The sequence below is a fragment of the Argentina anserina genome, chromosome 6, assembly GCF_933775445.1.
Source record: "Argentina anserina chromosome 6, drPotAnse1.1, whole genome shotgun sequence".
NCBI lineage: Eukaryota > Viridiplantae > Streptophyta > Magnoliopsida > Rosales > Rosaceae > Argentina > Argentina anserina.
Window position 1 is genome coordinate 34,866,385 of NC_065877.1, and position 69,730 is coordinate 34,936,114.

The 69,730-nt window shown below is 38.3% G+C and overlaps 8 protein-coding genes and 1 long non-coding RNA gene across 10 annotated transcripts; 5 read left to right on the forward strand and 4 right to left on the reverse strand.

Annotated features, from left to right (window-relative positions):
* The first annotated feature begins 5,419 nt into the window (after positions 1-5,419).
* On the forward strand, positions 5,420-6,876 carry LOC126798573 (60S ribosomal protein L34). The gene is made up of 4 exons (XM_050525582.1): positions 5,420-5,552; positions 5,683-5,762; positions 6,378-6,487; positions 6,604-6,876. Exons 1-4 carry the CDS (start codon positions 5,474-5,476, stop codon positions 6,695-6,697), a joined length of 363 nt encoding a protein of 120 aa, XP_050381539.1. The 5' UTR covers positions 5,420-5,473; the 3' UTR covers positions 6,698-6,876.
* Positions 6,877-6,927: 51 nt separating this feature from the next.
* On the forward strand, positions 6,928-11,708 carry LOC126798549 (protease Do-like 8, chloroplastic). Its single transcript, XM_050525553.1, has 14 exons — positions 6,928-6,995; positions 7,319-7,570; positions 7,699-7,826; positions 8,077-8,159; positions 8,270-8,368; positions 8,544-8,610; positions 9,147-9,222; positions 9,312-9,378; positions 9,624-9,841; positions 10,058-10,125; positions 10,237-10,316; positions 10,618-10,704; positions 10,785-10,892; positions 11,032-11,708. Exons 2-14 carry the CDS (start codon positions 7,377-7,379, stop codon positions 11,158-11,160), a joined length of 1,404 nt encoding a protein of 467 aa, XP_050381510.1. The 5' UTR covers positions 6,928-6,995; positions 7,319-7,376; the 3' UTR covers positions 11,161-11,708.
* A 1,087-nt stretch (positions 11,709-12,795) lies between these two features.
* On the reverse strand, positions 12,796-15,284 carry LOC126798581 (uncharacterized). Its single transcript, XR_007672541.1, has 3 exons — positions 14,935-15,284; positions 13,965-14,029; positions 12,796-13,034 (listed from the first exon to the last, which is right to left on the reverse strand). It is a non-coding gene; the product is annotated as an uncharacterized LOC126798581 (long non-coding RNA).
* Positions 15,285-18,513: 3,229 nt separating this feature from the next.
* On the forward strand, positions 18,514-28,142 carry LOC126797403 (protein FEZ). Its single transcript, XM_050524039.1, has 3 exons — positions 18,514-19,066; positions 19,461-19,762; positions 27,540-28,142. The coding sequence occupies exons 1-3, from the start codon at positions 18,883-18,885 to the stop codon at positions 28,140-28,142; spliced, it is 1,089 nt and encodes a 362-aa protein (XP_050379996.1). The 5' UTR covers positions 18,514-18,882.
* An 11,567-nt stretch (positions 28,143-39,709) lies between these two features.
* Positions 39,710-43,186, forward strand: LOC126798538 (DExH-box ATP-dependent RNA helicase DExH18, mitochondrial). Its single transcript, XM_050525542.1, has 2 exons — positions 39,710-42,273; positions 42,835-43,186. Exons 1-2 carry the CDS (start codon positions 39,890-39,892, stop codon positions 42,887-42,889), a joined length of 2,439 nt encoding a protein of 812 aa, XP_050381499.1. The 5' UTR covers positions 39,710-39,889; the 3' UTR covers positions 42,890-43,186.
* A 243-nt stretch (positions 43,187-43,429) lies between these two features.
* LOC126798536 (uncharacterized) lies at positions 43,430-51,594 on the reverse strand. Of its 2 annotated transcripts, XM_050525539.1 has the most exons (5): positions 50,784-50,927; positions 48,301-50,445; positions 47,770-48,038; positions 46,927-47,508; positions 43,430-46,203 (listed from the first exon to the last, which is right to left on the reverse strand). In XM_050525539.1, the coding sequence occupies exons 2-5, from the start codon at positions 50,416-50,418 to the stop codon at positions 43,788-43,790; spliced, it is 5,385 nt and encodes a 1,794-aa protein (XP_050381496.1). In that variant the 5' UTR covers positions 50,419-50,445; positions 50,784-50,927; the 3' UTR covers positions 43,430-43,787. The 2 variants fall into 2 exon arrangements, with proteins under 2 accessions (XP_050381496.1, XP_050381495.1); XM_050525538.1 differs by having other exon boundaries at positions 48,301-51,594.
* Positions 51,595-53,223: 1,629 nt separating this feature from the next.
* Positions 53,224-57,017, reverse strand: LOC126798540 (cullin-3A-like). Its single transcript, XM_050525544.1, has 2 exons — positions 56,664-57,017; positions 53,224-55,416 (listed from the first exon to the last, which is right to left on the reverse strand). The coding sequence occupies exons 1-2, from the start codon at positions 56,822-56,824 to the stop codon at positions 53,376-53,378; spliced, it is 2,202 nt and encodes a 733-aa protein (XP_050381501.1). The 5' UTR covers positions 56,825-57,017; the 3' UTR covers positions 53,224-53,375.
* Positions 57,018-58,584: 1,567 nt separating this feature from the next.
* Positions 58,585-60,639, forward strand: LOC126798572 (40S ribosomal protein S9-2). The gene is made up of 3 exons (XM_050525581.1): positions 58,585-58,720; positions 59,245-59,626; positions 60,234-60,639. The coding sequence occupies exons 1-3, from the start codon at positions 58,693-58,695 to the stop codon at positions 60,415-60,417; spliced, it is 594 nt and encodes a 197-aa protein (XP_050381538.1). The 5' UTR covers positions 58,585-58,692; the 3' UTR covers positions 60,418-60,639.
* Positions 60,640-62,656: 2,017 nt separating this feature from the next.
* Positions 62,657-64,744, reverse strand: LOC126798550 (tubulin alpha-2 chain-like). The gene is made up of 4 exons (XM_050525554.1): positions 64,562-64,744; positions 64,249-64,483; positions 63,789-64,159; positions 62,657-63,349 (listed from the first exon to the last, which is right to left on the reverse strand). Exons 1-4 carry the CDS (start codon positions 64,652-64,654, stop codon positions 62,696-62,698), a joined length of 1,353 nt encoding a protein of 450 aa, XP_050381511.1. The 5' UTR covers positions 64,655-64,744; the 3' UTR covers positions 62,657-62,695.
* Positions 64,745-69,730: the final 4,986 nt, after the last annotated feature.

Here is a 69,730-nt window from a genome sequence, read left to right on the forward strand (position 1 = left end):
GTTATGTACTGTCCAATCAACTTCCATCTCTCCTCGTTTGTTTCCCTGTTTGGATCACCATCGCCAAACATGAATGACCTAATGGATTCAGTGGTTTGGAATATGAATTTTTTTATAGGGTCAGGCACGTTCTCATAATCTCTGTGTGTTTCGAATGATCGAGGCCTCCAAGATGGTGCTCTTCCACACTTGAAATCAACGACCCCGCGTCCATTTTTCCTAATCTCAGTGGTGGAGCCGAGACACGGTCTGTCAACAGGGAACAAAGCCCTAGATTCTTGATGAAGCTTTGCAGAAAAGCATGCCCGGAAGATCGGTGATGGACTAGGATTATGAAAGGAATTGAGAGGTCTAGGATTAGGGAAGACTGGAAGAGTGAACTGCTGGAAGGGAAACGAGGATGGAGATTTTTTTTTTTGGTAATGAGGATGAGGAGTTTGTTGAAGTGTGAAAGGGGTCGCCACCAGGACGCCATAGCTTGATGTTGAGATCTCAAGAAGTGCGCGCGCGGGTCTAATTAGGGTTGGGAGGTAGATATGTTTCTGCTTCTTTGGGTCAAAGAGTGTAACGACCCTAAAATTTCGAGCTTAAAAACTCAAAATTTTAAAGTCGTTAGAACACCAAAACAATCTCAATGAAATCGAAATTTTTTAAAATGCACAGCGGATCATTACTGAGTTCTCAATACAACTCAGAAAACCAATTATTACAACCCAAATTTATAATTTAACATTATTTAAGATGGAAATGTAATAATCCTCACAATCTCTCATAAAACTCACAATAAATCCACACCAATTCTCACACTCAAATCCACGCTAGAAACCTCACCACAAGCAGGATACGAACGACTTCGAGTCACCGGAGTCGTCACTCGATCTCTACTAATCAACACCTGTGGAATTATCCCCTACACCATCGAATTGGTGCACCGGGATTGTAAACACAAACCCGGTAAGCTTATAGCTCGTATGAGTAAAATGAAAATATAATTCACATATCAAAATATACGAAAAAATCACAAATCAACAAATATAAATGCACTCATGAGTCAATGGACGGCCCATCTGGTTGTCCCACAGAAATATGAAATGAAACGCTCATAATAAATTAAGTAACCCTTCTGGTTACCCAAATACATTTATAATACGGGTATCAAGAACGCTGGTACACATCTGTTACTCCTCTCGTAATACACCGCTGATATTGGATAGCCACCCGCTACCCAACATCCAAAACAATCTGAGTACCCATGAGCAGATAATCACCCGTTACCTCACATGCAGTACTACGGCAGACAGACTAGAGCTCTAACTGTATCGTAACTTTCGCCCGGCCAAATGCTAGGTTCCGACTTGCCAAACACGTACAATAATCTCACATCATATTGTACCAAATCAAGTCCGAAGACAAATCAACATTTTAACAATCTCCATGTTAAAATCACGTACAATAATCTCACATCATATTGTACAAATCAAAATCACATGCTCGATATATAAATCTCGTCATCAAAATGACATAAAACACGATAAAATCATAACAGTATATTATATAGCAAACTATATATATATATATGTACATATTTACCATTTATACAATATATATATAATCCATTATATTATATACATGTCATATTTCATAAACACGTCCGAAGACAAAAACTCGTCCGAAGACAAAACTCGTCCGAAGACAAAACATTTTAACAAACTCATGTTAAAACCACGTACGATAATCACACATCTTATTGTACAAAAATCAAATCACATGCTCAATATTTAATTCTCATCATCGAAATGACCAATTCCAATGAATTCATAACAGTATATAATATAGCAAACTATATATATATGTACTTATTACCATTTATACAATATATATGTAATCCACTATATCGTATACATGTCGTAATTCAATATCAAAAACTCTTGTAAAATCCTGAATCTCCACAAGGGTAGATTCGTAAATATGTGCAATTTTACTCACCTTATCGACTCGAGCGTGATTTCCACAATTTCCGAAGATAATTCATTTCCTTGATTTATCGATCACCTTGAAAATATAAGAAAAGAATTTAGAAACGTTTCGTAAACTTTTAAATGCCGAAACAGTAATAATCGGTTACTGTTCAGCAATTTTCGGTTTTACGAAATTACTGTTCATTATTACTATTCAGTGGTACTGTTCACTGTTCATGGTTACTATTCACGTATTTACTATTTATGTATTAATGTGCAAATACACATCCAATATGTATCGTTGTAGGAGTACATACTGTTTACGTATTTCTGTACGTATAAATACTATTTAAATATACGTATTGTCTCAGTAAATAATAATTACCGAATTACCCTTCCAAAATTACTTTTAACATTTACTAAAAGTAATTTACATTTACATTTACCGTACGTAAATAAAATTTACATTTACCGTACGTAAATCACATTTTTACAATTACCGTACGTAAAAATAAATTACAAAATTACCCTTTTCGGAAACACTGTTCACGCCACCGCACGTGGCGGCGCGTGGGGTGCACGCGCCACCTCCGGCAGGCCGCGCGTGGCGCTCACGCGCCGAACCTAGGACCGGCGCGTAGCACGGCACCGCCGCCCCAAAACTCCTCCTTTTTTCCCCCTCTTCCTCCCCACGCCTTCACGCCGTCCCTAGACCATCCACGCCCTCACACGCGCCGCTTAAGGCGGCGGTATCCCCCTCTTCCTTCCTCCTCCCCCGATCTGCAACAAATCATTCCAATCCCAACAAAACCACACCAAACAACCATACAATCAATCAATTCAACTCACCCTTACCTAATCCACGCCTTGAAGTCACCGGAGATCGTCGGAGGGATGCATGACAGCGGCGATGGAACTTGCAGACCTCGGGTTGGAGCGGAGAGACTCACGCCGGCGCGGGGAGGTATGGCGAGCTCAAGGGTTGCTGCGGTTGTCCGTGCGAAGCTTCCCAGGCCGGCGGTGTGCGACACGGACAAGTGGAGGTGGAGATCGCCGGAGCTGGTTTGAGAGGGAGAGAGTGAATCGGGTGAGAGGGAGAGGGAGGCAGAGAGAAGAGAGAAAATGAGGGGTTTCCACTTTTGGAAACCCTAGCTGATTAAACATCCTTTTTATACTATTTTCCAAAATCGGAAACAACTTCTAACGTTAATAACTTTTATGTACAACGTCCGATTAGAACGCGTCACATATCCACGAACTCGTATCGACGAGCCCTACAACTTTCGTGAAGGAAGTTTTCGCAACCGAGCGACGAAATAAAAGTCGATATATTCGTTCGGAAACGTAACGTTTTTCGAATTAAACGTATCCGTTACTCGTTTCATAACGTCGTAACCAATCACATTCATTCTAATTAAATTTCACAATTTATAGAATTCAAATCAAACTCAAATATTGTTTGAAATTTAGGGTTATTACAAAGAGTCCAAAACAAATCACACTAATCGAACGACACTAAGCATGTTTGAAAGACGATCATCAAGATCCAATATTATCTTTATTAATTTCCTTTTGAAATGTTGGAACGATAATTTTTTGAAAAGAAAAATGTTGGACGGATATTTGTTGAAGTTTACAGGAATACAGCGGAACTCGTCAATGTGACACGGGTTTAGGTCGAGGAAACCACATAATCATGACAGTATGCCCTTCAACACTTCTCGATCAATTTGAAAAGTATTTTGTACTATATTAGTACATTCCACGTCTATATATGCATTAACGATACCTAACGAATCCATAGACCACCATTAGGAACACTAAAGAATTCAGTATCTCGTGTATTATCTTCGCTCAGTTCGCTGTCAAAGTCAACGATTGGCAATCTTTTTAGATCTCCTTGAGCAATCATCAATCAATTAATATGGTTAAACACACTGATATGGCAAGTTTCGATAGTCTTGATATATGCCCACTTTTATGGATGATCGAATCAATATTTTTAATTAATATTCAATAGAGTGCCGATTATATTTGTATCTTTGGGATATGCAATAAAATAGTTATAATTCCACGGAATACATTTGTATCTGCTATATTGATCATTTGATCTATCAAATATGAAAAACTCAAATTCTAATCTGAGACTCTGAGAGCCTATAGCCTGTACAGGCTTATTACAGAAAGGTTATGTTGAGCACAATAAACGTTGTGGAGGTACCATAGATTATCTCTTGCTTCTTCAGTACTTGAGAATTCCAGCCATAGTTCGAGCACTAACGATCTTTTGTCTTAGCAGGAGATCAGGAGATTCAAGTGCTTCAGCAGCATGTTGTCTTCTTCGGTTTCGTTTTTCAATGCCAGCATTCTTATAAAGATATATGAGTCCAAATAACATAAACCTGAACAATGGAATCAATACAAAAAAAGAAATAACAGAACTATCGAGTAGTAGTACGGCGGTGTATAACATTGTACTACCTTTTATCTTCAGTATCCACCTTTTAATTAGATAAATATAGACTTCCCGAAGAACTAAACCAAATGAGACAACCCTTACTCTCTCAAAACCGCTAGTCTTACTGAATTGCCATTTCTTCTCCTTGAAGAATTTTTGCTCAACGTCGTGCAGTTCCTTATCTTCCGGCTGTAGTGATATAAACCGGTAGAGAACGTTGCCCTCTTCATCAGTTACAGGATGACCCTCATATCTTTCAAGAACAGGTTTCATGAAACTTTCCACATTGATTGGGTCGTTCTTAATTTTCCCTGAAGTTTCTAAACCATCAAGATACGGAGCAAGCTCTTCGGCCGCTACAATACCACCCTTGGAGGTTATGAATTGTTCAATCAACTTCCATCTGTTCTCTTCATGAACTCCTTTGTTTGGATTACCGTCGCCGAAAACGAATGACCATATAGAACCAGCAAATTTCAACAAGGAGTTCTTATGTCCGGACACTTCCGATGCCGGAACTGGCTCAGATTGATTTTGCACCACCGATGTTTTAAAGTGGTCACGTCTCCCACAGTTGCTATTGTAGGAGCCAACGCTTGCTCTCACAACAGGTACCAAAACCCTAGTTTCTCGAACCTTCAAGCACCTTGGGAAAGCCGAGCTTGGTATAAGATGAGGGAAGGTCTTAGAAGGTTTGGGGTTAAGGAAAAGGTCCAGAGGACGAGGCATTGGTACAAGTACAGAGCTGGTCGCGACTATGGCCTCCATGGATTAGGGTTTACAAGTTATGGCTAGCATGGTTTTCTTATATATGATATGGACATGAAGTCCAATTTTCTAAAAATGAGGGGGCCAATTTACAATTTCATAAAACCTCCATCATATTAACGGCACGTGCCCAAACAAATTACACCGTAGAAACAAACGACAACTCCCCACAGCCGTCAGATCTAGGGTTTGACATCCCTTGGAGTCCCTATATAAGCCGCCCCTTCTTCACTCTCAAACCCTTTTGCTGCAAGTCCGTCGCACCCGAACCTCGAGCTACTCTCCCAAAATGGTGCAGCGGCTGACCTACCGTTCCCGCCACAGCTACGCCACCAAGTCCAACCAGCACCGCATCGTCAAAACCCCCGGTACTTCTCTATCTCTCTCTCTCTCTCTCTCTCTCTTCGATTTCACCATTTCTGTTTCAGATTCGAAGTCTCTGTTACGACGTCGTTTTACTGCTAAAGCTGATTGGATTCTGTGCGTGTTGAATTGTAGGTGGGAAGCTGGTGTATCAGACTACTAAGAAGAGAGCCAGTGGACCGAAATGCCCTGTGACCGGCAAGAGAATCCAAGGGGTATATTCTCCTCTTCTTTCTTATTTTCTGTTTATGTTCATATTGAGTATTAGGTCATTTTGATTGTTTGACTATGTTTGGTTTATGGATTTTAGGTCTTATTTGTGGCTAGTTTTATTTTAGTTAGTTGATTCGATCTTTCACCGTAGATTTAGTAACCAGAATTCCACACAGAGGCTGTAATAATAATGTTGGAAATTGACTTTTAACACGACTATCAGTCGGTTAAGTTAGTTATTCTCTAAGTTTAAAAGATTGATGAAGGTAGAGTTGCCGGGAATTTGATCATGTCTTGCATTGGATGAGAGCATTTGCTTTGAATAAACTGGATTACTGGAGTTTGTGTAGTAAGCGCAATTTTGGTGATTTAGGAGTCGGTGGGAAAGTGATGCATTGTTTATTTTCAATTGGAGCCTTCGTCTGTGGTGGTATGTTAAGTCCTTGGCGGTTGTTCGATGTTCTTGCCAGTGATTTAGCTGATATTTGCTGTAGATTATGTGGATGGAAGCTCATGGATCTTTGTTGTTTGGAAATTCTGCCTGAGTAGTGTTTCTTGTTGCTAGCTAAGTCTAACTGTATTGAGTTTGTTTGGTTTTTCACTTTGTTTACCTGCAGATTCCTCATTTGAGACCTGCTGAGTACAAGAGGTCCAGATTGTCCAGGAACCGCAGGACTGTGAACCGGGCTTATGGTGGTGTCTTGTCTGGAGGTGCTGTCAGGGAGAGGTATGTTACTATCTTACTATGAATCATGCTAATTGCTCTGTTTCTTATGCTTTTCCTCATTCTAATTGTTCATATTTCTGTTTCTTACATTGAGCTTTATTTTGATTTGTATGTAGGATTATTCGAGCTTTCCTGGTAGAAGAGCAAAAGATTGTGAAGAAGGTTTTGAAGATCCAGAAGGCCAAGGAAAGGCAGGCAGCCAAGAGCTAAATGATGCTGCCAATGAAGCAAAAGCCTTTTGAATTATAAGATAATGGTTGAGCAAAGATTTTGACTTAGGTTGTGTTGATGAACGATTTCCAGCTAAATTGGAATGCTTTATTGTTATTCACTACTTTGATTACTTGGGTATTTCATTTCAATGACAAGTGTTTCTATTTCGTGATTAATATCTTCAGAAATGATCTGTTAATCCGGTCAAGTTCAGATCAATAGCTCAGTATTAAATCGCCGTCGTCTTTAGGCGCTTCATGCACCTGCAGCACCATTGAACAACGCGTTCTTTTAGGTACTACACTAACAGAAATCTTGATGCCGTAAAATGTTGGTATTGTGTTTCAACAAGTTTCACATTGTCTAACGTACGGTGGCCGGAATTAATTGCATTGAACGGAACTGAATCAAACGTTTCACTATTACCGGGCTATCCCTATGTATTGGAAACTTAGCAACTCAAAAAGCAGGGTAGAATAGTAAATCACTATGCATCAGTGACAAGTGCGAAGAGTAGACAAGAGGTCCCAGCAGAACGAACCCTTATCTCTGTTGTTGTTAACTACTACTTCCAAGCTTCTCAAGTCCCAGAAATCGATTACGTAGAGAAATTTGCAGGCTTGTCTTTATTCTTTTCTGAACCGGAAACATTGGGTCGCAGAGCCATCACTGGAAAATGCAAGTGTTGGCATGCAATTCTGGTCCTCTTCAATCTCAAGCATTGAGATTGGGCAACCCCAACTGCCGCTTCATTGGAAGAAGGCAGCTCTTCTTCAATGGCATGTCCTCTGCTTTCTCTGAAACTCCATCCAATCGTATCCATCATTCTCCAGACGGCGGTGTTTCTCTCTCCCCCATATCCTCTCCAAGGTCCATTTCAACCTTGCACTACACTCTTGAATTGTACCAGCCTTTTGGGTTGTATCTTATTTATTGTTCAAGTTTCTGGGTTTTCTCATTGTGTTGTATCATATATTCATATTGTTTGATCCTTTTAGGACTGTTAAAGAACTGGGCAAGGGTATAGAGCCTTTAGTGGGCGAGAGTACCCCCTTCACAACTAGGAGGGCTATGTTTGCGAGTATATTCATGTACTCGCTGTATGATCCTTCAAGGTACTTGTCAGGTTCGCACAATTTTCAGCTTTGTGTTCATTTCAAGTTGGATGATGTACTAGGACTGTCAAGAATGTCATATCAAAATTATGCAGTTTGATGCAAAAACATTGAGGTTCTAATAAGCTATGCAGTCAGAAGCTTTACACTTTCTTTTGTTTGGACGATCCACTTCTGAGCTATGATACTTAATGTAGCCTCAGTACTTACTACCAATATGCCCATCGGCTTCTGATGTTGCGCTTTTTTAGGGATTTACAGCTTTAGCTTTAGGGGATCCATCTGTTACAATTGAAGAAGTAACGCCCCCAGTTTTTGCTTCCGGGGTACTCTTCCCCACTGAGGTTTGTAATTTGCCACAATTTGTGTCCCTTTTATATGGGGGAGTTGGTTTTTAATCATCTTTTTCTCTGATTTTGTGGCTTGATTGTTATGATATGTGTCTGACGGACAGGAAAGAATTGTCGAACTCTTTGAGAAGAACACGTATTCTGTTGTTAACATTTTTGACGTAACATTGCGCCCTCAACTTAATGTAACTGGTGTGGTTGAGGTGTGTGGCTGTTTTTGTCTTCTCCTTTTATGTTGTCCTTTACTGGAAGTAGACTTATCACCTTTGTTTCATTTTTCTTTTAATTCATTGTTTCTTAGCAAAATGTAGCACTACCATATTTGAAGTATGAAAAATATTGTCAGAGAAAGTAATTGTCTTATAATTGTACCAGCAGGTTCCCGAAGGAAACGGTTCAGGAGTCGTTTGGGATAAACAAGGACACATTGTAACAAACTATCATGGTAAGAGCTAGATTAGCTTTGCTTTCAAAATCCAGTTTAGCCTTTTCTAATGTAATCCCTCCGGCTGTGGAGGTGATCATAACCTCCGAGTGTAATGATCATTAATCAATGAAGTAAATTCATTGCCCTAAAAAAAAACTATCATGGTAAGAGCTTCTGGTGAAGCTACTTGAATTATCATGTAATAAGTTGATTGTGCGAATTGCATATGTCTTGCAATATTTTCTCAACTAGCTGTTTTTCTAGTATTGCTATAAAGAATTTATGTGTTCACATTCACTGCTAATGACCAGCTGTAATTTAATTCCCCTCCATGCTATACACTGATTCATTTGTATTCGTTTCCTTCTTCTACATGTCTGTTGAATCACAACCAGGTTCTCACTTGGAATTCGATACATCTTTTAGCATCTTTTTATTATCAAGAATTAACCTCAAAAAGTATTTGTATAAACAAGAATATAACATCCTTTGTCCTGCACTTGTGATTTTCGGATTAGACTGAAATTTGATGATAACAGTTTCTTTACTTCCAGTTATTGGCAATGCACTCTCAAGAAATCCAGGTCTTGGGGAGGTTGTTGCACGAGTTAACATTCTAGCATTGGATGGGTAAGATGTCAGAGCATTTATGGAGAGTCTACTAAGCAATGTCATAATCAAGAAACTGACCCATCTCATTTTCTTGATTATCTAAAAAGGGTACAGAAAAATTTTGAGGGTACATTAGTTGGTGCTGATCGTGCAAAGGATCTTGCTGTCCTGAAGGTATTCTTTTACTATTTGTGCCATGATAATAATTTGCTTCAATGACAATGTTCTCGATTTTTGTCCACTTTTGCTGTACTGTACCAATTTATGGCTTAATTCAACATGTCAACTCAACCACTATATGCCTGTTATTTTGTTATACCGTTGACCTGAAGTTTAAAGTTTGATTCATCACTAGTATTCTGTGGTTAATGTCCTAAAAGTTTACAAGTACCTTGGTACTGATATCTCTAAATTACTAGGTTGAAGCCTCTGAAGATCTGCTGCGGCCAATTGTTGTGGGGCAGTCATCTTCTCTAAGAGTTGGGCAGCAGTGTTTAGCAATTGGAAATCCATTTGGTTTTGATCATACCCTTACTGTTGGAGTTATTAGTGGATTGAATCGAGACATTTATAGTCAAGCAGGAGTCACCATTAATGGTGGAATTCAAACAGATGCAGCTATCAATCCTGGGAACAGGTTAGTCTCTTCATTCTAATGTAAAAAGTGTCGGTGCAGAAGTTTTCGTCCCCACTTTATTTTTTGACATAAAGGAACTCACCACTGCCAATCATTTTCACCCTCCATAATTTTTTCAAGCTCTTTAATTGATACACACATATTTCCTATAGTCAGTGAGCAAGTAGCTAAATGCTAATGTTAGTCATTACCTGCTTCTAACTCCTACTCTGCCAGTGGAGGACCCCTGCTAGATTCGAAAGGAAATTTGATTGGGATAAATACTGCAATATTTACTCAGACGGGTAAGTAATGTGAAAGTAACATCCATCATAAAGTCTCTATTATATCTAAAACTTAAAATATAAGACTTGGCAATTGTAATGATTTCCCACTAAGTTTGGTTGGATTTGCAGGGACATCAGCAGGTGTAGGATTTGCTATCCAATCATCAACTGTGCTAAAAATTGTTCCTCAGTTGATCCAATTTGGCAGAGTATGTGTACTTGCCCAGTATTTAAAGTTCCAGTCATTCTTAACTTTCCTCTTATTTATTTTGACGAGTCAGCACTCAGTTTTACACCTTGGCCAGTAGACTTCGTTTCACTCTTTCCTAATTGGTTTAGCACAGGATGCTTCTTTGCTCTATGATGTTATAGATTTATTGTTTCTTTTCCTGGATGACATGCACTTTTGTGAAGATAGATTATAAGAACCACTCGAAGGAGAGAAACATTTGGACTATACCAGAAGACACTTACATGGTTATCCCTTTTGTGCTGGTTCCTCCATGTCAGGTTGTTAGAGCTGGTTTGAATGTAGATATAGCTCCAGACCTGATTGCAAATCAGCTTAATGTTCGATATGGAGCTCTTATTCTACAGGTATCGTGTGGATCTCAAGTGATGCAAGTCATTTAATCTCTAATGCTGAAATGTTTTCAAACAACTTTGCAATTCTTCAGGTCCCTAAAAATAGTGTTGCAGCCAAGGCTGGCCTACTTCCCACCACAAGGGGATTTGCGGGTAACATAGTCCTCGGGGATGTCATTGTTGGAGTTAACAACATACCTGTGAGCTTATGCTTATTCAAACTATTATCCTTACTTCTCTTCTTGAGATACTTGATTACTTGCAGTAAATGTGGACATAAGACCCTTATATCAGTTATATGGAAATAGTTACTTAGCTTGATTCTATATCTTATAACAGATCAAAAACCAAGCAGAGTTGAACAGCGTATTGGATGAATTTAGAGTGGGGGAGAAAGTAACCTTAAATATTCAGAGGAGCGGTGAAAATTTGGAGGTTCCCATAATATTGGAGGAAAAAAGTTCATAATTGAGTTTGCTGGTGAATTTTGCTTGTTAATCAGCACACCATATGCTCATGTATACGAGAGTATATTATTGTTCTGTGTCTGATATACGATGAGGAATTAGTGACTGTATATAGAAATTTATGGTTCTGGGAAAGTAATATGTACCAGCAGGTAGCTAAATGCTTAACAATATTTATCCATCTGGATCATCAGAATCCGGCATCTCATATCGGAAAATAGGGCAATAGTGACTCCGTCTCAGCCATTTCTCAATGCAAGGTCTATGAAGTACGAAACGTATGCAAACATGGCATTTGAGCAGCATACTTTCCGGCAGTAAACTCATCGGAACAGATGGTACAGTCATCCCTTTCACCTGGCCGTTCCATATTATTTCTCCTAGGAGATTGCCTTTCCATAAGCCGTTATGATCTTGAGTTCACTGTCCAAAACTTCGGCTTATTAAGAATGAGGTAACAATGAGGAGTTATACTTGCAGGACATTGTGACATTATATTGTTAGAGATCTCTAAGTACAAAACTTTCACCATACATGCATAGCTGCAAATTAATCCAGATATCAAAGAACAAGCATATCCATTTCCATTGATAATATTTATATCATTTCTACAGAAAACATTTATGGTTTCCATGGACGACAGTCTACACAAACAATCTGCCATATAAGTTGTACAATTCTGGATCCTTCATGATGTCTGATTTGGTTGTTTTAAGTTTCCATACATCAGTAATAGGGGGAAATGGATCCTCCCCATCTTCGCAAAGATACATATGAGCCAAAGGATCAGGCACTGATTTCCCTTCCCAGTCGTCATCATCGAAGTGGTACTCAGGCCGATACTCGCAACACTTGGCAGACGATCTTATATCTAATTCCAACTCTTGCGTTTCTTGGGTTTGGGATAGACCCACGGAACGGGCAATCATATGTCAAGTGTTCATTTTCCAACTCACAAACGTCACAAAATTCTCCATCATCAAATCAAATTCATCTGTGTGATTGTCAGTATCCATTGTCAAATAAAAAAATAGATATAATTAGAACAAGCACAACCCGTGCATGTTAAGGTTTACACTATCAAATAAAATAAGAAAACCTACCTTCATCCAATAGACCTTGGCTTTAAGTGTACCTTCATCCAATAGACCTTGGCTTTAAGTGTATCTTCCTCGCCTCCTCGGCTTCACTGAACTTAAAACCATTGCAATTGCATCGCCATAGGACAACACATAAATATATAGAATAATAGAAAATTAGAAAGCATGCATGCATGCATGCATATATTTAATACAATTCGTTAAGCCATACTTTGACGAAGGTAACTCAGTAGAGCTATGTTTATTTTGTCTGGTATGGTTGAGGCTCTTGATCGAATAAGAGTTTGAAACTTTGAATAGTAACTTTGCAAGTAAGCAACATGACAGAAAAGGTTTTGGATTATCTAAATTATATAATATGTAAGGATGTTGCTTTCAAATAGATCGATTTCTCTTCCTTGATTACTCTGCAACATATTTTTAGGCCTATATATGTAACGACCCCAAAATTTCGAGCTTAAAAACTCAAAATTCTAAAGTCGTTAAACACCAAATAATCTCAAATAAATCGAAATCATTAAAGTGTAACAGCGGATCAATTCTGAGTTCTCAATACAACTCAGTCAACCAATTATTACAACCCAAATTTATAATCCATACATAAAATGGAAATGTAATAATCCTCACAAATCACTCACAAATCTCACAAATGAAATTACACAGCTTCTCACACACAAACCCACGCTAAAACCTCACCACAAGTAGGATAAGAACGACTTCAAGCCTCTGTAGTCGTCACTCAACCCCCACTAATCAGCACCTGCAGAATTATCCCCTACACCATCGAATTGGTGCACCGGGATTGTAAACACAAACCCAGTAAGCTTATAGCTCGTATGAGTAAAATCAAAATATAATTCGCATATCAAAATATACGAAAGATCACAAAACAACAAATATAAATGCCCCCATGAGCCAATGGTCAGTCCATCTGGTTGACCCAAAGAAATATGAAATAAAAAGCTCATGAGGAAATTAAGTAACCCTTCTGGTTACCCAATGCATTTATAATACGGGTACCAAGAACGCTGGTACACATCTGTTACCCCTCTCGTAATACACCGTTGATATTGGATAGCCACCCGCTACCCAACATCCAAAATACACCGAGTACCCATGAGCAGATAACCACCCGTTACCTCGCATGCAGTACTAAGGCAGACAGACTAGAGCTCTAACTGTATCGTAACTTTCGTCCGGCCAAAGGCTAGGTTTCGACTTGCCAAACACGTACAATAATCTCCCATCATATTGTATCAAAAATCAGGTCCGAAGACAATTCACATTTTAACAATCTCAATGTTAAAAATCACGTACAATAATCCCACATCATATTGTACAATTCAAATCACATGCTCAATATAATCACAATAAAATCATAACAGTATATTATATAGCAAACTATATATATTCGTACTTATTTACCATTTATACAATATATATATAATCCACTATATCTTATACATGTCATATTTCACTACACATGCTCATTTCTCACTTCCGTCATCGAAATGACTATTTTTAATGAATTAATAACAGTACGTAATTTAATGAACTATATATATAATATGTACTTATTACCATTATACTGTATATATGTAGTCCACTAAATTATATACATGTTGTAATTCATTTGATAAACACACTTGCAAAAATGTTGAATCACCACGAGGGTAGATTCGTAATTCAGTGAGATTTTACTCACCTTATTGACTTGAGCGTAATTCCACAATTCCCGATGCTAATTCCTTTCCTCGATTTAACGATCACCTTAAAAGAATAAGAAAAGAATTTAGAATCGTTTCGTAAACCTTTAAATGCCAAAACAGTAATAAACGGTTACTGTTCAGCAATTTTGGTTTATACGAAGTTACTGTTCACTGTTCACTATTCACGGTTACTGTACAATACACAATTAATACGTATTTCTGTACGTATAAGTACTATATACGTATTTCTGTACGTATAAATACTATATACGTATTTCTGTACGTATAAGTACTATATACGTATTTCTATACGTATAAGTACTATATACGTATTTCTGTACGTATAATTATTATATACGTATTTCTGTACGTATAATTATTAAATACGTATTTATGTACGTATAAATAATAATACATATTTCTGTACGTATAAATATTAATACGTATTTCTGTACGTATAATTATTAATACGTATTTCTGTACGTATACGTACGATTTAAATGTAAATACAATCTCAGTAAATAAAATTTACTATTTACCTTTTACAAATTACTTTTTACATTTACTGAAAGTAATTTATATTTACATTTACCGAAGGTAAAATTTAATTACATTTACCGTAGTAAATAAAAATTACATTTACATTTTACCGTACACAGTAAATTACCAAAATACCCTTCTGTCGAAATTGCTCACACCGCCTCACACGGCGGCGCGTGTGCCACACGCGCCGAGCCCAAAACCGGCGCGTGTGATGTCACCACCACTCCAAAACCCTCCTCCTTTCTCCCCTCTTCCTCTCTCCGGTCCTAGGCCGCCTCCTACTCCTCCCACGCTCCTCCACGCGCCGCCTCTAGGCGGCGGTAACCCTCCTTCCACCTCTCCCTCCGATCTCCACCAACAACCTCCCATTTCATCTAAAAAAAATCACACAACATCACAACCATGAATTAAAAGCCTCCTTACCTAGATCGGAGTCCAAAACCGTCGGGAACGTTTGAAATGAGCTTCCTCTTCGTTGTGGCTCCTTGGCGGCAGGAGGAGGCTCGGCGTGCTCGAGGTGGTGGTAGGGGTCTTGCGATTCCCAAGGACGGTGGTGAGGTGCAGCTGCTCGGTGAGGAGAGGGAGAGGGAGAGGGAGAGGGAGAAAGCCGAGAGAGGGAGAGGGAGAAAGAGAGAACCGAGAGAGTGAAGAGAGAATGAGAGAAAAGAGAGAAAAAAGAGGGAAAAGAGAGAGTGGAGAGAGAATGGGAGAAAAGAGAGAAAAAAGAGAGAAAAGAGAGAGTGGGGCGGCGGAAAAGAGAGGGGAGAGAGAAGAGAAAAGAGAGAAAAGAGAGAGGAAAGAGAGAAAAGAGAGAGAGAAGAGAGAAAAGAGAGAAAAGAGAGAGTGGGGCGGCGGAAAAGAGAGGGGAGAGAGAAGAAGTGTTTTTTTTTTTTTTTTTTTTTTTTCAGAAACCCTACCTCACAAAATGTCCTTTATACCCCTCCCCTTAAAATCGGAAACTATCTTCCGTCAATAATAACTTTTACGTACGTCGTCCGATTAGAACGCGTCACATACTCTCGAACTCGTATCGACGAGCTCTACAACTTTCGTGAAGGAAGTTTTCGCAACCGATCGAAGGAATAAAAGTCGATATATACGTTGCGGAAACGTAACGTTTTTCAAATTAAACGTTCCGAGAACGTATCCGTTTTTTGTTTCAAAGCATCGTAAACAATAAGTTTCATTTTATTTGAAATTCCAAAACTTAATAGAATTCAAATCAATTCACATATTGTTTTAAAAATCTAGGGTTATTACAATATACCCATATATTGATATATATATGTGATTGAGAACATTGAAAACGACGCATAAACCTGTAAGGAAATTCCCTTTAAACTATAAATACTTTTTTTTAGAAGAAACGACAATATTAAACTACAAATACTTAACTTAATAATTACAAGTTGATAACTTGATAGAGTATTGCAGATTTATTAGTAGGATCGAATTGAAGTTGCTATTATTGACTTCTATCTTAGAATAAACATGAAGTTTGGGTTCATTTACACTTGGTTTAAGATCTAGTTAAAGTTAATGATAAGAACAAGCTAGGTATTATGCACTTATGCAGTATAACTTACTCAACAAAAATCACTGACTTTTCACCCCAAAATAATAATAAAAAAACACAAATCACTGACTACCGATCGAGTAGAAAATACTTTTATGCTTCTAGATAAAGAATAGTGCTGGACTTCAGCTAATAACATTGTTAGAACTTAGAAACCATAAATTCAAAACCACTAGCTATATCAGGCTAAACAAATTTACACATTATAGAAACCATATATTGAAATTCTTAAGCCACCAGGTATACATGAAGTATGGGTCGTCTATGGTACAAGAATGTATATCATACAAACATTTACAACTGATTGAACAAAATTACCACATTGACAACAATTTTATTGAACTAAATTACGACTTTGACAACAAAATTATCATATTCATTTTACAAATTTACATATAATTGAACAAAATTACCATAATTATAATAATTTGTTTAAAAACTTGTAAAATGTTGTAAGTGAAGTAAATATAGTAGAACTACAAATATTTAAATAGTTATTCGTTTTACCACAATGACAATAAATTTGTAGTTATATTTGTAAATGTGGGTAGCTAAGAAAATTTTCATGAAGTAGTTATTATATATTCTTAAAGTTGCTGAGGAAAATAGACCATAAATTAATGCTAGGATTAAGTTCAAGTTTACAAAGCAATGCAACTCTTTGTCAATATCATTGATGTGGACTTGTCCTAAAGGGAACATGGTTGTCCTTGGATAGCTGATGTTTGCTGAGAAAAAGGTCAGAAAGTTTGTGTCTGAAAGAGTTTTGATCCATTTTAAAACTTAGGTTGCATGTATGGGTGCCGAAACCCTAGGTCAGAAAAACAGACAAACAGTGTTGCAAACGAGGGTCTATATCTGGGGAACTTCAGTAATTTGAGTCTCCATTTGGCCATATATGAGTTTGACCTGATGATCTTCATGGCCCCGGCCATAATCCATCAATTAACTAATGCTTCATGACTTGCAATTAATGTACCAGGCATGGTTAGGAAAACTTGAGCAACCGACCATTAGTTAATTAGTTTACATGATTACATCAAACACAGCAGCGAAATTAGTTTCCTGTTAAAATATCAAATTAAGTTGCCATATGCTGGATTTTAGCATCCATTCCATTCGATTTGAAACTTGAGCAATCTTTGATATAAACACAGCAACTCGAACTCAAGTGTCTGGAAATTAGGGATTTTGGGTTCCGATATTCTTGATGAAATCAAAAGAATTGACCTACGCCTTCTAATTATTTTCTATATTCTTTTAGCTAATGACATGTCGATTGATCTTGAGAAAAAAGTTTAGGTGGATCCTTTCCTTGTTTCAATATAAGTTACATCACCAAACTGAAAGGCGAGTTCAATGACTTAATTATATATAGATGATATGTATGAGATTAGTGATTCCTTCAAAAGGAGAGAATATGATTACACAAAAATTGCTCCTAGTCTCTACTCTCTAGTAATCAAAAACAAAGTTAAACTTCTTCTTGTACGTTACAGTCTGGTTCACCAAATTTACCTTAATTACTGTGCTCCCTTACTAATAATAGTTCAAACTAGTAATGTTTGTCTAACCTTGTCCTCATTGCAGCGGTACAGACGTACAGTGGAATATTATTTACTTCTGGATAGAAATTAAAGACATTAACTTTAACTAATTTACCATTATTTTTCCTTCCCATATATTGTAATACGTTTGAAATTGTAGGCCATTAACTTCAAAGAAATTAACACTTTAAATTAACCAGAAAATTCTTAAAGATCAAGTCCCCTGTTTTATCTTGCATGATGGCGTTTTCTTCTGGCTAACCAATAGATCGATCGAGGAAAGGTTGGTATGCTTGAGCTACCCCAAAGTAATACATCATTACTAGATTGGCCATATCTAATTGTTAAATTATCCACTGACATGTCAGTTTCTCATATGTGGCAGATGTAGGAATAGAAGCTCTCAGAGTATGTAGAATAGAAATGGCATTTTTGGATCCTGGGATTCAAATGATATTATTTCATTTATTTCCTTTGATTAAAAACGGAAAAGGGGTCTCACAGAATTTCCAATTTTTACGTACATATCTCTTAGTTTGACTGTAGTTTTAAGTTTTTTAGTTTTGGAAGTTGATCCATATACATGATGATTATTTAAAATGTCTTATACAGCCAAGGAAAAATAATTTATTTAAAGGTTGATATATAATAGTTTGATAGGAACCTGTATTTGTCATTTTGTATTTGGTTCTTTGAAGATTAATGAGGGTGGTTTCTCTGATAACTGAACATGAGCAACTGCGAAAGCAACTTAATTGGTAATTAAAAAATGCCATTATTTTCTGAATTTGTAGCCTCTTTGAGATCCTTAATTTGGGTTTAAATAAGACCCGTATGCAGTAGTATTTCAAGAATCACCAACTTAAAGAGCCTCTCAATTCAATAATCCAATTCACTTGACCTGTGTTCCTTGGTAACTGGTCTTAAGAGGGGTGAGAATCTAAGCTTCTTTACCAAGTCATCGTGATTTTCGTGCAATTGTACTCTTCATTACTCATTCCTGAAAGGGCGGCCGAAGCTTCGGAGCCAGACCCCGTTGCAGGTGGCACATGAAAGCTTTTGGATGAAGCAAACACTTATTTGTGAAACTCACTCGATCTGCTTGGTTCTCTTTTAAGCATATGCCAAGGAACCGGAACTCCTTCAAAGCCTAGTGGTACTTTTTAGACTTTTCTCAAGGGTCTGGTTTGAACTTCTGAATTCTTATCTTTCACCTTTTGGAGATTTTTAAACTTCAAGTAGAGAAGTATGGGAGAGAAGAATGATCAGATGGATAAAGTTGATGATGTAATGTTGCCGGGTTTTCGCTTCCATCCAACTGATGAGGAGCTTGTTGGCTTTTACCTCAAGAGAAAGATTCAGCAAAGGCTTCTCCCCATTGAACTGATAAAGCAAGTGGACATTTATAAATATGATCCCTGGGATCTTCCAAGTAAGAAATGACTCCACTCACTCAAAATCTTGTCTGTCTTAACAAGTTTTCACGTTTGGGTTTTGGTAGCAAACGTCCAAGTTTTCGCCTTTGCAACTGTTATTTATCTGATCTCTTTGGCGAGATAAAGGTTCTTACTGCATATATGGTATTTCTCAATTAGGTCAACAATGTAATAAGACGTGGATCGATTTAGTAGTCTGAATCTTACATATTCCACGGAACGATTACAAAAATTGCACAAACTCTTTAGTAGTGATTACAATAGTTTATGATGTTTATCCCTTTTTCATGTTTGGTTTGAAAGAACATTTTAAATTTTTAACTGATCTTAGCAATTGTTTCTTGTGAATTGTTACTGATCGAAGTTATGTTCTTCTTTATCATGATGCAGAGCTGGCCGGTACTGGGGAGAAAGAGTGGTACTTCTACTGCCCAAGGGATCGAAAATACCGCAACAGTGCTAGGCCTAACCGAGTCACTGGAGCCGGGTTTTGGAAAGCAACAGGAACAGACAGGCCAATTTATTCATCTGAAGGGTCCAAGTGCATAGGCTTAAAGAAGTCCCTTGTTTTCTACAGAGGCAGAGCTGCTAAAGGAATCAAAACTGATTGGATGATGCACGAGTTTCGCCTTCCTTCTATCGCAGACTCATCACCACCCAAGAAGCTGTTAGATAAAAGCCTTCCTCCAAATGTAAGTAGCAGTACTAGCTTGTTGGTTAAGACTTGGTTATCTCCCATTTTCGCCTATTTTTAGTTTTAAGCTGGTTTTTCAGTCTCTAATCTGATATGTCATGTTGTTCAGGATGCATGGGCCATTTGCAGGATTTTCAAGAAAACAAACTCAATGGCACAAAGGGCTCTTTCTCAATCTTGGCTATCTCCATTGCCTGAACCAACAGCGTCTGGTTTTCTAACTCAGTGTCCTCAGTTCAGCTCCGAAAACAACATATCTTGCACCACTGACTTAGGACCAGCCATCCAGTTTTGGAGTAACAACAATGACTTACAACATCAACAAGCTTCAACTTATTCAGCTTTTGATGCTCTCCCTTATAAGCCCAACTTCAGTCCTGCATTAGTTGGAGAAAACATGTCCAATGGCTTTATGTTCTCTCCAATACAAATGTCATCACCACCCAATTTCAACCATGTCTTAGTTGGTGACATGAGTAATAACAACACCTCAGGGAGCATAGACTTTGAAGGTTCACAACAGCAACAGTTTAGTGGCTTCTCAATCAGTTTGGCACAAGATCAGATTCAAGAAAACACCAACACAGTCCAGGCTAACAATACTAATAATCATTTGGGGACTATCAGATCAATTGGCTTTCCTTTCAGTTTGGGCTCAGATGATCCTAGTGACATGTCTACTAGCTATTCTACAAACAAGTGCTATACATGATAGAGTTGATAGTTTACAGGACAAGGAATCTATTCTTCTAGCTCTAGCAGTTTGAATAATGTTTGTTATTTAGCTACTAGTCATGTACAGTTTCCTAAGTTCCAATTATACCATTTTAGGCTCTACATTGTTTCTTCAAACCTCATTAGCACCAACCAAAAAAAAAATTAACATTATTACATTAAAACCAACCAAAAAAAATAGATGTACCAAAATTACTACAACACTTTGGATCCAATTAAGTTCATGGTAAAAAAATCAAAGCTCTATACTTCACCTAATACCATTTGGCGTAATGTCCTAAATGAGAAGTCGTGAGTCAAACACACGAAACACTTATTAAGTTGTAAGATTATTTTTTCAAGAAAGTTGAGAACATTTGGGCCACTTGAATGATATCTATGTTTAGTACAACTAGACTTATCAGAAAAGTAGCTGAGTGTTTGGTAAACTGACTTTTATAAGTAGTTGTTATTGTCAAAAGCAGTAACAAAGCGTTTGGTAAATTCAAACTAGCTTATGCTTTTAATTTTTCAAACGAAAAATTTAGACACTTGAGATCATTTTTGATTTTATTGTGAAACAATGTTCCTCATATATATTCTTAACATTACAACTTGGTTTCGATTAGGATGATATTTATAATTATACTTCATTTCATGTTACGACGCTCGTCCATCAAACTTTGAGCAATGTTATTTCTTGTGCACCATGATGATTTTGCTCTTCTACGTATCATCATCTTCTTCTTCTTCTTCCATTTCTATTTCATACTTTCACTTTCTTCACCTAGCACAAAATGTCTATCACGATGCACATATCTATACATGTAATAACCCTATTTTTCAAACAATATTTGGTTTGATATGAATTTTATAAAGTTGTGAAATTCAAGTAAAATAAATTTGATTGTTTGCGACTTTACGAAACGGAAACGGAAACGTTCTCGGAACGTTTAATTAGAAAAACGTTACGTTTCTGAACTAATATATCGACTTTTATTTCGTCGCTCGGTTGCAAAAACTTCCTTCACTAAAGTTGTAGAGCTCGTCGATACGAGTGCGTGGACATGTGACGCGTTCGAATCGGACATCGGACGCGAAAGTTATTAACGTCGGAAGTTCGTTTCCGATTTTGGAAACTAGTATAAATAGAAAAATTTAGGGATTAGGGTTTCCAGAGTTCACCCGCCCCCCTTCACTCTCTCTCTCCTCTCGCGTTCTCTCTCCCCGATCGCCTCCCTCCCTCACTCGAAAACAAGCCGGCGATCTCTGCCTCCAGGCCGTCGTGCCTCTCACCGCCAACCTCCAAAGCACCGCAGGGACCTCCGCACTCAACCCCGAGCCCGGTGCACCCCACTACAATTAATACGTATTTCTGTACGTATAAGTACTATATACGTATTTCTGTACGTATAAATACTATATACGTATTTCTGTACGTATAAGTACTATATACGTATTTCTATACGTATAAGTACTATATACATATTTCTGTACGTATAATTATTATATACGTATTTCTGTACGTATAATTATTAAATACGTATTTATGTACGTATAAATAATAATACATATTTCTGTACGTATAAATATTAATACGTATTTCTGTACGTATAATTATTAATACGTATTTCTGTACGTATACGTACGATTTAAATGTAAATACAATCTCAGTAAATAAAATTTACTATTTACCTTTTACAAATTACTTTTTACATTTACTGAAAGTAATTTATATTTACATTTACCGAAGGTAAAATTTAATTACATTTACCGTAGTAAATAAAAATTACATTTACATTTTACCGTACACAGTAAATTACCAAAATACCCTTCTGTCGAAATTGCTCACACCGCCTCACACGGCGGCGCGTGTGCCACACGCGCCGAGCCCAAAACCGGCGCGTGTGATGTCACCACCACTCCAAAACCCTCCTCCTTTCTCCCCTCTTCCTCTCTCCGGTCCTAGGCCGCCTCCTACTCCTCCCACGCTCCTCCACGCGCCGCCTCTAGGCGGCGGTAACCCTCCTTCCACCTCTCCCTCCGATCTCCACCAACAACCTCCCATTTCATCTAAAAAAAATCACACAACATCACAACCATGAATTAAAAGCCTCCTTACCTAGATCGGAGTCCAAAACCGTCGGGAACGTTTGAAATGAGCTTCCTCTTCGTTGTGGCTCCTTGGCGGCAGGAGGAGGCTCGGCGTGCTCGAGGTGGTGGTAGGGGTCTTGCGATTCCCAAGGACGGTGGTGAGGTGCAGCTGCTCGGTGAGGAGAGGGAGAGGGAGAGGGAGAGGGAGAAAGCCGAGAGAGGGAGAGGGAGAAAGAGAGAACCGAGAGAGTGAAGAGAGAATGAGAGAAAAGAGAGAAAAAAGAGGGAAAAGAGAGAGTGGAGAGAGAATGGGAGAAAAGAGAGAAAAAAGAGAGAAAAGAGAGAGTGGGGCGGCGGAAAAGAGAGGGGAGAGAGAAGAGAAAAGAGAGAAAAGAGAGAGGAAAGAGAGAAAAGAGAGAGAGAAGAGAGAAAAGAGAGAAAAGAGAGAGTGGGGCGGCGGAAAAGAGAGGGGAGAGAGAAGAAGTGTTTTTTTTTTTTTTTTTTTTTTTTCAGAAACCCTACCTCACAAAATGTCCTTTATACCCCTCCCCTTAAAATCGGAAACTATCTTCCGTCAATAATAACTTTTACGTACGTCGTCCGATTAGAACGCGTCACATACTCTCGAACTCGTATCGACGAGCTCTACAACTTTCGTGAAGGAAGTTTTCGCAACCGATCGAAGGAATAAAAGTCGATATATACGTTGCGGAAACGTAACGTTTTTCAAATTAAACGTTCCGAGAACGTATCCGTTTTTTGTTTCAAAGCATCGTAAACAATAAGTTTCATTTTATTTGAAATTCCAAAACTTAATAGAATTCAAATCAATTCACATATTGTTTTAAAAATCTAGGGTTATTACAATATACCCATATATTGATATATATATGTGATTGAGAACATTGAAAACGACGCATAAACCTGTAAGGAAATTCCCTTTAAACTATAAATACTTTTTTTTAGAAGAAACGACAATATTAAACTACAAATACTTAACTTAATAATTACAAGTTGATAACTTGATAGAGTATTGCAGATTTATTAGTAGGATCGAATTGAAGTTGCTATTATTGACTTCTATCTTAGAATAAACATGAAGTTTGGGTTCATTTACACTTGGTTTAAGATCTAGTTAAAGTTAATGATAAGAACAAGCTAGGTATTATGCACTTATGCAGTATAACTTACTCAACAAAAATCACTGACTTTTCACCCCAAAATAATAATAAAAAAACACAAATCACTGACTACCGATCGAGTAGAAAATACTTTTATGCTTCTAGATAAAGAATAGTGCTGGACTTCAGCTAATAACATTGTTAGAACTTAGAAACCATAAATTCAAAACCACTAGCTATATCAGGCTAAACAAATTTACACATTATAGAAACCATATATTGAAATTCTTAAGCCACCAGGTATACATGAAGTATGGGTCGTCTATGGTACAAGAATGTATATCATACAAACATTTACAACTGATTGAACAAAATTACCACATTGACAACAATTTTATTGAACTAAATTACGACTTTGACAACAAAATTATCATATTCATTTTACAAATTTACATATAATTGAACAAAATTACCATAATTATAATAATTTGTTTAAAAACTTGTAAAATGTTGTAAGTGAAGTAAATATAGTAGAACTACAAATATTTAAATAGTTATTCGTTTTACCACAATGACAATAAATTTGTAGTTATATTTGTAAATGTGGGTAGCTAAGAAAATTTTCATGAAGTAGTTATTATATATTCTTAAAGTTGCTGAGGAAAATAGACCATAAATTAATGCTAGGATTAAGTTCAAGTTTACAAAGCAATGCAACTCTTTGTCAATATCATTGATGTGGACTTGTCCTAAAGGGAACATGGTTGTCCTTGGATAGCTGATGTTTGCTGAGAAAAAGGTCAGAAAGTTTGTGTCTGAAAGAGTTTTGATCCATTTTAAAACTTAGGTTGCATGTATGGGTGCCGAAACCCTAGGTCAGAAAAACAGACAAACAGTGTTGCAAACGAGGGTCTATATCTGGGGAACTTCAGTAATTTGAGTCTCCATTTGGCCATATATGAGTTTGACCTGATGATCTTCATGGCCCCGGCCATAATCCATCAATTAACTAATGCTTCATGACTTGCAATTAATGTACCAGGCATGGTTAGGAAAACTTGAGCAACCGACCATTAGTTAATTAGTTTACATGATTACATCAAACACAGCAGCGAAATTAGTTTCCTGTTAAAATATCAAATTAAGTTGCCATATGCTGGATTTTAGCATCCATTCCATTCGATTTGAAACTTGAGCAATCTTTGATATAAACACAGCAACTCGAACTCAAGTGTCTGGAAATTAGGGATTTTGGGTTCCGATATTCTTGATGAAATCAAAAGAATTGACCTACGCCTTCTAATTATTTTCTATATTCTTTTAGCTAATGACATGTCGATTGATCTTGAGAAAAAAGTTTAGGTGGATCCTTTCCTTGTTTCAATATAAGTTACATCACCAAACTGAAAGGCGAGTTCAATGACTTAATTATATATAGATGATATGTATGAGATTAGTGATTCCTTCAAAAGGAGAGAATATGATTACACAAAAATTGCTCCTAGTCTCTACTCTCTAGTAATCAAAAACAAAGTTAAACTTCTTCTTGTACGTTACAGTCTGGTTCACCAAATTTACCTTAATTACTGTGCTCCCTTACTAATAATAGTTCAAACTAGTAATGTTTGTCTAACCTTGTCCTCATTGCAGCGGTACAGACGTACAGTGGAATATTATTTACTTCTGGATAGAAATTAAAGACATTAACTTTAACTAATTTACCATTATTTTTCCTTCCCATATATTGTAATACGTTTGAAATTGTAGGCCATTAACTTCAAAGAAATTAACACTTTAAATTAACCAGAAAATTCTTAAAGATCAAGTCCCCTGTTTTATCTTGCATGATGGCGTTTTCTTCTGGCTAACCAATAGATCGATCGAGGAAAGGTTGGTATGCTTGAGCTACCCCAAAGTAATACATCATTACTAGATTGGCCATATCTAATTGTTAAATTATCCACTGACATGTCAGTTTCTCATATGTGGCAGATGTAGGAATAGAAGCTCTCAGAGTATGTAGAATAGAAATGGCATTTTTGGATCCTGGGATTCAAATGATATTATTTCATTTATTTCCTTTGATTAAAAACGGAAAAGGGGTCTCACAGAATTTCCAATTTTTACGTACATATCTCTTAGTTTGACTGTAGTTTTAAGTTTTTTAGTTTTGGAAGTTGATCCATATACATGATGATTATTTAAAATGTCTTATACAGCCAAGGAAAAATAATTTATTTAAAGGTTGATATATAATAGTTTGATAGGAACCTGTATTTGTCATTTTGTATTTGGTTCTTTGAAGATTAATGAGGGTGGTTTCTCTGATAACTGAACATGAGCAACTGCGAAAGCAACTTAATTGGTAATTAAAAAATGCCATTATTTTCTGAATTTGTAGCCTCTTTGAGATCCTTAATTTGGGTTTAAATAAGACCCGTATGCAGTAGTATTTCAAGAATCACCAACTTAAAGAGCCTCTCAATTCAATAATCCAATTCACTTGACCTGTGTTCCTTGGTAACTGGTCTTAAGAGGGGTGAGAATCTAAGCTTCTTTACCAAGTCATCGTGATTTTCGTGCAATTGTACTCTTCATTACTCATTCCTGAAAGGGCGGCCGAAGCTTCGGAGCCAGACCCCGTTGCAGGTGGCACATGAAAGCTTTTGGATGAAGCAAACACTTATTTGTGAAACTCACTCGATCTGCTTGGTTCTCTTTTAAGCATATGCCAAGGAACCGGAACTCCTTCAAAGCCTAGTGGTACTTTTTAGACTTTTCTCAAGGGTCTGGTTTGAACTTCTGAATTCTTATCTTTCACCTTTTGGAGATTTTTAAACTTCAAGTAGAGAAGTATGGGAGAGAAGAATGATCAGATGGATAAAGTTGATGATGTAATGTTGCCGGGTTTTCGCTTCCATCCAACTGATGAGGAGCTTGTTGGCTTTTACCTCAAGAGAAAGATTCAGCAAAGGCTTCTCCCCATTGAACTGATAAAGCAAGTGGACATTTATAAATATGATCCCTGGGATCTTCCAAGTAAGAAATGACTCCACTCACTCAAAATCTTGTCTGTCTTAACAAGTTTTCACGTTTGGGTTTTGGTAGCAAACGTCCAAGTTTTCGCCTTTGCAACTGTTATTTATCTGATCTCTTTGGCGAGATAAAGGTTCTTACTGCATATATGGTATTTCTCAATTAGGTCAACAATGTAATAAGACGTGGATCGATTTAGTAGTCTGAATCTTACATATTCCACGGAACGATTACAAAAATTGCACAAACTCTTTAGTAGTGATTACAATAGTTTATGATGTTTATCCCTTTTTCATGTTTGGTTTGAAAGAACATTTTAAATTTTTAACTGATCTTAGCAATTGTTTCTTGTGAATTGTTACTGATCGAAGTTATGTTCTTCTTTATCATGATGCAGAGCTGGCCGGTACTGGGGAGAAAGAGTGGTACTTCTACTGCCCAAGGGATCGAAAATACCGCAACAGTGCTAGGCCTAACCGAGTCACTGGAGCCGGGTTTTGGAAAGCAACAGGAACAGACAGGCCAATTTATTCATCTGAAGGGTCCAAGTGCATAGGCTTAAAGAAGTCCCTTGTTTTCTACAGAGGCAGAGCTGCTAAAGGAATCAAAACTGATTGGATGATGCACGAGTTTCGCCTTCCTTCTATCGCAGACTCATCACCACCCAAGAAGCTGTTAGATAAAAGCCTTCCTCCAAATGTAAGTAGCAGTACTAGCTTGTTGGTTAAGACTTGGTTATCTCCCATTTTCGCCTATTTTTAGTTTTAAGCTGGTTTTTCAGTCTCTAATCTGATATGTCATGTTGTTCAGGATGCATGGGCCATTTGCAGGATTTTCAAGAAAACAAACTCAATGGCACAAAGGGCTCTTTCTCAATCTTGGCTATCTCCATTGCCTGAACCAACAGCGTCTGGTTTTCTAACTCAGTGTCCTCAGTTCAGCTCCGAAAACAACATATCTTGCACCACTGACTTAGGACCAGCCATCCAGTTTTGGAGTAACAACAATGACTTACAACATCAACAAGCTTCAACTTATTCAGCTTTTGATGCTCTCCCTTATAAGCCCAACTTCAGTCCTGCATTAGTTGGAGAAAACATGTCCAATGGCTTTATGTTCTCTCCAATACAAATGTCATCACCACCCAATTTCAACCATGTCTTAGTTGGTGACATGAGTAATAACAACACCTCAGGGAGCATAGACTTTGAAGGTTCACAACAGCAACAGTTTAGTGGCTTCTCAATCAGTTTGGCACAAGATCAGATTCAAGAAAACACCAACACAGTCCAGGCTAACAATACTAATAATCATTTGGGGACTATCAGATCAATTGGCTTTCCTTTCAGTTTGGGCTCAGATGATCCTAGTGACATGTCTACTAGCTATTCTACAAACAAGTGCTATACATGATAGAGTTGATAGTTTACAGGACAAGGAATCTATTCTTCTAGCTCTAGCAGTTTGAATAATGTTTGTTATTTAGCTACTAGTCATGTACAGTTTCCTAAGTTCCAATTATACCATTTTAGGCTCTACATTGTTTCTTCAAACCTCATTAGCACCAACCAAAAAAAAAATTAACATTATTACATTAAAACCAACCAAAAAAAATAGATGTACCAAAATTACTACAACACTTTGGATCCAATTAAGTTCATGGTAAAAAAATCAAAGCTCTATACTTCACCTAATACCATTTGGCGTAATGTCCTAAATGAGAAGTCGTGAGTCAAACACACGAAACACTTATTAAGTTGTAAGATTATTTTTTCAAGAAAGTTGAGAACATTTGGGCCACTTGAATGATATCTATGTTTAGTACAACTAGACTTATCAGAAAAGTAGCTGAGTGTTTGGTAAACTGACTTTTATAAGTAGTTGTTATTGTCAAAAGCAGTAACAAAGCGTTTGGTAAATTCAAACTAGCTTATGCTTTTAATTTTTCAAACGAAAAATTTAGACACTTGAGATCATTTTTGATTTTATTGTGAAACAATGTTCCTCATATATATTCTTAACATTACAACTTGGTTTCGATTAGGATGATATTTATAATTATACTTCATTTCATGTTACGACGCTCGTCCATCAAACTTTGAGCAATGTTATTTCTTGTGCACCATGATGATTTTGCTCTTCTACGTATCATCATCTTCTTCTTCTTCTTCCATTTCTATTTCATACTTTCACTTTCTTCACCTAGCACAAAATGTCTATCACGATGCACATATCTATACATGTAATAACCCTATTTTTCAAACAATATTTGGTTTGATATGAATTTTATAAAGTTGTGAAATTCAAGTAAAATAAATTTGATTGTTTGCGACTTTACGAAACGGAAACGGAAACGTTCTCGGAACGTTTAATTAGAAAAACGTTACGTTTCTGAACTAATATATCGACTTTTATTTCGTCGCTCGGTTGCAAAAACTTCCTTCACTAAAGTTGTAGAGCTCGTCGATACGAGTGCGTGGACATGTGACGCGTTCGAATCGGACATCGGACGCGAAAGTTATTAACGTCGGAAGTTCGTTTCCGATTTTGGAAACTAGTATAAATAGAAAAATTTAGGGATTAGGGTTTCCAGAGTTCACCCGCCCCCCTTCACTCTCTCTCTCCTCTCGCGTTCTCTCTCCCCGATCGCCTCCCTCCCTCACTCGAAAACAAGCCGGCGATCTCTGCCTCCAGGCCGTCGTGCCTCTCACCGCCAACCTCCAAAGCACCGCAGGGACCTCCGCACTCAACCCCGAGCCCGGTGCACCCCACTTCGCCGCCGGCCTCCCCCATGCGACAGATTGAAGCTCGGAGACTTCACCGCCGTGCTTCCCCGTAGACGATGAGCTCGAGGCAAGCTCGCCTCCACCCCTCCTCACCTCTGGAGCCCCCCACGTCAAGGGTTGAGCCTTGAGTCGCCGCGCACCTCCACCCCTGCACGATCTACTCCGCCGGCACCTCAAACACTTCCATCGTCGATTCAAGGGCTCCGCCGTGAAATCAAGGTAAGGGATTGATGCTATTGATGTTGTGTGTTGATTTTGGATGAATTTGGGTTGGATTTGTGGAGATCGGAGGGGGATTGGGGGAGGATTGAAGGAGAGGGGTTACCGCCACCGTGGGCGGCACGTGTGGGAGCGTGGAGTGGCCTAGAGGCGGCGTGAGGCCGTGAGAAGGGCGGAGGAAGGAAGAGGAGAGGATTTGGCGCAGCGGTGGCGTGCTACGTGCTGCCACCGTAAGTGGCGCGTGCACCCCACGCGCCACCACGTGCGGCAGCGCGTGAACAGTGAATTCAAACAGTAAATTGTAAAATTTATTTTTATGACGGTGAATGTAAAAATGTGATTTACGTACGGTAAATGTAAATTTTATTTACGTGCGGTAAATGTAAATGTAAATTACTGTTAGTAAATGTAAAAAGTAATTTTGGAAGGGTAATTCAGTAATTATTATTTACTGAGACAGTATGTACATTCGAATAGTATTTATACGTACAGAAATACCTAAACAGTATTGCTCGTACATGAATACGTAATGGATGTGTATTTGTACAGTAATACATGAATTGTAAATATGTGAATAGTACACAGTGAATAGTACTTAGTGAACAGTAATTCGTTAAACCAAAAATTGCTGAACAGTAACAGATTATTACTGTTACGGCATTTAAAGGTTTACGAAATGTTTCTAAATTCTTTTCTTATCTTATCTTATCAAGGTGATCGATAAATCAAGGAAATGAATTATCTTCGGAAATTGTGGAATTACGCTCGAGTTGATAAGGTGAGTAAAATCCCACATAATTATAAATCTACCATTGCGGAGATTCAAGATTTTGCAAGAGTTTTTAATATTGACTTACGACATGTATACGATATAGTGGATTACATATATACTGTATAAATGGTAATAAGTACATATATATAGTTCGCTATATTATATACTGTTATGAATTCATTATGAATTGGTCATTTCGATGACGAGAATTATATATTGAGCAAGTGATTTAATTTGTACAATATGAGGTCTGATTATTGTACGTGGTTTTAACATGGTGTTTGTTAAACGTTTTGTCTTCGGACGTGTTTATTAAATATGACATATATATGATGATAACGGATTATATATATATTGTATAAATGGTAAATAGGTACATATATATATAGTTTGCTATATAATATATTGTTATGATTTTATCGTGATGATGTCATTTTGATGACGAGATTTATATATCGAGCATGTGATTTTGATTAGTACAATATGAGGTATGATTATTGTACGTGATTTTAACATGGAGATTGTTAAAATGTTGATTTGTCTTCGGACTTGATTTTTGTACAATATGAGGTGTGATTATTGTACGTGTTTGGCAAGTCGAAACCTAGCCTTTGGCCGGGCGAAAGTTACGATACAGTTAGAGCTCTAGTCTGTCTGCCGGAGTACTGCATGTGAGGTAACAGGTGGTTATCGGCTCATGAGTACTCATATTATTTTGATGTTGGGTAGCAGGTGGTTGCCCAATATCGGCGGTGTACTACGTAAGGGGTAACAGATGTGTACCAGCATTCATTAGTACCCGTATTATAAATGTATTTGGATAACCAGAAGGGTTGCTTGATTTCTCATGAGCACCTTCATTTCATATATTTTTGGGACAACCAGATGGGCCGTTCATTGACTCATGAGTGCATTTATATTTGTTGATTTGTGGATTTTCGTATATATTGATATGCGAGTTATTTTTTCATTTTACTCATACAAGTTATAAGCTTACCGGGTTTGTGTTTACAATCCCGGTGCACCAATTCGATGGTGTATGGGATAATTCCGCAGGTGTTGATTAGTGGAGATTGAGAGACGACTCCGGAGACTAGAAGTTGTTCATTATCCTGCTTGTGGTGAGGTTTCTAATGTGGATTTGTGTGCGAGAACTCGTGAGGATTTATTTGTGAGTTTTGTGAGAGATTGTGAGGATTATTACATTTCCATTTTTTGTTGTAACGACCCTAAAATTTCGAGCCTAAAAACTCAAAATTTCAAAGTCGTTAAACACAAAATAATCTCAATAAAATCGAAATCATTTAACGTGCACAGCGGATCATCACTGAGTTCTCAATACAACTCAGAAACCAATTATTACAAACCAAACATATAATTCAACATTATATCAATTGGAAATGTATAATCCTCACAAGATAGTCACACCAAATCCTCACGCAAGCTGGAGATAAATAACTTCAAGTCCTCTGAGCGGTCCGTCAATTCCCGCTAATCCACACCTGCGGAGTTATCCACTACACCATCGAATTGGTGCACCGGGATTGTAAACACAAACCCGGTAAGCTTTACAGCTCGTATGAGTAAAATGAAAATATATAACTCGCATATCAATATATACGAAAATCCACAAATCAAACAAATATAAATGCACTCATGAGTCAGTGGACGACCCATCTGGTTGTCCCAAAGAAAAAGAAGCGCTCATGAGAAATTAAGTAACCCTTCTGGTTACCCAAATGCATTTATAATACGGGTACCAAGAACGCTGGTACACATCTGTTACCCCTCTCGTAATACACCGCTGATATTGGATAGCCACCCGCTACCCAACATCCAAATCAACTGAGTACCCATGAGCAGATAACCACCCGTTATCTCACATGCAATACTAAGGCAGACAAACTAGAGCTCTAACTGTATCGTAACTTTCGCCCGGCCAAAGGCTAGGTTCCGACTTGCCAAACACGTACAATAATCTCACATCATATTGTACCAAATCACGTCCGAAGACAAATCAACATTTTAACAATCTCAATGTTAAAATCACGTACAATAATCTCACATCATATTGTACCAAATCACGTCCGAAGACAAATCAACATTTTAACAATCTCAATGTTAAAATCACGTACAATAATCTCACATCATATTGTACCAAAAATCAAGTCCGAAGACAAATCAACATTTTAACAATCTCCATGTTAAAATCACGTACAATAATCTCACATCATATTGTACAAATCAAAATCACATGCTCGATATATAAATCTCGTCATCAAAATGACATAAAACACGATAAAATCATAACAGTATATTATATAGCAAACTATATATATATATGTACATATTTACCATTTATACAATATATATATAATCCATTATATCATATACATGTCATATTTCATAAACACGTCCGAAGACAAAACTCATTCGAAAACAAAACTCGTCCGAAGACAAAACGTTTTAACAAACACCATGTTAAAACCATGTACAATAATCACACCTCATATTGTACAAATTAAATCACATGCTCAATATTTAATTCTCGTCATCGAAATGACAAATCCCAATGAATTTATAACAGTATATAATATAGCAAACTATATATATATATATACTTATTACCATTTATACAATATATATATATAATCTACTATATCGTATACATGTCGTAATTTAATATTAAAAACTCTTGTAAAATCTTGAATCTCCGCAAGGGTAGATTCGTAAATATGTGAGATTTTACTCACCTTAATGACTTGAGCGTAATTCCACAATTCCCGAAGATAATTCCTTTCCTCGATTTAATGATCACCTTGAAAAGATAAGAAAAGAATTTAGAATCGTTTCGTAAACCTTTAAATGCCGAAACAGTAATAATCGGTTACTGTTCAGCAATTTTCGGTTTTACGAAATTACTGTTCACTGATACTATTCACTGTTACTATTCCCGGATACTGTACGTATAAATATTAATACGTATTTCTGTACGTATAAATATTAATACGTATTTCTGTACATATAAATATCATATACGTATTTCTGTACATATAAATATTAATACGTATTTCTGTAGGTATAAATATTAATACGTATTTCTATATGTATAAATATTAATACGTATTTCTGTACGTATAAATATTAATACGTATTTCTGTACGTATAAATATTAATACGTATTTCTGTACGTATAAATATTATATACGTATTTCTGTACGTATACATATTATATACGTATTTCTGTACGTATACGTACGATTTAAATGTAAATACAAATTCAGTAAATAAAATTTACTAAATTACCCTTTTACAAAATTACTTTTTACATTTATTGAAAGTAATTTATATTTACATTTACCGTAGTAAATAAAAATTACATTTACATTTACCGTACACAGTAAATTACCAAAATACCCTTCTGTCAAAACTGTTCCCACCGCCGCACGTGGCGGCGCGTGTGGCACACGCGCCACCTCCGGCGGCCGCGCGTGGGGCCCACGCGCCGAGGTTAAAACCGGCGCGTGTGATGTCACCACCACCCCAAAACTCTCCTCCTTTCTCCCCTCTTCCTCCCTCCGGTCCTAGGCCGCCTCCTACTCCTCCCAAACTCCTCCACGCGCCGCCTCTAGGCGGCGGTAACCCTCCCCTCTATCTCACTCCGATGTTGAATTATAAATTTGATTTGTAATAATTGGTTATTTGAGTTGTAATGTGAACTCAGTAATGATCCGATGTGCATTTAAAACGATTTCGATTCGTTGAGATTGTTTTGGTGTTTCTCGGCTTTGAAATTTTGAGTTTCTGCTCGAAATTTTAGGGTCGTTACAATACAACAACTTACGAACAACTTAGGCTATTATACAAGTACATTAATATCATCAACTTCAAATAACAACTTATAGAACTTGCATTGATCATATCCCTATCCATAATGAACAAGATAATATCCATGTGCTCATTTAGCTTTCAGGTCCATATCATACGAGAAGGTATAAGCAATTGCTAACAATTTCTAGTATAGGAAAAAGGCAATGAATAATGAATGATATTGGTTCAAGGTTAGAATTTTCAATATATCTATTTGTATATGAATATGTACAATGAATCATCTCATTTTAACAGAGAAACACTCTTCTTCAGCAATACATATGTGATAAATCCATCCTATATATACTCTAACAATAGTAACAATTTATCTACAAGAAGATTACCCCTGATACTGTTAAGCTCCCTCTTCAAGTCTGGGACAAATTTTTTTTCTCTTTTGCAGCAGTACTGATCATGCATGAATTGCCTGGAGTTAATGTAACCCCATAATAATGAATGTGCTCTACTGCTTGCTTAGCAATTTGGTCATTGCAAGTGCCAAACTCTTGAATGCGTTCATAGACCAACTAGTGATCACATAAAGGACTGCATAAATGAATGAAAATTGTTGTAATCACCATTGTTTTTCTCCTGGCATTTCATAAAAACAAACAGATAATTAAATCTAACATAAACACAAGTGTGGCTTTGAAACTGATAAACAAACATATTAATTAATAACCGATAACAATTTTATATATCACATAGTGCTAGAGTTTCTTACAGGTATGCAAAATAGTTCTCTATCACATTCATAATTCGTACGCATAGATTTCTTGATTTCATCTATTCATTCATCTTATGACAACTTTGATGTTTGGCCTAGAAATTTATGCGGATGTCTTTGTTCTTCATCATGCTCCCATGTTCGTAAATAATGGAGAAGAAAATTTTGACTTGCGATAGAACTAATGGATCATTGGGAATTATATTATAGCAACCAATTCATTCTCAAATTGCCTACAAATCATTAATGCCAACAAATCATTGTCACATAGGAACTAATGACATGTTTACTAACGTGGAATGAAATTGAGAATAGAAGAATTGATTACGGGATAAGAGAATTTATCGTTTACTAATACATAAGAAAATTAGAATGAATGTGGGTCTCACCTCCTCATTAGGAAAATTGATTCATACTAAAACCCTTACCCAAGAGGCCAAAGGGGGAGATGGGTATCAGAATCAATTCTTCCATCAATCCGGGTATCAATTTTATTACCTAAACTACCATAATTTAGTTGAGAATATTTCTAAATTGTCTAACCCAAATTGAAATATATATATATATATATATATATAGTATTGTTAAAACCTACAAATAAACAATTACATATATTCTACGGGAGTACTTAAAGTCAAATATTCTCTTTCTCTAATAATATTCTCCAATTTTGTTTATCTTTTATTTACATAATTTATGATCGATAAGTGAAATTTAGTTGAAATTGGATTTGTCTTTTGGGGGTTAATGGAAAAGAACTTTGTATATCGTTTTGATGGAAAATATTGATGTAGGACAATAGCTGTTGATAAATATATATATATATGGGTATTTCAATAATAAAATTAATTGTAATTAAATTCTGATGGTAAGTAAACAACATCAATCGTAATTAGTATTGTTTATGTTCTAATTCCATATTGTAAGTAAACAGTTTAATAAATTGAAATCTCCACATCCAAATATATTCCATCTATCATTCCTAATAAATTTCATTCCTGATGAGTTTCATTCCAAATTAGTAAACGTGTCATAATTGAAATCAAAGAATCAGTGACAAAGAAGATAAAGAAGATGTATGAAATCATATTCAATGACTGGTAAACTAATTGAATCGAAAGGTATCAAACTCAATATAATGTAATAATAACTTCTGCTTTCAATCTAGAACTCATCCAGTCAAATGTAGAATCCTACTTTAATTAAAAGAGAGAACGAATGAAGATTACCAAACTCAAAACCGAAGCTTACATATGAAATCACATTACAAAAACTAAACAAATATTTAACATCATTCCCTCTTTGGCTAATAACACCATCAATTTCTTGGCACATACCATGTTAATCCTACAACAAGCACAATCCAAGGCTCCATATCAGTATTTCCTAATCATCAAGATCATATATTGCAATTGCTATAATTGTGTGATTGATTCAGCCAGTCATTGAATTAGATTAATTTTGTAATTGTCTTAGATAGAAAAGATCATGGATCTAAATTGTATAGCTCCTGTATATATTTGCACGAGACATGTGTAGAACGGTAATCTGAAACCAATAAGAGAATGCAGACACGTGTACAAATAAATATAATTTATTGAATATCAAGCGCGAGGTTACAATCTTTGGTGAACTCATCTGATTCTATCTCCGTATGTGATTTGGCTCAAGGGTGACATGCACTTGATCTTGAGGATTTGAGTTTGATTTGGATTTGATTTCATGAAGAACGAGCGATTTGGCCGCTTGATGATTCTTTGTGGACTTGAGTTTGGATTGGATTTGGATTTGATGAATAACGAGCGATTTGGCCGCTTGATGATTCTTCGTGGACTTGAGGTTGGATTTGGATTTGATGAAGAACGAGCGATTTGGTGACTTGACGATTCTTCGTGGATTTGATGATCTTCGTGGACTTGAGAGACTTCGGGATTTGTCGAGAGTGATTCTTGCTCAAGTGATTTCTCCCATTCTTCTCCAAAAATCCCCCTCTCTTCATGTTGAAAGGGTATATTTATAGTGTAAAGGTTTCTATTTTGTAGAATATTTTAATGACACTAAAATAATAAATTTTTTAATTCTATAATTAAATCAATATGTAATTTCCGATTAATTTAAAATTAGTTATTCTCATAACTAAATTAAATAGAAAATAAGTGATTTAATTATGACCGTTAAGAAATTTATTAATTTAATCAAATGTCCGATTACTATTTCGAATCGTCAATGACATTCAATTTTCTGCTGCAATTCGGAATCACGTAGCTTCGATTGCGATCATCCGTTTATGTGCTGACACGAGTTTTATTCGGATCCGCACCAACTTTGTTGACTTTTGGCCACGTGTGCAATTTTGTCGGACTCTTGGTGGATTTAATTATTTAACAAAGATAATTTACTTCATTAAATTTCATGTGTCTACAACATGAATGTAAAAAATCAAGCTTTATCTTCTCTATTTTGAATTCCTTCATGGTATCACACACAATATTCTTTAAGTCTTAACATCACCACTCAAAATCCAATCACCAAAAGGGGAGTGAATTCGATGCTCTATCTATCGGTGTGTAGACACTAGCGTAATTTAATGCTCTGTTTGACATATGGCTTGTGACTCTTTACATCAAACTACTATTTTCTTACCATTTTCCATTTTTACCCTCTTTAATTCTCTCTCATCCGTTTTGGTTACCCACTTCTTGCGAGTACATTGATGTCTTTATCGTTTGCTCCAATCATGTCTTTGATAGACTGCAAGCATCTTGTTCCAAGTTAATCATGATTAATGACCCATCTACAATTGCTATCACAAGGCATGGACTTTAACATGCAATCGTGGGATATCGATATCGAAACCCAGGCTAGGAAATAACAAGGTAGCGATTATTTTTAAAAAACCCATAAAACTTCAAGGTTTACGTACGACATTCCCCACTGCTATCCAGATTCTTCAAATCAGGAAGGCTCTGGTGGTCGAAGGCAGGACGATCACTAGAGAGATTGTGGGGATAGTGTTCGAGATTTCGTTGGAGGAGGGTAATTTGGTGGCTGTTGTTTTGTGTTTTTAAGGGAAAATATTTTTTTGCTGCAATATATATATATATATATATATATTATTTTTATAAAAAAAAAAAAGAAAAAAAAATAATGCTACTCAAGACTAAATTGACTGAAAATTTCTTCGCTGATTTTGGTGAGATTGGCAGAGAGAGAGAGGGGCAAAAAAGCCGGATTATACAAATAATTAATTATTAACTTAATCTAATTGTTCATGGAGAAGTGTTAAAGACCACGTATCACAAATCTATTAGGCGGTGTACATACATCGTTAGAATGGAAGGTGCATTGAATCCGTTTCCCACCAAAAGAGTAACAGATTCTTATATCAGTGATCCCACTAAATTTGAACTTAATGGGTAACAACGAATCGGTACCTAAGAATTTGATTCAAAGGGCGCTTCAATTCCATCACTTCTTCCAACCCCACTTACTCTTCACTAAAATTAACGAGACATAACAAACAAGTACGAAATATCACGAATCAGAAGCTCAATTGGGTGCTGCTTAAGTATTTGAAATATTGATTGCAAAAGAGAACCAACCAAAAATATAATTTTGGGGCTTGAGGATGAACATTGAGGATGAGATCTATGACATTTAGATTTCGAATTCTGCAGGAACGTTGCTGATGATGGTGGTCTTGTTTTTCTTTGATATGTTATGAGGTCGTAATTAGCTGAAACCACGAAGGGTACCATTGGTATTCATTAATTCCAAAATAACTCCAAACACGCCGTCGTTCAATATTGCCTAATGAGTGAATCCTGACTATTCATTTCTAATTAACGGCTCAGATCTCCTCATCTATTCTCCCACTCTCTGTGAATTTAGTTCTTCATTATTCTGGAAAAGAACTTCTTCTCTAGCCCTCTCTCAAATCCTAACCCCGCAGTCCCGCCTACTCTCACAACAATCTCAACCCTTTTTTTTTTCAGTCAACCAGACAATCCTGTCTTTTCAGTTTGTTTTGTTTATTCTATTTTTGCTCAATTCTTAAAAGAAGATGCAGAACCCAAGCTTTGAGAACTGATCATAAATAAAACCAGATGCGTTCAATTCAAATAGTAAAACAAAGAGGAACCAGAAATTAATATAACCTTGGGTATAATTTGATCTATTATGAAGGATGCCCTTGAAGTTCAACAAAGATACCATCCTTTTGCTCTAGGTATTGGGTAACCCTCAAATTGCATCATAACAAACAAATTAAAAAAAAAGATAGGAACTGAAAGTTTAGAAATTAAGATTGAATTGGATCTGCTCCAATTTTCTCTGATCAAAATATAGGAGATAGGAGTGTGAATGTGTGATATTGAATGCCGAAAGAACAATTCACCATCATTATTGAATCTGAATATGCAAAGAGAGAGAAGAAGAATAAATGATGAAATATGAGCCGTTGATTAACAATGGACAGCCATGATTGACTTATTATGCAATATTAGGAGACATGTATTTGGAGAGGAACCGGGTCCGTTCTGATTCTACTCTGCTTCTTTTGTAGTCCCAAATTTAGGGCTTAGGGTTTAAGCTGTGTTAATCCCGGCCACCACTTTCCCTCAGTTCGCGCTTTTGCTCTCAAATCAGTCAATTTCTCACGTCTCAGGTCTGCCCCTACAATTTTGCTCTCTAATTTTTTTGCTTCCCAAGGGTTCTTCATTTCAATTTTATAAAGCTATTTGATTTGTGACCTTCATGAATTCATCTCTCAATTAACTGCCAAGATATGGCTAGAGGCTCTGTAAGTTCCCTGTTTCGAATTTATGGTTCTAAGAAAAGCATATCTAGGTTTAGGGTTTTGATCTTGAATCAATATGACCGCTCTGTATCTCCAAAGTTCACATCTTTTCATGCTTTAGCTCCCCAAAATCATTCATTTTCAACTAGCTTAGTGGACCCAGATGGGCTTAGATTCAATTCACAGAAGAACCCTAAATTTGTGGGGTGTGATGGTGTTCTTGTCAAGCCATATTCGACTGGTATGGAGGATGGGGATGAGGATGTGAGTGATAGTAGTACAGCAGTGGTTGATGAGTTTGATGTAGATGCGGGGAAAGTTGTGGGGCTTAGGGTCCCTAGTGAGGATGAGGAGAGTTGTAGCTCGTCGGAATCGGAAGATAGTGAAGGTGAGGATGATGCTGTTGTTAGTGATTTGATGTTGGAAGAGTGGGGAAATGGTGATGAGAATGTGAGTCCATTGACAGCGGTGAGCTTTCAGCATGTTGCGTCGCGTGACCCTGTTGAGCTGTACAGGGAGCTTTGTGATAGTGAGAAAGGTGCAAAGCTGTCGCGGAGAGATTGGGAGGCTCTACAAGATATTTTCCGGCATTTTGCGAAATCAGGTTGGGCAACTGATCAGGCTCTTGCAATATATATCGGCAGGTCATTTTTTCCTAGTGCTGCGTATAAGTTTCGGAGCTTCTTCATCAATAACTGTGGTGCTGATGTTGCCAAGTATTTGGTGTCCCTTGGTCAGTCTAATGATGCAGTTAAGTTTTTGTTTCCAGTGTTTGTTGAATATTGCTTAGAAGAGTTTCCTGATGAGATCAATCGTTTTCGTGATATGATTGCATCCGCGGATCTCACGTTGCCCCATACTTGGTTTCCGTTTGCTCGGGCTATGAAGCGTAAGATAGTTTATCATTGTGGTCCAACCAATAGTGGGAAAACTTTCAATGCCCTGCAACGGTTTATGGAAGCAAAGAAAGGTATCTACTGCAGTCCTCTGAGATTATTGGCAATGGAAGTGTTTGACAAAGTAAATGCGCTTGGGGTGTATTGTAGCCTTCACACAGGGCAAGAAAAGAAATTTGTCCCATTCTCTAACCATGCTGCTTGTACAGTGGAAATGGTGTCAACTGAAGAAATGTATGATGTTGCTGTCATTGATGAAATCCAGATGATGGCAGATCCAGCTAGAGGTTTTGCATGGACGCGAGCATTACTTGGCTTAAAGGCTGATGAGATACATTTGTGTGGGGATCCAAGTGTTCTCACTGTTGTTCGAAATATCTGTTCAGAAACTGGTGATGAGTTGTATGAGCAGCATTATGAAAGGTTTAAGCCATTGGTGGTTGAAGCAAAAACGCTATTGGGAGATCTTAAAAATGTCAGGTCTGGAGACTGTGTGGTTGCCTTTTCAAGAAGAGAGGTATTTGAGGTCAAAATGGCAATTGAAAAGCACACCAACCACCGGTGTTGTGTTATTTATGGTGCCTTGCCGCCAGAAACTCGTAGACAGCAGGCAAATTTGTTTAATGATCAAGATAATGAATATGATGTTCTTGTTTCTACTGATGCGGTGGGAATGGGTCTGAATCTTAATATTAGGAGGGTTGTATTCTATAGTCTGCAAAAATACAATGGTGACAAATTTCTCCCAGTTCCAGCATCTCAGGTGAAGCAGATTGCTGGAAGAGCTGGTCGGAGAGGAAGTATTTATCCTGATGGACTTGTTACCACATTGAATTCAGATGATCTGGATTACTTGATCGAGTGTTTAAAGCAGCCTTTTGACGAAGTAAAGAAAGTGGGTTTGTTTCCTTTCTATGAGCAGTTTGAGCTTTTTTCAGCGCAATTTCCTGACATAACGTTCTCCCAGTTACTGGAAAAATTTTCTGAAAATTGCCGCTTGGATGGATCATACTTCTTGTGCCAACATCATCATATAAGGAAGGTTGCAAATATGTTACAAAAGATTCAGGCATTATCTCTGGAGGATCGTTTTAACTTCTGTTTTGCCCCAGTAAATATCAGGGACCCAAAAGCTATGTTCCATCTGTTAAAGTTTGCTTCATTATATAGCCAGAATCTCCCTGTCACTATTCCTATGGGCATACCAACAGCATCTGCTCGTAGCGATAAGGAACTCTTGGATCTTGAGAGTAAGCATCAAGTGTTGTCTATGTATCTGTGGTTGTCAAACCACTTTAAGGAAGATACTTTTCCATATGTGAAGAAGGCTGAAGTAATGGCAACAAATATTGCTGAACTGCTGGGTGACTCTCTAGCCAAGGCCAACTGGAAACCAGAATCAAGGCAAGCGTCGAAACCTCGACAGAAGGAAGATAGTTATGAGAGGCCATTGTCACACATTAAACAGTATCAGAAGTAAGTTGTTGTATAATTATACCTATGACGTCATCCTGTACTGATGTATTTTGGTTGTTAGTCAAACATAAACTATGGCATCTCTAGTTAGCTCTTAATTCTACATTTGGTTTATATTTTGTCAGAAGATGCATGTTCTGATTGTTGTCTCCTACCATTTGGGTCGATATTATTGATTTCCAACATTAGTGATATTGTGTTAGTAGTTTATTTTCAAATTTGCTCATTCTGTTATTCAGTTCAAAGGATAGCTCCGATGATTTTGGTTGTAAAAGGGGTTCTGAAAGGTAGTTTTTGAGGCTTTTGAGGTATCGTTTATAAGACAGTGGCAGAAAGTAGCCATTATTCACGGTAACATGTTTAATCACTTCCATAAAAAAACTCCCGCATCAATAATACTATAATAGAACCCAAAGATGGATAGATGGATGTAATTAACAATAGTATGCTAACTTGAAGATTAGGTGTAGTATTTTAGACTATTTGTGTATGGATTGCATCTTTTATACGTTTATTTAGATCTCCTAACCATGTTATGTTCCCCTTTCTATGACTTTGCAGGAACAGGCACAACCAGTCTGTAAATTCTGAGCACCCAAAGGAAGTTGCTGCATAGCGCTCTTGCTGGTAATTTTCCTATCAGAATTAATAGGAAGGACCGAAGGAGACTAGAATATATGTACAATGCATATGGAAAACAATTAAGGCTTTGTAACAAAGCAGAGGACACACTCTTGCTGGAAATTTTGCTGTCAGAATAAATAGGAAGGAGACTAGATATATGTACAACACATTTGGAAAACAATTAAGGCTTTGTAACAAAACAGAGGAGGCAATTGCTTCCTTTTGGAAACACATAACGGGGAGATTTGCTTCCTTCAGTTGTGAAAAAAATTGAGCTTTCAGTTTTAAAGTTTTGACTTTGTACATGTATAGATGCATGTGTCTGTCGTCGCAATAATGTAAAACTGGTAGGAGTACTAGAGTAGATGAATATGAAGGTCCTGTACTTTAATGGATCTGTCTCTTCAATGAAACTGCAGGTCTAATACCATTTGGTCGACCAATCAAATCAGCAAAGCTTACAGCTTATTAGAAATTAGTAACATGCAAGTGGAAAACTGAAATTGTTGAGACCTTTTCAGTACACAGATTCTTCCGATCACATTCAGATAAATTTCTCCGGCGACAAAGGGTACTTCAGATGTTAGTGCCGCCAGGACCAATTGCATCATATAACTAATAATACAGTAATATGCATTCGAAAGAATTTGACATGCTAATACATCAATGCTGAAAGTGAATCGACCATTTCTACAAGTTGTTCCAAGTAATTGTTGTATACTCCAGCTTAACAGCACCAGTAAATTCACCAGATGCTGAAAGTGAATCGACCATTTCTAAAAGTGATGGATGTTCTCTTCTTTCAGGTTCTCCAATATCACCAATAATATCAAAATTTTATATGCCTAAAGAATAAGAATCACAGCTATTACAGTTACAACAAATCGATCTTAACTAAGAAGAAAATGAGGATTGAAGCACTTCCATATTGTATCCTCTCCTCTCAGTTTAGAGATCAAGTCATCATTGGTTGGACCAAGAGCATCTTCATGAGATTTGAGTACTGAAAAATACAGGTTTGAGATCAGAGGGTTCTTCAGAAATGGACTGATAGTTCTCCCCAGTTCAACAACATCAGACAGTAGATGTGTACTATCTTCTTTATGCCAATTCAACATGCAGTTCGAGATGGCATGGAATGCAAGCAGATTGGAATACAGGGGAAGGAATGAATCCTTATGGTTACCCACTCCACCAACCCAATCAGCTCCGCCTAATTTGTCCATGCGATCCTTGGCAAACGACATCAATTGGCAGGAAAACCTCAGTCTCCAATCACATAAATAATGCTTAAACTGCTCCTTGTCTGGAATGTCAGCACAAGATCTTGCAATTGAGAGCTTCTCTAATTGAGAACAGCAAAGCTGGCAGATCAACAGTTTTTCCTCATGATGATTATCAATTTCCTTATCAAATACCTGTCTCACAAGATCACCTTTGGACACCTCGTGGCTCGCTGCGTTCAGTACACACTGTAAAAGAAACTCCAAATATCCAATCCAGTGACCAAAGATGAAAGTTAGATGCTCAAAACTTGATTCTATCACTTTCTCCACTTGAGTTGGAACTTCTCCAGTAAGAGAGCTACTTCCAGATTTCTGGCAAGAAAAACACCTTTGGATACCCATGGCCAGCCTTTGCCTAATCTCGTCATCTTCATCCTCCAGCAGTTTGATACATGTGAACCATGTATCTAGTACTTGATGAGCATATGTATTAACAGCTTCTTTTCCTTCAAAATGAGACCATGAAAAAAGGATTCGGCTGTTCGATACAATAGAACCAATCAGCGCAGCTTGCTCTAGCAAACCAGATGCTATGACAGACTCTGCAGCTGCCTTCCGCAAATTTACCGGCTGAGATGGATCACTGTGTTCCTGAATTAATTCGGTGAAAAAGGAAATTCTACGGTGAAGTGCGGCCAGTTTTCCCAATTGATCAGACTCATTGTTGTCAGTTGCATCAGAAAGAATAGACGTTGTAAATGTACCTCCAAACCTCTTTATGCAGATACCGATGCAGCATATGAGTGTTTCTCGAGTCTTTGCATGTCTTGTGAGATTGTACAAGGAAATCAACTTATCCCAAAGCAGAAACACAGAATCACATTCCATACTGCCAATATAAACTGATTCAGTGCCTTTTTCATCCCGATGCTTCTGGAACTGTAACGCATTCCAACTGAATATAATTCTGAGAATGTAATATGAGCATCTATAATAATTCTCCACATCTAAGAGATCAACCAATGAGGTTTGTAGATTAGTTCTGATCCAGTGTAGGATGATCCTAACCTCACTGCTGCAATTATGGGGCTCTTTACCAGATTCTGTTGATTTTAGGAATTTCAGTAGCCACTTCAATGTTGCAAGTCGAACTTCATAATCCGAATCTGACAGAGAGCGGACCAGCCTTTCCGGCAGTCCTATAAAAGCATTTTCTGATTCAGGTATATCCTGATTACTTGAATCAATCTGAGAATACCTCTGAGGCATAGGAAAAGCCTCGATGGCCATTTCCTCAGTTGCTTGAAAGATGCAACTGAAATAGGATGCTGCTGCTTGTTGGCGGAGTTGAGCTATTGTCGAATCATAATAAGAAAACTGATGAGAAGCTTCTACATCTAGGCATTCTGTAGATAACTGTAACAGTAGGTTGCGTACAACATAAATATGTTTGCTGGTATGGCTTGTCCTTGCAATACTTAGAATGTGGTCCAGCAGCTTTAAGAAAGAGGCATTGAGGATGGGGCAAGGGCACCATCTGGGCTTTGCGATCCATGTATGAGTTAGAAGAGCTTCAAATAAGTCACCTACAATCTGATCTTTCTTTAAAACATCGGCCAGATTTCTACAGTTGGTATCCAGGAGAGAACTTAACTGCAACAGAATTCCATGAATCCAGTTGCTTCTTCTGGTTTTGTGAAGTAATAAGGAGGACTCAGGAGTCATCAGTGCTTGGTTGTCTATGCTAGGCAACTCTGATACTATATTGAGAATTACAGTTGGCAATTTCTCATTAGATACAAGGCCTGTCAAAGCTCTAGATGCAAGAACACGGACTCTGAGATTGCTTTGGGTTGAGCACCTCCTAATGAATGGCATGAGCAAAGAAGGATCCAGGTCATCTCCAGTCTCACTTGCAATAGTTGAGGGCTTAAGCCTGGATAACAGAATTAACACAGGACACAAGCTTGGGTGCACAGCATCTTCCAGATTACACCGAGACCGTCCAGAAGGCCCATCCCCAAGTAACTCAGTTGCAGCTTTCAGTTCCTTGAATAGAAATGGATGCAATGAGGGATACCTTCATGAGAAAAGACATTCTGATTTAGTGTATATTCATAGAAATGTTATTTAAGTTTGGTGCACTTAGCATGTAATTAGAATACCTTGAAAATTCCTTTGCAAGCTTCAAACTAGCCTTTGAAATCAAAAGGCAAAGTGTAACATAGAAGAAAGATTCAGGCCTATCTAAAAATGATTTCAATTATGCTGTGGACAGTGGAAACTCATACAAACTCCTTGCACTAACCGTCATATCAAAAATCACCAAAGGGATGAAAGTGTGTCAATGAAATCTAGACAAAGCTTAGTGGTACTTTAATGACACTTCCTCAATTTACCAGAAAGAAATGCATTACAGCAATAATAAACAAATCAGGAGGTGCATCAACAAATCAGGCTCATTTTTCACTGTCACGTTGGCAGAGGTTCAAAGATCCTCAGTAGCTATATCCTAGAGTTTCCTATCTCCTAAAAATTTAGGGTTCAGCAGGAGGCCAAGCCTGGGTCAACAGAGAGAGTTTAGGGGATTTCTGGGGTGATAACAACAAAAGATGACTAAAGTATTCCTCCCAAAAAAAAAATTAAAAATAATGGAAAGGGACCTTGTGATGTCAAATTAAACTTCCAGCTCAATTATGACAAATTTTATACTTTCCTGGATAATTATACTTCTAATATAATAAGATTCAAGAATGTGAACAGCATTAACCAACTGAGGGGAGGGGAATTATAGAATGCATACCTATGAAAAAATTCGACCCCAGTTAGTGCACGCCTTTGCGACTCCCGTTTCTGGACATTAAGGAATCCAATCATGCGACGAACTAAAGCAGTGTATGCCTGACAAGCACTGTTCCGAACCTCCCAGTAGGGAGAAGAGAAGGAACGAATCGAAATAATCATAGCCTCAGCAGAAAACCCTGATGTATCAGTAGCCAGGTTGGTGTCATTGAAAGCAGCTCTAAGGACATTGAATGCATGAACGGTAGGAATGACACCCTCATCCCGTATTTTTGACACACTTATATTTCTCTCTGATAGCAGTGCAGAATCAAAATTATTGTCGGACTTTGCTGAAGTAAATTTATGCATGTCACTGTTGCTCTCAAATTGGTCCAGGAAGGACTCTTTAGCAACATCTATTAGCCACCGCAAGGCCCGGGGGAGAAGTTTCTTAGGTGCACCTTCAGGCTCTGAGAGGAATAAAGCTGTAAATGCTGCAGGAATACCTGCACTCCTCCTTAACAAGTCATCCACTACTTGACCTTTGGCCACAGTTCTTTCCATAAGTTGCTCCATCCAGGATTCTGTTAACTTACAAAGCCTGGAATAAAAAATATTAGAAGATGGGTTCATCAGGCACTTGCATCAGGCAGTAAGGAATTTGCATCTGTAAAATTCTTATTAGACAAAATGAAGTAAAAATCTCCTGGCTATAAGGATTGGACAAGTAATCTTCTGAATGGTGAGGACTTGATATATGAATACTTCTACCATAAAATTGTGTTGAAGACATCATCTAGAAAATGGAATTCAATATTAGAATGTACATAGTTGAAGAAGCACAAATGAAACAGAAACATACCTAGGATCGTTTGAGCAAAGTAAACGGTTGCAAAGAGCTGTAAATCCAGCCCTTGTTTTATCAATCGCACCATTATGCTTCATTTTAAGGAGGACTTCTAAAAAGTGATTCCCAATTGTTTCAAGTTGTTTCAAATCAAGCATTGCATCCGAGACCATCATAAATGAAACTCCAGAAGCACAAGAGGTGTCTTCTACACGTAACGGTTCTGAGGAAGGGTTACTTGGTAAAGGAACCTTCCTAACAATAGTTCCCAAAAGAAGACTCACCTGAAATTTTTGCATAATTAACTTTTAGTGTAATGAAGTAAAGGTATTGCCATACTGAATGCTACAATATACTATCCTATGGAACAGTCATTTAATAGTAAAAGAGTTTTATGCACTTTCTATTGGTTTACAACTCTATGGATATTGGTCAACTAAAGATCCCATAAAGAGTTGTATGCACTCTCTATAGCTTATCCCATAAAGATATCTTAGGTACATGTATTAATGCAAAGAAAAGAGTACAAAAGAAATTTGCAAATACCTCTTTCATCGCAAGCCAGCAACCAACCATTACAGTTTGTTCTGATCGCCTATTATCCTGCAAAAGTGTGGAGTTATTGTTGTTATGCTCCAACTGACATGATTTCGCTTCCACCACTTCTGGAACCTCAGACAAGAAAGCTCCATCATCAACCATATCATCCATGTCTTCAGGCAGATGCAAAGCATCTGCAGAAACCACCCAAAGTGCCAGAGAAGTTATTCGCATCACAAGCTCCAAGAGTTTCTCTAATAGATGCCTCATCTCTGAAATATTAGACAGTACTCCATCAGAGCTGAAGTCTAACTCCTCAAAAGTATATCGTAGTGTGAGTAGAACTCCATGTACAAAGCTGCTTTTGCATGCTTCTGAAAGATCCCTTTCCCCTACCTCTATGGAAACATCCAACCAATCAATCAGCGATCTAATATACTCAATCACAGGTTGCCGAGAATTATAATCCTGACCATCTCTGTTTTCCAATCCAGAATTTGATCGAACGCAAGCTACACTAACTGAAGCTTGAACAGTCCATCCTAGCTGTAAGACATACTTACTTAAAATTAGCCTTAACACCAGAGCTCCAGCATCACTTTCTCTCACACGTGGACTGCAAACTAATCTCTTAGCCCAAGATACCACAATCTGGACCATATATTCATCTGAAATTCCAGGAAGTGGATTTGGAAAGTGTAACAGTATCCGAAAGAAACTCTCTCTTAGCCTGTCCCAACTATCAATTATTGATCCAACTAACAACAACGTTGAAGCAGGTGATGTGGTTCCTTTATTATAAGGATGGAGACAGCCTTCTAAAAATACAGAGCCATTTTTTTCTTCAGTACCAGGAACAATGGACCAAACATTAAGCATTATCAGAATGAGCTGTGTGGCCATCATTTTTCTCTGATAAGGGGCCGATGGATAGCATGAGAAAAATAGAAATGAGCTTAACCATCTCATGAAATGGAAAAGATCACTTGCTCTGTTAGCTTCAGTGCTCTCATTTCCATTTGAAAGATGTTTTCCATTGTTGTTATCTAAAATGGGTTGCCAGCTTCCCTGTTTGAATTGTCTCTCCAAGGCTGTTCTGACCCGAGAAAAGAACTTTCTAAACAAGCTACTCCATTTCATTTGAAAACCTGTAGAGCAACACCTCATGTTCAGTGGGACTGCTTCCTTTAATAACATGAGTTCTAACTGGGAAGGCAAACTAGCCGTCTTGGGATTCAAGAAAAGAGTATCTGCAGCATCCACACGTAATGACTCATCAACATGGGTCAACGCAAGCACTAGCCACTCGACAACTACTTCAACTTTTATCCCCTTGACACAAACAAGAGCATATTGATCAGAATCTTTGCACCAATCAATGTCTCCTTCAATCAAAGCAAGCAAACGAGAAACCTTCAGCAATGAAACCAAAATTGCCACCTTTTGTTCAACCCTCAATACCATGTTTTCACTAAACAGGTCAGGATATAACAGTTGATCTTCGCCCCTACTTGGACCAACTGAAATGAACGCCAACATGGAAAATAAGCTGTCCTCATCCACTTCAAGTAAAATAGGAAGCGCATAAGTGTTCAGATTGGAGCGGAGCTTTGAAACCCCAGAAGAAAGTCCATACAATAATGGGGGCAAGCAATGCCCTCTATAAACTGTGTAACCACCTTCAATACCATTGCTGCTCCAACACTCGTCACGCAAGTGCTCAAGGAAACACTTCAAAAATGACGTGACAGCACAACAGACATCATCATCAGCATAGGCATGCACAATCTCATTCATCAGGCCAGGACTCATATCCAACATAGCTTTTGCGCCCAATCGCTTGGTCAGTGAAGATAAAGGAACATATCTCCCTTTGCAGCGAGGACCCAGACGAAGAAGATCAGAGGCAACATTCTGCAAGAACGACCTAATTCTCTCACTACCTTCTGACCAACAAAGGGTGGAACGAATGTCCAAGAAGAGATCAAAAGTAAGATGAGCCTGCTTAACCGTTTGACTCAAAGGATCCTCCAGATTATTCCATGCAATTTTCAATATCCGGGCCCCCATTTCCACCGGGATTGGATCATAGTCCTCCGATGGGACTGTAAGATTAGCTAACATTGACGATTTTATTTGCTGCAAGCAAATCTGCAACACAGTTAACGCATGGAAGTTAAAATGGCTATCCGGGGGGTTCTCGCAGTAGTTACACAGTTCAGGCAAAATTCCATCATACAATATAGACATAACACGACCACCCTCATTTCCATCACTCACATTGCCATTGCAACTACCCCTGGACATATCAAACCGAGTATTGAGCACTGTTCTCGACACGGCAGTAAGTATCCCTCTTATCAAGCAAAGTCTACTCATATCACACAAACATCCTATCTCATTGTACACATCTCCATCATACGGAACTTTAGCAATAGCATTCTTTAACTCACTATCACAATTAGCATCCGAATTTCGACAAACAATACCTTCAATTATAAACCAGCCAAGCTCCTCAGGACCTAAACACACTTGCAGAGCTGCACAGAAGCTCACACCAGCCGCCACGTAGCAGTCCCTCGAAAACGCCACCGACTTCAAAATGCTCATAATCACAGCCATACTCATCTCCAAAACACCGCCGCCGCCGCAGCTGAACTTATCAGCAAAGCGCTGAAACAGGTAGTACAAGCAGGACAGAGCCTCCTGGCACTGCTCCATCACAATCGGCGACGGCCTCGCGGCGGCTTTGGTCTCGGAAAGAAGAGCATTCAAGCTCGAAACAGCGTCCAAGGCGATCACCACCGCGCACTGCTCCACCACCTCCACCAGAAACCCCAGCTTCGGCATCCCCATCACCGACAGCGCCGCCCTCGAGACGCAGAACCGCCTCCCCTTCCCGCCGCCGTAGTCCTCGCAGAGGCGCCGGAAGCATTCTCCGATCAGCGACTGGAAGCTCCGGGCCTTGGCGAGCGCCGCGACTAGGGTCTTGTGGAGAGGGAGGGAGTTCTCGAGGAAGAGAAGCTCGAGGTAGAACGGCGCGGCTTCGGAGACTAGGGATTCGTCGGCGGCGGAGAGTAAGTCGGCGAAGGAGGAGGAGAGGGTTTTGGTGTGGTGGAGCTGGGCGTAGGTGGAGTTGAGGGAGACGAGGGAGGTCAATTGGGAGAAGAATTTGGAGGCGGAGATTTGCGGAGGGAGTGACGTCAGCGAGTCGGTGAAGGAGGCGGGAAAGACGACGGTGTTGTAGGTGTACTTGTGGCGGTGCTGGATGGCGCGCCATTTGGAGGACATGGTTTTGGGTTTTTGAGAATTTTGGGCGGAGAAGAGTGTGGGAGGGTTTAACAGTCTTGGTTAGTTGAAGTTGTGGAGACTTTAGAAGTTAGGGCACACGTCAGACTGGTGCTAAATGAATTTTTTTTACTGGTTTACCGAGGTGATTGGCATTCAGTGACGGGTTAAAATTTGGGTCATCTAATTTTCATCAGTGTTCTTAGAACTCTCTCATATTTGTGAGTGAAGTCAAGTGTATTTCACTGTCCTAAAGATTAAGGTAAACTATATTTGGTGCAATCACAGTGATTTGATGTCCATTTTGTTATTTCATATTTTAAGTTAGCACCTTAATTTGTGTAAAGATGTATTTTTGCGTACATAGTTGTTGTTTAGAAAATATAAACTATACATATAAGTTTTTTATTTCTTAAAAAAAATCAAAATTTAAAAAGTAATGTCGATCCATAAATATATAGTTTCGAAAAATAGAAAATTAAAATTCGCTTCTATATACGGGGAAATCCTTCTAACTTAGAATCTCCAGCACTTGTTAAGATCATCCCTAACAAGCTAATAGTCTTCTCCACAACTTGGAGGCTTATTGAGAGATAGAATGTAATTTACATCATGTGTTTAGTCTTTAAAGTTGTTTTACTCATACTCTTTGAAGGTCCCATGTACCTTGGTCCGTATTTTATTAGTTCTTCCCAGTATTCATGTCCTCCTAGTCAATGGCATGCAAATTTTGCTCTCAGGAACCAAGATATGCATGAATGAGTTGTTCCCTTTCGAGCATCCTTACAAATAGACACGCATATTGTTCTTCAGTCTTCAACATCTCCCATTAAGCTTATAGAATCGAACCGAGTGAACCTGTAGATAAGAGTTGAAGGAAGCTTATTAAATTCCAGGCCAGAGAGAGAAACCTTTTATCGATCTACCCCTAGTATGCTTCGGTTTCCTCCAACATCTTATCGAACACCTCCTCTTTGCATCCGTAGTTCTCTTTTGAATGTTGTATGTGAGAATTGGAGGGGACTAAACAAATTGATTTTGACGAGGAAGTTTATAATTTGTTTAGTTTTCTTCTATTTTATTTCCGGTACAATTTAGATGCCGCAAATGAGACATCGGAGGAAACTAAACAAACAAGAAACTTCCCAAGAGATTAATTGTTTAGTCCCTTCCAATTCTCATATATGACTATATTACTTTAGATGTTGGATATGAGAATTAGAGGAAATTAAGCAAATTAAAATCTCATAGAGATAGTATTTGTTTAATTTCCTCTAATATCTTATCTCCGGCATCTAAATTCTAAAGTGAAACTTCATGTAGCTTTCTTCATTTAAAAGTCGTATGTGAGAGTTGGAGGATACCAAATAAATTCATACCATAACGACTTCAATTTGTTTGGTTTTCTCCAACATCTCATCTCCGACCTCTAAAGTTCATTCCCAGAAGAGCTTATGAATTATTGTTGCTACTCCCAGCGTGTTTGTAGTCTCTCTGGTGTCACTGTTGGTTATCACCAGCCAGCAATCAGACTTCGGCTGAACAACAATGCTAAATTGATCATCAGAGAACTATGGCCAAAGTTACCACGGAATACAATGACAAATTTAACGAATATGATAAAAGTCTTCCAACTGTTGGCATTCAACAAAAGGGAATTGCATTAAACTTTCATCGGAACCCATCCAGAGCCCGTAATAATCCAAGAACAATATTCCAACTAGCCAAATGTAAGGATAAATTATACAGGCCATGGCTTCTACAAACAAAATAAACCAACCGTATATCCTTCTTCAAGCAAGGTACCTGTACAATTTTCTATCTGTTTTATCCCTTTCCAAAAACTCCCGCTCAATGAGGGATTCGATACGCTTCTTTATAACTACAGGGTTGGGCAAGAAACGCGCCTGCAGCTGCTTCGTGACCTCAGCAACTATGTTATTGTGATCCAGCACCCGCCTTGCCTTCATGATCCTCACGATCGCTGCCTCAATCTGTGGCTTTCTGTCTTCCTCCACTCTCTGCCGGGTTTCTAGGTTTTCTGGTTCAGACTCCCTTTGTGCAACCACAGTGCCAATCTTTACTTTGAAAAACTTGCTCGTGAACTTGTCATTGAAGAAGAAGGTATCATCCTCAACTATGTCCTTGCTCATTGGCTCCTTCCGAAGAACATTTTTCCCCTTAACACAGGCCAGAGACTGAAGGCACCTCTTCAGATCAGTGGCTGGGATCTCAGTAGCCTGTTCGATATCCTTGTACATCAACCTGTCAGCATTGTTGAATAGCATCAGCACACACATCTGATATGTCGAAACATTCAGCTCATGCTTCTGGCCCTTTCCAAAAGTTGTTTTCAAATCAGCTGTTCCCATGTTAGTTTGCCAGGACAATCTCCGCCCAGTATGGGTCCCAAGATAATAACTCTTGAACTTATCACAGACCCACAAAATTTCAGATGGAAGGTTGCATGCAACACTTGGCTGAGTAGGCCATGAACCTGTGGTGAGGACCTGGACAGTTAGTGTTGGGCTATCACCTAACTGAGGACCAACTGCTGTGTAGAACCCATGCATTGTATCCTGAGAGGTCTTCATATCAGTGAACATACCCTCCAACTTGGAAGTAAACTGATATCCACACTCAGTTTTGAGCTTTACAATCAGACTTCTTTCTGCATCATCAGAAACAGTTTTACCAGAAAGAAGCCTCTTTGCCAAGTGTTGCTTGTAATACTTTTCAAACACATCTTTCTCCTGAAGGTAGCGGAAAAGCATCATGACCTTGTCAAGTACGACCTCTACATCCTCCTCGCTAACCCCTCTCAGACCTTTCCGGAGCTTGTCATCCACAAAGAGTGATATGAATTCAGGGGACCTGGCATTCAAATTTATGAAGTATTCAAAGGAAGAGTTTAAAGCATTCTGGAATGTCTTGTCATTGTTGAATGCCAAACTGATAATTTTGTCATACTTATCCTTCATATCAAGAAGTCGTTGGACAAAGTCTACAGGATCCCTCAACCTTTCTGGGTCAGTAACTAGGTGCTTTCCAGTATCTCGGATGTAAAAAGTCATGACATCTCGTACAATTACAAGTCCAGTCTGCACTCTGCGAAACAAGTTATACATTCTCCCCAAGTCTTCATATTTGTCATCTACAAGCATATTAACTAAACCTGAGCTCTCCATATGAACTAGTCGGTTCATGTGACTCTCAATCATCTCCTTTTCCACCACACTGGTAATCTTAGCTTCACTTCTAGCATCTAAGTAATGGGTCACTCTCTCCATCTCCTCATTTAGGCGCCTTTCAGCCTTCTTTAGATAGTTTCCACAATCGCATGACTCGATGAACTCTTGAGACTCACAGCGGTAAAAATCAGCTGAAACCTCCAGAAAGTGCTTCTCGAAGTCCTCCTGGTAAACATAAGAACCTAAATCCATCAACATTTTTATAACATTCCTCATCAAGCCTCTGTTGATTACATCACCATTTCTTTCTCGAAGCACTAGCTCAAGAAGAGTGTCCAAAAGCCTAGACTGGGTTTTGCTAGAATGAATAACAACATCCCTCCAAAGGTTCAGACCAAGCTCATGAACAGGGGTTTTATGGCTGCTTGGGATAAAAGTTCTGTCCATGTACATCAATATGTCTCGAATCATCTGCAATGCCTTGTTATGCTCTGCCCATTTTCTGTTCAGCTCTTCCAGAAACAGCTCTCCCTGGGCAGCTTCAATCGATTTGGATATTTCTGTCAGATGATAAGTCATGGTTCTAACGAGACCAGAGTACAGTTTCTCTCCAAATTTGTGCAGCACCATATTGTAAGCATTCCTGAAAGATATATACTTAACATCAAAAGCATATTCGATATCTGAAAATAAAAATAAAATAAAGCCATAGTGATAAAGTGCAACTCCTAAGCTCTCGACTTTTCATGCCCTGGCAAGATAGAGTAAAAATTTTGAAAATCAATATTACATGATTAAAAGAAGGGAATATGCACTTTAAGCTTTAAACTTGTAATCAATGATGATTATTATAACTCACGATTATTTTGTTCATAAGAAGTGCATAACAGAAGGACATAAGACAGATCGACTAAGTCGGATAGCAGTATAAATGACAAGTCATCTGACAGGATACAAGGTAAAAAAGACTCCTTGGTAATCCTGTTTGCTCCAACATCAAGAATGATAGTACCGGCAAGCCTCAAATCAATGGGGGCGTACACGTATCAGACAATTTTTCAGGCTAGCAACTATTATTACATTGCAATCTAACTTATACATGATATTCTACATTTTTTTTCTCATATATTCTCATTGTTAACTCATTCAACCGCACTTTCCCACTTGGTTATTATTCCCGGTAGATATAACCTCCATGAGCTTGTCAAGAAAGTTCATATACACATTGCGTGTGTTAACAGGAGAATAGATAGACAGAGGAACTTGAACTTCTTTCTTTGATCAAATAAGAGCCTCCTGATGTAAATCAAGGTACAGAAACGGGCAAGACATAAGAGTCCAAACTTGTCGTGACCGATCCTTTTATATAACTACAACAAGCGAGAGAAATACACATACTAATGAAAGGAAACCCAGCCAAGTAAAGTCAAGGCAGACATTTTCAAAGTGCGTGAAAGATAAAAGTCCAAATGCACTAGACCACAATAACATTATATGAGACTGCACGGTCCAACACTTACTATATAATACAAAAGTTCTCCTGGTAATCCTAATAACAAAAGCAGAGATTGTCTTCTACATTATCTTTGTATTTCACTAGTTTTTCTCACACTGAGCACAATCTCCACTTTAAAATCAAACTTCCCTAAAACTCTATTAGACACTCCAACTCTTTAAACGGCTAAAAAGCATACATCTTTCTACTATAACAAGCCAATCAAAACATCAAAATGGACCTTTATTTAACATGCATGTGACTTTAAATGATCAGACTAACAATCCCTAATTATTTCTAATAAAATCAAGAGTAAGCAAATCAGTACTAACAGTTAGACATCAGAAAAGCATGAAATTTGAGTACGGAATCAAAGCAATAAGAGTAGCAAAAACCTATAGAGCTCTTCAAAACTGAGGCCGCTAGCATTGTGATTATAGATTTCCTTGATCGCATGCTCCAGAATCGCCCACGTCTTCTCTGCGTACTTGGGATCAACCACCACCCGATGCTTGAACGCCTCAATCTGAAAGTTCTTCTTTTTCTGAGCACTCATATCGCCGATCGAACTTCAGCTTCCGACGACTTCAATTCGGAAAAGGACGAATCGCGGTCGAGGTCGGTGGAGTGGGTGAGATGAGCTGGGAGCGTGAGGGTGGGGGTTGAGATTGAGGGAGTGAGAAGTTAGGGTTGGGGAATGGAGAAGACAGAAGTGAATTAGCTGAAAAGAGGAGGACAAATTGGGGATGGTGAAAATGATGAGGGTTATGGAAGACGAGAGGTACTTCTAATTTTAATTTTTAATTTTTTTTATTCATGGGTGAGAATAGTGGTTTTGTTTGTCTACTTGTTTGTGTTGCGGTAAATTTTGTTGTGCGACTAACGCATCACGTGGACACGTATCAATTTTTCTTCCGCATCAATCATAACTGGAAAATCAAAGCCGTAGATATTGAAGAGAAAGCCGACTATTTGTAGAAGAACCCCGAGTATCTTGCTTGCCTCAGCCCCCACTCATGGGTATACATACATAAATACTATTTTTACAAACAAAATGATATGTGGAGTAGGAGGGAGAGAAGGCAAGGAGAGTTTGGGATACAATCAAGACTTGGATCTCTTCTTGGGGTTTGCAGCCTCTGCCATGAGCACAGCGCAACGAAGAAGGAGAAGAATGCATTCACTTGGGCATCTATATAATTAAACCTTAGTGCAAGATAAATTAAGGGCGTGCGTCAATTCCATGACCGCCAGGGATTTGGAGGAGTTCCGATCGGCTCGATGAGTTTAATTTTTGGTTTTTTTTCAAGTTTTTAGTCGGGAACAAAGTGATACATATCGAGCTATTATTAGTCGGTCATATTGTCCACGTGGTGCGTTTGTCGCACAACATAATTTCTCCAAACCCCGCATGTCTCCACGCCGATAAGAAATTCAATTCCCTAAATAATAATAAGAGTTAATCAAACTCTTTGGTTGCACAATCAGAGTTAAACAACCTCTGATAGCTAGCAAAGTGACATGGCTAGTTTTAAGACAAACTTCGTCATCCTGAGATCCAACCCATGTTAATTATTTGGTTCGGGTTTTGTATTTTTCAAAATAGGACTCAAGCGGATCAGAAATGAATCGGTTCGGTTCTCGGTTCTATTCGGTTCCAAAATGAATACGTAATCATGTAATCTTCGTAATACATTCAAGTCTTTGATGCAATATATAATTATATAAATCTATCAATAAGCAAGAGAAATCAACCAAATTACAAACAATCCCACAATATAATATATAAAGTATTAGACAATTAAATCAATATTCAATTTTAAAGTAAGAACAAATGATAAATCCTAATGAAATTCTTAGTTCTTTCAATTAAAGCCTCTTGCACATAATCAAAGACACTAGGAGATTTGTGAGAGTGGAATGACAGGTTTGATTCTAAATAACTCATCACAAAAATTACCCTAATAATCTAACGGTTCATATCATGAGTATAGATTTAACAGTAACTGGTTCATATATATTTTTAGAATAAGATCTGACCTATACCCGAATTTTCTTAATTAATTCAGATTCTAAATAAAAAATATTTATTTAAAAAAAACCGACTCAACTCTCTTATTTTATTCGGATTGGATCGGTTCTATTTGGACCCGATCCAAATGCACAGCCCTAATTCGCAACATCCCAAAGTAAACAAGAAGGGCTCAATTCCACGCTGGCTAGAAAAGAATTTCCCAATTTCATTAGTTGCGGCCCAACCCAGTTGTATTCAAGTGGCAAGATAGTCATTCGACCAGACTAGGGTTCTAACTCTAGGTTTTGCAATATAAGTTGGCTTTGTTTCATTTGGGTTTTCACTCTGCGCCTCCCTCCTCTTGCTCTACTTCTCTTCACTCAGAGATCTGACCCAAGGAGGAACCAAATATGGTGCACGTTGTCTTCTACCGGAATTGTAAGCCCCTCTTCCCTTCCTTTGTTTACTTACGCTATCTCTCTGCAACGATTAGGGTTTTGTATTTAGTGTGTGTCTGGGTTTTAAGGGCTGAGCATGATAACAGAACACATTTTGCTTTCTTGTTTTGATGGCTTTTATTTGACCTACGATATAAGTGATGATCCGTCTTCTAATTCAAACTGCGAGTATGAAATTATAGCATATATTATAATTCGTTTTCAGATAAAATATCTATTAGAAAGGGTTAGATCTGGTTCAATTTCGATGTTTTGATGTTGTTAGGTTGATTTAGCTGTTTTTGCTTTCGATATTATACATTTAGGGTTTCTGTTTGATTTTTTTTTTACACTGCATGTTTTAGTATTACACATACTTGGGAGTAGGTATGAAAATCTGTTGTGAGTTGTTTTCCAGTTTGGTTGCTCGTTATTTTGGCTGAGTATTAAGAAGCGAGTTTATGTTGCTGTTTGTGTTTATGGAATTTGATAAATTGTTGTTCTGTTTGTGTTCGTGTTGATTAGACGGAAAGACTTTCAAGAAGCCAAGGCGTCCTTATGAGAAGGAACGTTTGGATGCTGAGCTGAAGCTTGTTGGAGAATATGGGCTTCGGTGCAAGAGGGAGTTGTGGAGGGTTCAGTATGCGTTGAGCCGTATCCGTAATGCTGCCAGGGAACTTCTTACCTTGGATGAGAAAAACCCTCGCCGTATCTTCGAGGGTGAGGCACTTCTGCGAAGGATGAACAGGTATGGGCTTCTGGAAGAGAGCCAGAACAAGCTCGATTATGTCCTTGCTTTGACCGTCGAGAACTTCCTTGAGAGGCGTCTCCAGACCCAGGTGTTCAAATCTGGTATGGCCAAGTCCATCCACCACGCCAGGGTTCTCATCAGGCAAAGGCACATCAGGTATACACATTGTTTACTTTAATGTCTGTTTATTGTGGTTTTGAATGGTTGATGAAGGTGTGTACTGTACCTACTGGTTGTGGTTTACTACCCTAATGTGCTTATTGGAGGTTGTCGTAATTGGATATGAACTTGTGGTTCTACATTGTCTAAAACAACTTGAAATGTATCTTGTTTGTTGGCTGCTCTATGTCGTCACAGTTTTCAAAAGGTTTTAAAGATACTTGTATTCTGATTTTTTGGAAGATACTTTAATTGCAATATCTAATATCTTCATCTGCGAGGTGCACTAATGGCTAGTGTTAATAGTGCTTTTTGTTTGGTTATTGCTTGAACCGAATGCCAGTGCCTAGCGAACCACCCTTTCTTTTCTACTGATATTTTTCCTGATTTGTGGTTATTTGGACTAGTCCATGTTAGTTGGTTGGCTTGCTTGTGTGCATATATTGCTCACGCTTGGTTAATGGACTCTTTTTCTCTTTGGTTTATTTATTGTCATTTCGTAATACCACACCATTGTCACTTGTCACTGTAGTTTTATTTAAAAGATTATGTGAAGATCTAATAGCAACAAGTATTAAATTCATTTTTCTTTTGTCCCCAACAGGGTTGGAAGGCAGGTTGTCAACATCCCATCTTTCATGGTGAGAATCGATTCTGAGAAGCACATTGACTTTGCCATTACAAGTCCTCTTGGAGGTGGCCGCCCTGGAAGAGTGAAGAGAAGGAACCAGAAGGCCGCCGCCAAGAAGGCAGCTGGCGGTGATGGAGATGAGGAAGATGAGGAATGAGCAATGAAGTGTCCTATGGCTTGGATCTCATTTTACATTAATGCAGCATTTGGTTTCATGCTAGTTATCTTCCCAGACTTGAGTTTATTATTGTAGTGAATGTTTGTCAAACTATCTTGTTCTGGTTTCTAATTCGCATTAGAACTCCTTTGTTTTGCTGCGGACAACCCTATAGATGTTCTTTTTAAGATAATGAATTTTGCGGTAGCTTATTAAATCTTTCATTTTAGTTTCCTATTTCCCTATTTAGTAATTTCTCACCGATGATGAGATCATAGTGCTTCGCCTTTTGATCTGAATAGTTTGCAATATGATAAGCTGCGGACTATCATTGTCGATCTGTATCTCTTATTGTTCCTGTGCTCGGTTACGTAGCTGGTTTGCTATCTCTTTGTGCACGTATTAGAATCGAAAGGTCTCTGTATCTCATAATGTAGATGCTCGTTTTCGTGCCTGGTTTTCCAGATTGGTACCTCTCGTGCACGCATTAGAAACCCTTTTTTAATACGATCATGTTTTTAATGATCACTACGATCGTTAAAATCGTATATGGACTGACCTATACAACCCTGTTGTACCTCAACACTTGTCCATACTTTTTCTAGATATCTTTTCATTCCTCTAAACCCTCAACACCTGTACGTCTTTACATTACTGAATTCTTGATCAGATAGCTGCGTCACTTATAAAGTTATAATTTGGTCAATCAACTTAATTAGATAAACAAAAAAGAGTGATCACCTCTAATCCTAGTGACGTGGCAAACCACCCCGTCGGAACGGAGTCGAGTTTCGTTATTGACCACATTATCCCGTCCCATCAGTCCTATTCCACGTGCACAGCCCTCTTTTCTCTCCCAGAAATTCCACGTGTCGCTCAACCACTAGCTTCCTACCCAGTCTCCCACTCCCAATAAAAACTCCAAAACGTCCTCAAATCCCAAAACCAAAAGCTTCTCTCTTCTCAAATCCCACCATGATCGCAGTGAGGCCCAACCACGAGGAAATGGACGTCCGTTGTTTCGCGGCGAAGGCGAAGGCGAAGCCGGCGGCGTACAGCACCGACGAGGACAGCGCGGGGTCTTCGGAGGAGATGGAGTCGCCGAGGTCGGTGCAGGGCCGGTGGAGGAGGTCGTCGACGTTGAAGAAGGTGGCGTACGTGCACAGCCAGATCTTGAGGATCAGAGAGGAGGACTCGCACCTCGGCGAGAGCTCTTTTGGCGCCAAAGAGACGGTTGCGCGCGTCGACATTGTGATTCTGGCCCGCCCGGTCTTGCCTTCCTCGCCGCTCAGGAACACCGTCAACGCTTTGCACTGAACTCGGCTTATTCAGGTTAGTTAGGGATTTCTATTTACAAATCGATTTTGTTCGTTTCTTGTTTTATAGAAAATCTTGATGATCATTGAAATTTCTTGATGAAATGTCGTTCTTCTTTGTTTAATCTTCTGCTTTGATCCTATACTTAGTTGTAATATGAATGATCCAATCAAAAGAAATGTCTAATTTCTTCCAAAGATGAGCTAAAATTCTATGAGAGGGAGAAATGTAGAGATTAAACGTTAATCTGATCAATTATGGCTTTAGTTTCTGATCATTTGAAAGACGACAAGGAAAGTCTGGTTAATTCTGAGAAAATATATTTACTCTGTTTAATTCTCGCTTTATTTTTTTCACCGCTTGACGGACCATTTTTAATTTTTTACTGCAGTCTTTATTCACTTGTGTTCTGGTCTTGGTTCGCTTGGCCTTTTATGACTCTTAATTTGGACTGTGCACTAATTCTTTTCAGTTCCATTTAGGTGATGAGCTGATGGGAATTTGAAGGGAGCGCAGCAGCTATCAGAGGCCATCGATATCGAAACTCCGAGAAGATCAGAGAGTTAGAAATCAAGTCTTTCTTGACTTCGTCTCGTTTTACTTTTCTTGTTTCCGTAGATTTGAGTCTAGTTGTGCAAATGTTTCTGTACAGTTAGCAGAGTCACATGAGATGATGTTGTGAGCAGAATTACATGGGATGATGAGCGATTTCTTTTTCGGGAAAAATACGCCCAGAATACTTGGATATATATGCATATAACACAAAGAACATTTACAATAGAGTGCATAGGAAATCAGTACAAGACTGACTTATTGAAAACGAAAGCATCGATTAATCCAAGATCACATAGAGAAGGAAATTAAGATAGCTTGTTCATGGTTAACAGACCAATGAGTCCATTGGCAGAACCCAAACACAGCATTGGAGATATGCAGACTCTAAATTTCTGATAGCTAATATCTAGTACTCATCATCCTCACCATCTTCACCTTCAGCTGACTCCAACCCAACCTCTTCATAATCCTTCTCAAGAGCAGCCAAGTCCTCCCTAGCCTCCGAGAACTCACCCTCCTCCATACCCTCACCGACATACCAGTGGACAAATGCACGCTTAGCATACATCAGATCAAACTTGATATCAATCCTCGAGAACACCTCAGCAACACTTGTGGAGTTGGAAATCATGCACACGGCCCTCTGAACCTTGGCCAAGTCACCACCAGGGACAACAGTAGGAGGCTGGTAGTTGATACCACACTTGAACCCAGTTGGGCACCAATCCACAAACTGAATGGTCCTCTTGGTCTTGATGGTGGCCACAGCCGCATTCACATCCTTTGGCACCACATCTCCTCTGTACATCAAACAGCAAGCCATGTACTTCCCATGCCTAGGATCGCATTTGGCCATCATAGACGCTGGCTCAAAGGCGCTGTTGGTGATTTCAGCCACAGAGAGTTGCTCATGGTAGGCCTTCTCAGCAGAGATCACCGGTGCGTAGGATGAAAGCATGAAATGGATTCTAGGGTATGGCACCAGATTGGTCTGGAATTCAGTCACATCCACATTGAGTGCTCCATCAAAACGCAGTGAAGCAGTGAGTGAGGAGATAACCTGTCACAGTCACCCCAATTCTAATTAGCAGCCATTAAAGCAGAGCTAGGCAATTTATCAAACACAACTAAAACCTCATGTGCACAATAATAGAGCTAAAGTAATTATCAAAAACCTAATGTGAACAATAATAGAGCCAACCTATCATGTGCACAATAATAGAGCTATGCAAATCCTCGAAAAAATACTATCAGATAGATCTAGGCAATTTAATGAAAACCTCGTGCACACAACAATCAGAAACCTAATGCAAACAGAGCCAAACAAATCATTGAGCAGCTTGTGCACACAATAACAGATCTGGGCATTTTATCAAACACCTCATATGCAGAAATAGCATAGCTAAGCACATCATATAAAATGTTACACGCACAACAACAGAGCCAAGTAAATCAAAAGGCACCTTAAAAAGCACAATGTCAGGGTGAGATTCTTATACCTGAGAAACAAGCCTGTTGAGGTTGGTGTAGGTAGGCCTCTCAATGTCGAGCGACTTACGGCAGATATCATAGATGGCCTCATTGTCCAGAAGCACAGCCACATCAGTGTGCTCCAGGAGCGAGTGAGTGGACAAGACACTGTTGTAAGGCTCCACAACAGAGGTCGACACCTGAGGAGACGGGTAGACAGTGAATCCAAGCTTGGATTTCTTCCCGTAGTCTACAGAGAGCCTCTCAAGGAGCAGAGACCCAAGCCCAGATCCAGTCCCGCCTCCGACGGCATGGAACACCAGAAAGCCTTGAAGCCCAGTGCAGTTGTCCGCCAGCTTCCTGATCCGGTCCAAGCACAGATCCACTATCTCCTTGCCAACTAGATCAACACATAAAATCGAATCAAAATCGTTGCGCTCCGAATTAAAACTAGGGTTTGGATGAGACTAGGGTTGAATGTTAGCTTACTGGTGTAGTGGCCTCTGGCGAAGTTGTTGGCGGCGTCCTCCTTGCCGCTGATGAGCTGCTCCGGGTGGAAGAGCTGACGGTAGGTCCCGGTCCTCACCTCGTCGATGACGGTGGGCTCCAGATCCAAGAAGACGGCGCGTGGGACGTGCTTTCCGGCGCCGGTCTCGCTGAAGAAAGTGTTGAAGGCGTCGTCTCCGCCGCCGACGGTCTTGTCACTCGGCATTTGGCCATCAGGCTACAATAATATCCAAAAACCACATTATAAAACTTCACAACAGAAAAGGAAGATCGGAAAGCGGAGAAGAAGACGGACCTGGATACCGTGCTCGAGGCAGTAAAGCTCCCAGCAGGCGTTGCCGACTTGGATTCCGGCTTGGCCGATGTGGATGGAGATGCACTCTCTCATTTTGGTGGATCTGAGATTAGTAGTAGATCTGGGTTTTTGAGAGTAGAGAGAGTGACTCTGTGACGTATACAAAGACGTCTCTGGGAATTTTTTTTTTTTTTTGAAATTTTTTGGGGGTGGAAATGGGGAGGGTGTGAGAGTTGATATAGAGTGATAGTGAAGTGTGGGTGTTCATTGACCAAAAAAAAAAAGGAAGTGTGGGTGACGGTAACGGTAACGGGTAACGGGTAACGGTAACGGGTGACGACGAATGCGGGTGTGATTTAAATTTTGAAAATTGGGTTACAGCTCATCGTGATAGTTACGTTTGGGGTTTGGGTTTGTGGATTTGAAATTTGAATGTGTGAGGAAGCGGGGGGAAAGGGTTTGGGTTTATTGGACTGGGCTGAGTGCTGATCATCAAGGCCCATTATTATTCGCTTCGTTATAAACCCTAATTAAACTCGTTTAGGATCGATCGTTTTTGGCTTATTTTGCTGGATCATCCTCCTGCCAATGTTGTTGTGGATATCTCGTCATATAAATCCACTGTTTATGTAAGAGACTGCTGATAAGGACATTCTTGTGCTACCTGAGGAGCCAGATGTGAAGAAGAAAAAGGAAGGGAAATTCAGATTAGGATTTCTTTTGTTTAGGTATGGTGAGGTGAATTTGTTCATGATCACAGAATAGAAATAAGTTAGGGAAAAGAAAACATGCTGAAGAAGTAGATTCTGAAATGCCAAGCAAGAAGAATGAGGACTGATTGGTCCGTCCTTTATTATAGTTTTGGCGTACTTAAGGCAACTAGTTTGCTGTTCTATATAAAACAAAGTTGCATGTGTATTCATTTTAAGCTGCTTCTGCAGTTTTATGACTTCTTTATTTCTTATGGACAAGAAGCTAGAGCAGATATTGTTACATAAATGAAAATTCACTATTAATTCAAGTGTTCCAAATAGTACCCTTGAAATTATATTTCTCTTACTTAATTTGTTTGCCTATTCTAGCTTGGATTTTTCTTTATCCAACGCCCTATTGACCTAAATGAGTTGAACTGAGAAGGATGCACATGCCAAGAGAGCATCATCCAGACTTCAAGATGATGAGCGCAAAATCTCAGGCCACAAATTTTTGTCATGAGCACTGTGTGAATATCCAAATGTAAAGAAAAAAACAAACGTTTAGCTAAGGATATTGTTGGCGATCAGGAAGAAACACAGAAGAAACCAAGGACTGATCCAGTAGTGCTACGATAGCTAGGTTTCGCCAACTTAGGCAATCAGTTAGTTTTTTTTTTTCCCAACTATAAAACTAAGTTGTGTATTCATTTCAATCTGCTTTGTGGTTTTGTGATCGACTGCTTAATTTCTTATGGAAAAGTATAGCTGATGAATTGTTGCATTAATACTGGGAATTTGATCATAAATTCAAGTGCTTGCCTTTCTCCTTGGATTCTCATAAAGCCAGTACCTGAATGAGATTGAATTGAGAAAGGTACACATGCCATGGAGCATCATTGAGATAATGAGCACATAAACTTCAGCAATGTAAAGCTCTCCCAGGCTTAGCCTGCTCTTACTTTGGAGGCAATCACCAATCCCACTACTAGTAGTCATTAGCTCTTTGTGAAAAGTAAGTAACATTATTAGTTTCGATCCATTGATTAAATTCTTTTTTCTGTTATTGGGGCCATTATGAGCTATGCTACACATGCAGTGTTTACTCCTAAATAGCCTCTCTACTGTTTTACTTTACAGATATAAATCGAGCATAAACCAACCCTACAGAGAAAGTTTTAGCCTATCCCATGCTTGTTTTCTACAGCTCAAATTGTTGCATTATACTTATGTTATAACAATACGACCTGAAGGATGCTTTGTGTTTTGGTTCATACAAATGAGCAAAAACTACTTACCAAAATATTAGTTAAAGTCAATTTGCTCTAAATAATTCCAGAATTGGATTGGAGGCAATTGACTAGTCAGTCTCATATGCATGACCTCTCATTGATAGCTGCAATAACAAGTCCACATCTCTTTTCCACGCACACCTCTAAAAATGCTATGTTTTCGATCACGTAGTTCTTAACCAAGAACATAGAACCTGTAAAGTATGACTAACAATCAAAGATTGTGACAAGTTAATGGTGTGGTGCAGATGAGATTTTGTATATGGGACTAGAACTACAAATTAAGGACCACTTCACTTCTTTTTCCATGATTTTCAGGAGCTCTTTGATTATTATCAAGTCTTGAACACTATGTGCATCTGCTGTCATGATTTATGAACTTAGCTTTTGAACAGCAAAAAGTGGTCTTCAAAACAAGAATGATACAACAGTACACCAGATCAATCATGTCAATTTCGCGCGCTCGACACACATATCATCAAGGGCCGTATCCATGTTTGAGGTACATAGTCATTTGCTATTAATTGTAGTTGAGTTTGTTTGCGAGAAAACGTTAACTCAAACCTTCAACTCCACTCAACTTGTTATACATTGTTAACTCATTTCCTAAGTGCCGAGGACACATTAATAGTTTAAATTATAGGTTGTGGTACTTAAACAATGTGAAGTTGAGGGAACACAGACTTCAACAATGTGGTCCTTGAGCTTAATTAGACCCTTCCCTCCAGATTGTGGTCCTTATTCTTTCTGTGTTCCTAGCAGCTTCAAATTTTGCCTGCTGGGCCAAAAAATTATTTTGAAAAGAAGTTCAATAATTAGTAATCTCATTAAATATTTCAAGAGCTCGTGAAAAAATCGAATAAACCCTTGATTTTAAAAGCATATCACATGCCAGGATATTATGCAATGCAAGCAAAATATAAACTAGGACAAGATTAGTTCTCTAAAATGGATCTAGTGTCCCCAAAAGGAGCTACCATGAGACCAAAGCCACTTCACTTCATAGAGAAATCCTTTTAGACCAATTGGGAGGAAGGGGGGGGGGGGGGTATATGATCTATATTTATAATTATAGCTGCTTTCAACATGAGAAACCCAAAGAAATATACTATTGGGGCTTAGAGGTTGCACAAAGTACACTTTGACAGTCAAATGGGTCTGATACTTTGATCAAACCTTTGAAAAGAGCTGAACAGACCCAGTTTTGCCTCTTTGTGATCAGACCTTTGGGCATCTTTCTGTTTGTTTTATAACTTTCACTCAATTATATATGCTATATTGAGCAGGTTGTCTCTAACTTGAATGCCGTCACACTTATGAGTTTGTGGCTTTTAGAGGAAGAGTGGCTCAGGTTTTTTTAGGGATACAGATCAAATCTTAAGAGGCTGTCACACTTGAGAGAGAGGGAAGATTACAGATCATAATTGTTAATACGATGGAATGTATTTGTACTATCAGATAATAATTATTATTTTGGTTAATCAGATAGTTAGACTATGAAGAGACCATGCAACTCATCATATAATTTTCTTATGAATATTACAATAAACCAAGTTGGATAGTATTTGAGTGAACCCAGATTTGCTAACTTGTTATACATGTGATTTGATAACAGCTGGTCCATCATTGTTTGGTTTTGAACTGAGGTTTGATAATGGCTTGCTAACAGCTTTTCCAAGAAGATGCTTGTCACAAGCTCCATTCATATGGTGTTACAACTATTAAACAAACATTATCTATAACTTTTTTATACTTGGGAATCATATTTATTTGGATTGTGCATTTAACAAAGATAGTAATGATTATGAATTGGAGCTTCGTTAACAAAAAAAATCACTTTTAGATCAATTTTAGCTAAAACAGATGAAACTTGATAGAATGATGCTATAACATTACAGAAAAATTATTATATGTACTCGGTATATAATAAAGAATAGATTAATAATATTAAAGAATATGCTAAGTAGACTATGTACAAGTTACATATAATAACTATAATAATTTTTTCACCATAAAGTAATATGATTGATCGAGTACACCACATGATAGTGCACATAGTGTTTTTAGTACACAAAATATTTACTCTGAACTTACAAACCACCACTTACTATGAGAAATACTATGCCACAAGATCAAATAAAAATATAAAAATGGACATCGAAATTAACTTTTTGACAATTATGTTATTTTAAAAAGTAGTATAACTAGAAATATTTATAATTTACACGCAGTAGCCCAAAAAATGGACTGTTTTAAATTAAGGAAAATACAGTATCAGATTAAGATAGACAATCTGGCAATCTGCAACCACAACACGTAGTAGATCAAATTGGTGCATGTAACAGAATTTACTTTTGTATTTTAAGTACATTCGAATAAAGTTAACTTATGAGAAGTATGATGGGAAATCTTAGATGTGACCTGCGATTAATAGAGGAACTCTGTCTAAGAGCTTAGGCTTATTTCCAGACATATCAAATGTAACCTGCATTTTCAGCTGTGATTGATTGATATATTTCATAAAACAAGCAATTCATACCTTCATATAGATTCGCCACCCCACCCACTCCTACCATGGCAACATGCCATTGTACCCTATTGAGAGCAGACAAAAAGATCTTGATAGGTTGTTAAAACCCCAAATGATGATTTAGAAGGCTAGAAGTGATAATGTAATGTGCATAAAAAATGAGTCCATTTAGACTATGTAATCTCACGAAACTTATTCAGTGCACGGGCTGTCCATATACATGGGGCATTTCAGCCGTTCAACTCACTACGTGGAAGAAACTTTGTTCGTTTGAGATCAAACTCTTTGTTTAGCTTTTGTTGCGCGAGTGAGGCTATCTCCTTCCACCTCAACGCGAGACTCTCTCCAGAAAAACTCCACCGAGCTCATCATCGCCAGCTCTTCTCCGTCTCACATCGTTCGGCGATCTAACGTCATGCAACAGCACCAGCATCCTACTCCTTCTTCTACAGAACCATGTTTGTCGATCACACTTTCACCCACGTTTGTGTTGAGACCGAAATTGAAGCAGCAAGTTCAATCGGGAATACCCGGCGAAGCTACGAGCTCCGGCGAGCCATTCAACCTTGTATAAGGTAGGCCTAGCCTCATATCTTGGCACCCAATATGATTTTCCTTTTAATTTCATCAATCGAGCCCAACCCAAATCCCGCCG

What these genes read in the sequence shown, in the direction of transcription:
- LOC126798536 (XM_050525538.1), bottom strand. Translation starts at nt 51,585, where the DNA reads ATGTCCTCCAAATGGCGCGCCATCCAGCACCGCCACAAGTACACCTAC. An exon ending in GCTGGCTTGCGATGAAAGAG is followed by an intron (nt 48,039 to 48,300) that starts GTATTTGCAAAT and finishes CAAAAATTTCAG; the next exon opens with GTGAGTCTTCTTTTGGGAAC. An exon ending in GGGGTCGAATTTTTTCATAG is followed by an intron (nt 46,204 to 46,926) that starts GTATGCATTCTA and finishes TTTCTCATGAAG; the next exon opens with GTATCCCTCATTGCATCCAT.
- LOC126798572 (XM_050525581.1), top strand. Translation starts at nt 58,693, where the DNA reads ATGGTGCACGTTGTCTTCTACCGGAATT. An exon ending in CGTTGTCTTCTACCGGAATT is followed by an intron (nt 58,721 to 59,244) that starts GTAAGCCCCTCT and finishes CGTGTTGATTAG; the next exon opens with ACGGAAAGACTTTCAAGAAG. An exon ending in ATCAGGCAAAGGCACATCAG is followed by an intron (nt 59,627 to 60,233) that starts GTATACACATTG and finishes TGTCCCCAACAG; the next exon opens with GGTTGGAAGGCAGGTTGTCA.
- LOC126798538 (XM_050525542.1), top strand. Translation starts at nt 39,890, where the DNA reads ATGGCTAGAGGCTCTGTAAGTTCCCTGTTTCGAATTTATGGTTCTAAG. An exon ending in CACATTAAACAGTATCAGAA is followed by an intron (nt 42,274 to 42,834) that starts GTAAGTTGTTGT and finishes ATGACTTTGCAG; the next exon opens with GAACAGGCACAACCAGTCTG.
- LOC126798550 (XM_050525554.1), bottom strand. Translation starts at nt 64,654, where the DNA reads ATGAGAGAGTGCATCTCCATCCACATCGGCCAAGCCGGAATCCAAGTC. An exon ending in GCCTCGAGCACGGTATCCAG is followed by an intron (nt 64,484 to 64,561) that starts GTCCGTCTTCTT and finishes ATATTATTGTAG; the next exon opens with CCTGATGGCCAAATGCCGAG. An exon ending in TCAACAGGCTTGTTTCTCAG is followed by an intron (nt 63,350 to 63,788) that starts GTATAAGAATCT and finishes TGACTGTGACAG; the next exon opens with GTTATCTCCTCACTCACTGC.
- LOC126797403 (XM_050524039.1), top strand. Translation starts at nt 18,883, where the DNA reads ATGGGAGAGAAGAATGATCAGATGGATAAAGTTGATGATGTAATGTTG. An exon ending in TGATCCCTGGGATCTTCCAA is followed by an intron (nt 19,067 to 19,460) that starts GTAAGAAATGAC and finishes ATCATGATGCAG; the next exon opens with AGCTGGCCGGTACTGGGGAG. An exon ending in ATAAAAGCCTTCCTCCAAAT is followed by an intron (nt 19,763 to 27,539) that starts GTAAGTAGCAGT and finishes CATGTTGTTCAG; the next exon opens with GATGCATGGGCCATTTGCAG.
- LOC126798573 (XM_050525582.1), top strand. Translation starts at nt 5,474, where the DNA reads ATGGTGCAGCGGCTGACCTACCGTTCCCGCCACAGCTACGCCACCAAG. An exon ending in CCGGCAAGAGAATCCAAGGG is followed by an intron (nt 5,763 to 6,377) that starts GTATATTCTCCT and finishes GTTTACCTGCAG; the next exon opens with ATTCCTCATTTGAGACCTGC. An exon ending in GGAGGTGCTGTCAGGGAGAG is followed by an intron (nt 6,488 to 6,603) that starts GTATGTTACTAT and finishes ATTTGTATGTAG; the next exon opens with GATTATTCGAGCTTTCCTGG.
- LOC126798540 (XM_050525544.1), bottom strand. Translation starts at nt 56,824, where the DNA reads ATGAGTGCTCAGAAAAAGAAGAACTTTCAGATTGAGGCGTTCAAGCAT. An exon ending in AGTTTTGAAGAGCTCTATAG is followed by an intron (nt 55,417 to 56,663) that starts GTTTTTGCTACT and finishes TATATCTTTCAG; the next exon opens with GAATGCTTACAATATGGTGC.
- LOC126798549 (XM_050525553.1), top strand. Translation starts at nt 7,377, where the DNA reads ATGCAAGTGTTGGCATGCAATTCTGGTCCTCTTCAATCTCAAGCATTG. An exon ending in GCTATCAATCCTGGGAACAG is followed by an intron (nt 9,842 to 10,057) that starts GTTAGTCTCTTC and finishes CTACTCTGCCAG; the next exon opens with TGGAGGACCCCTGCTAGATT. An exon ending in TTGGAGTTAACAACATACCT is followed by an intron (nt 10,893 to 11,031) that starts GTGAGCTTATGC and finishes ATCTTATAACAG; the next exon opens with ATCAAAAACCAAGCAGAGTT.